The following is a 72089-nucleotide window of genomic DNA, read 5'->3' as shown; positions in this document are numbered from 1 at the left end:
AGCATAAGAAAGAAAACCTTACAAATAGGAGTAGGAGATTAGGAAGGAGTGGGTTGTGGCACTCCTGGGAGTCTGTTATTGAACTACCCAGAGACAGCCTCAGCATCTGGAACCAGAGAAGAGTGGGATGTAGGGACAGGGGAACTTTCTGTGAGAAGGAGGCAGCGAGAGCTGCAGGAGTTCTGAAACCTCTTCACTCTTGTTCCCTATAGCTCCACAAGGGGCAGTGTCTCCAAGAGGGCTTGTGTGGTGCAGGGACCGAAAGGACCTCAGTTGACCTCCCAGCTGGAGACTTCAGGAGTAGTTGGAAGCACCCCATTTTCTCCTTGATGTAAGAAAATCCCTAGACACCCTTAGTTGGAAATTTATGTAAATGAATTGCCCCAGTCTTCCTTGAAGGAGGAGGAACTTCTTGTTGCTTTCTGCAGACAAATGAATCATATGGAAAACTTGAGACTCTGGACAGTCTTTTAGAGGTTTTTTCTTATGAGGGGGGCACAGAGAGAGTGAGGGAGGTGTGACACTGATTTGAGAAATTTGAAGAGCACAGCAGGGGAATAATTTATTTGGGGGCCTGATTCTTACATCAGGATCTTTGGGACCCTCTTTCCAAAAGGTTCCAGGATCCCTGGAGGGGCAAATAATAAGGGGTGAGGGCAGGTGTGAGGAGTGAGGTGACCTCGGCACTGAGCAGAACTTGGTGGGCCTTGGTGCTGAATTGAGGACAGAGGCAATGTTCCATCCCATGGGCAATTTCTCCTTCCAAGAGGGGGTTTAGAAGAGTCCTTAAAGATAAAACTCAAATTGTCTATTTAAAAAGCCTAAAAGCACCCAAATATCTGTGATTTCCATGAAATTTTATAATCTTGAGTAGAGTTTACTAAGAAAAAGGAAAAGCAGCAATGGTAATGATGGTTCTCCAGAGGCACATAAAGTTGAATCTATCTTTTTGGCACCTGTAAAACAGATTAACTCTGCTGACAAAGAAAATGTTAAACCTACAAGAAAGAAAGGATCCTTATTAGAAAAACATATACCAAGTTTGCTTCAGTTATTTTTACAGCAGACTATCTGCAAAGATTGCTCACAGAATTGACTTATTCCAGTACCAGGGACCTTTGAAGCAAAGGTCAAGAATTCATTGCTAGCTCTTGATTAAATTGTAGAATCAGCTTACTAGTGCTGGAAGAAACCTTTGGGATTCTTCATTTTTAACTCATTCAATTTGTAGGAGAAGGCATTAAGGTCCTGAAAGGAGGTGATCATAAAAGTCAGTGACAGCTGGGGCTGGAATTCGATTTCCTGACACTTAGCCTAATGTCCTTTCCAGACACAACTCAAAAGTTCTGCTGGGTTCGAGGACATGCTCAGATTTGGCCAATCTGTGAAAGACAATTGAGATAATATTAAGCTCAGGTTGGGAAGTCACTTTTCCGGACACAACGGAACCTTTCCAGGGACATAAAAAGATGTGAACTGGCCTATACTTATTTATTGCCTCTGATAGGAAGGAAAGAAGTCTGGATTTCCAAACTCTTTAGGCTTTATATTCATCCTAAAATAAAGATTGGTGATTAGTGAGTATGACTTGTTAGATTATTAGGATCACAAGTAATTTCAGTCTCCTGTTTTCAGTAATGGCTGAAAACGAAAATTGGATTTGAGATTAGATCTTTGGGTTTTGCCTCTCATTATTTTTAAAAGGAGTGCATGGGTGATGATGGGGGCAGAAGGCAGAAGTTAAGAGAAATTGAGGTTGCAGTTCAGTTACTCTTCTCCTGTATATGAATATGTGCTCAGGATCTGCTTTTCTACAAATACACACAGCAGGTTCCTAAGGTATCACCAAGAATAGTGGACCTCCACGTGGAGTTGGAGTCTACATGTTCTGGTGTTATGGAACCTTGACAGAAACAGAAAGAGATGTGACTCACCTATCTCTCTCCTCCATTGTCTCACAGTTTTGTACAAGTCACCATCATTTAGATGGAAATAGAGTGAAATGGAAAAGTCAAGTATAGGAGAAGGAAAAAATCAGAACTTTTCAAATAGAAAAAACTGATGTTACTCTTTTTTACAGCTAGTTGTTAGCCCCCACATGCATACTTGTTCCACGTAGCACCTACGTATACAATCAACAAGTACAGACACTTAGCTTGTTTTTTCCCCCTTTTCTTTTTGCTATTATAAAAAAATGTTTGTTGAACTATATAGCATCTTCTCCTGCTCACTCTTCTAATTTATGGCAGAAATCTTAACTTAGCAATAATTCACGCAATAATGTTTTAAGAAGATGGCTGTAGAACAAGAGTGGGGAGGTAGAAAAATATACATTTGTATAAACTGTATATATGTAAGGCCTCTCAAATTTCTGGAGATTTTTTATTTTGATGGTCAGTTTAATTCATCTTGATGTATATACTTTTATCTTACTTCCTCATCAGCTTCTCATGTTCAGGGAACTCATTGTTCTTTTTATTATGTAATTTTATAATAACTTATATTCCTATTGGCCATAAGCATTTTAACAAATATTGACTCACTTATAATAACTGCAAATGGGGGAAGGTCTTATAAAAAGCACTGAGTTTAGATTCAGGAAATCTAGGACAAATTTCCCTTTCTGCCATTTTCCTGTTTATTGAGGTTGGATAAATTATAAGATCTCTTTGTATCACATTTCTTCATTATAAGAAAGACGTAAAACACCTTTCCTATCTTCCCCAAAATGTTGTGTATAAATGCAGGAAGTATTATAGGTTTATCAAGTGTTTAATGTCATTGTTACAGATAAAGAAATAAAGGCTCGGCAAGATTCAGTTATTAAATGAAAGGGAGTCATTACAAAGGTGTTTAAATTTTATACTTGGGACCTTTTTATTTTCAACAACATCTAAGGGCTATGTGTAAGCTCTAAAGTTTAGGTTTAGGAAGAGCTAATAAAATAGCCATATAGCTAACTGACTCCATCACATAAATGAGAACCACCAACATCTTTAATACATTTTTTAAATTAGAGTTTTAGATTTTATACAAAAATATTTTTGTTAATATTTCAAAAACGATGCTACTCATTTGAATAGAGGAAAGTAAAATTTAAATAAAATTATCATGCAGCAGAAAATATTATTTCCTCCCTATATAACAACAAGATAAACTGTGAGGACCCTAATGGCAGGCACCCGGTAACAATCACAGTAATTCCTGTTTACACAGCACTTTAGATGTTTCAGTGTCATGGTGGCTTCACTTTTTGTACAAATACTTGATATATGTTTCTACCACTAGATGGAGACAGAACCATAATTGACCGAAGTTCACTTGCCTGTTTAAAAGAAAGGGGTAAAAAACACCTCTCCAATAATTGCATAAGGAAAAGTATATATACATTAGCTATACAATATAATAAATTTCTTTGATAATTTAATATCATATACTTGTTTACATTTTAAATATTTTATCAATATATAAGATTGACATGTGTGAAGTTTCCATGTAATTTAATTTATAGATGTCATATTAACACCTCAAATCTCTGGGACGGGACAGAAGTGGATGGTCAATTATAAACAAAACAAAGGAAAAGTGTGTATGGAAAAGTATTAGTGAAGTCGAGCGTCTTCATATACCTGTTGGCGGTTTGTAAGTCTTCTTGGGAGAAGTGTCTATGCAGGTCCTCTGCCCATTTTTAATTGGATTGCTTGTTTTTTGTTGTTGTTGAGTTGTATGAATTCTTTATATATTTTAGACATTAGTCCCCTATTGGAGGTGTTGTTTGCAAATATCTTCACCCATTTAATTGGTTGTCTCACTGTTTCATTGATGGTTTTCTTTTGCTGTGCAGAAGCTTTTTAGTTTGATATAGTCCCATTCATTTATTCTTGCTTTAAACTTCTCTTGCCTTTGAGGTCAAATTCATAAAATCTTCTCTAAGACCAAGGTCCATAAGTTTAGTATCTATGTTTTCGTCTGTGCAATTTATTGCTTCAGGACTTATATTTAGATCTTTGATCCACTTTGAGTTACTTTTGTTGTATGGGTCTGTTTATGTATTTGTACATTTCACCCTATCAGCTTATCTATTATGAAATATATATTAGTACCCTTAATGATTAATTTATTTTTATAATTTGACAAATATTATTTTAAATTATTAGATAAAGATATAAAATAATGGATCTGGAAAATTATAATAACTCTCAAATTCAGTGTAATTTTTGCACTCCTGATGGTAAAAATAAACAATTTTACTTGTTCCTCTTTCTGAAGCATTAGATATTATAAATCTAGATAAATCTAGTTTTCCTGAAACCTAAACACAACACAGTGCTTTTCATTTTAATAATTTTTAACAATGAGTTCTGTTGTCTTGATTTGAATTTTTTTTTCCTACAGTAAATGATTCCATTTTCTTGGGAGCAGCATGGCATATTGTTCTATCATAAATTACCTAAACTTAGTGAAAGACCATTGTTTCTGAGAGGGACTTTCAGCAGGGGGACGCCTGTGCTGGCTACTTAACTATATGCTAGGCTGGTTAAAACGTATTTTCCATCATCGGTCCTACAAAGCCTCTAAGAATCATATTATGTAAAAATAATCCTACGGTTTGTGGCATATCCTCTGAAAGTATGGGCTTCTGATTGGTTGTTGCAATGTTAGCCCTCATTATGATATTTAAATTCATATATCTGTTTTATGAAAGATTTAAATACTTGTGAGTCTCATTTTTAAGAAAGAGCGTCGATATTTTCTTTTTCCCCATTATTCAAAAGATAACGTAAAACCCATAGCTTTGTTGGATTCCTAATTCAAACAGGGAAATAAGAATCCTTGTCTCTTTTAAATGAACAACTGTTTAGGGACTGAATGATTACACTGAGGTAGGGGTATATGTTGACAAACAGAGGTAAGATTAGTCTCCATCGGTGGTTCAGAGGGGAGATCACTGCCATCTGTTGTTACTGAGGTGGGATCCATACAACACAGATTTTAATTTTTTAAATGACATGAGGAATTCTGCAAGCCTTTGAACTTAAGGGAGGGCGACTAAATTCCTAAATTTCACATTTCTGCTTTCATATGTAGGTACTAGAACCCAAGTCTGATTACCAGCAGGCAATAGGTTTTATTGCTTTGGGCTAAATGAGAGCCCAGCAGAGAGAGGTTTTATTTTTGCAATGTGAGTGGACCAGCAGCGGAGCTGTGGAGCTCTGTGGACAAACTTCTCACCTTCCCAGATTCTTTTCTCAGTAACAGAGCGCTGCCACCCCTGGTGGATACATACTCAGTGTGAAGTTCCAAGTCTGGGAAGCTCACTCAGGGAAGCAATAGGCACCTCTGGGTAGACAGTGTCTGCAAGGCGAGCTTCTAACTGTCCTAGTTAAGAGTCACCTATCTCCTCCCTCTCTTTTCTTCCTTTCTTTCTTGTTTTTAAATTAAAGTTTATTGGGGTGACAATGGTTAGTAAAGTTACACAGGTTTCACGTGTACAATTATCTAATACATCATCTATATATTACATTGTGTGTTCACCACCCAAAATCAGTTCTCCTTCCATCTTTGGGCAAAAATGATGGTCATAACTTCCACTTTGCCCAAGCATTTGATGAAATTCTACCACTGAAGATGATCCATTTTCTTTCTCCCTGGATAAAAACCTGTGAATTAAAAGATGGAGAATGCAAGTCCAAGGGAAATCCAAGAATCCTAAACAAAGGCTCTAGGCTTCTAGAAGTATTTTGGTGTCGGGATCTGCATGTTTCCTGAGCAGTGAAGTGGGCATTAAAAATAACCCTGACTGATACATTCTGAATATAACCCTGATTCCATGGAGGGAAATTTGATCAAGACCATTTTCTTTAATAAAAAGTCAATAATGTCTCTAATGTGCATGGAATTTCCATAGTTTCAGTACAAAGAAATCACTAAGTGCTTACATATAATACATCTGGCAGGATTCTCTAACATTCTAAAAATTGTTTTAAAAAGTGAAGGTAACATTCCTAATGTTTTAAATATACTATCTCTGAAACAAAAACAATAAAGCAACAATGACAACAAAACCTCTCTAAATTAAAAGAAAATGGAAGTCCACATCTTGCAATCATTAGGTTTGCAAAGACAACCATTATTTATATAGGATAAAGAAATTAATATTCAGAGGACCAAGAATGAACATGTTTTCTCTATTTGAAAACATTGCCTCCCAAATAAAAATACTGACTCATAAAATTGTGTTACAACAGTAATAGTACACTTTGATGAAAGGAGAAATAAAATATATACACACAGCTGTGTAGAAAAATCTAAATTATTAATGTAAATGTTTTTCTGTCCTACTCTAAATGGTTTCTATCCTTTAAGAAGTTAAAAGCTGTGGTAGCAATACTTATACCTGATAAAATAGACTTTAAAACAAAGGCTATAACAAGAAACAAAGAAGGACCCAGTAATCCCACTTCTGGGTATTTATCTGAAAAATCAAAATGTTACTTCAAGGGGATGTGTGCATCCATATGTTCATTGCAACATTATTTATAATGGCCGAGATGTGGAGGCAGCCTGGGTCTGTTGATGAAGAATGGATAAGGAGGAGGTGGTACATATATACAATGGAATATTGCTCAGCCATGGAAGGGAATGGGTCCTTGCCATCTGTGACAGCATGGATGGACCTGGAGGTATTGTGCTGAATGGAGTATGTCATACAGAGAAAATGCAATGTGATTTTGCTTATACGTGGAATCTAAAGAACAAAATAAACAAATAAAACAAAAACAAACTCATAGATACAGAGAACATTTTGATGATTGCCAGATGGGAGGGGGTTTGGGGATGGGTGAAAAAAGAGAGGAATTAAGAAGTACAAATCAGTTGTTACACAGTAGTCATGGGGATGTAGGGTATAGCACAAGGAATATAGTCAATAATATTGTAATAATTATTTATGGTGTCAGATGAGTACTAGATTTATCGAGGTGATAGATGGGAGTGGGGTTGAGGGCAGGGTGAAAAAGGTAAAGGGATTAAGAAACACAAACTGGTAGTTACAAAATAGTCACAGGGATGTAAGGTAAAGTATAGGGAATAGAGTCAATAATATGGCAATAACTATGTATAGTGACAGGTGAGTACTAGACTAGTCAGGGGGATCACTTCTTAAATTATATAAATGTCTAACCATATGCCGTACACCTGAGATTAATATTAAATAATATTGAATATCAATGTAATTGACATTCAAATAATTTTGAACATCAAATAATATTGAATTTCAACGTAATTGAAAAATTAAAAAGGGGGAAAATAGGTGAAGGGGAATAAGTAGTTCAAATTTTCAGGTATAAAACAAATAAGTCATGAGGATGTAATGTACAGCATAGGGAATATAGTCAGTAATATTGTGATTGCGTGGTATGGTGAGAGATGGTTGCTGGCCTTATCATTGCGATCACTTCTTTAGATATATAAATGTTGAATAACTAATTATGGTGTATACCTGAAACTAATATAATATTGTATGTTAGCTATATTTTAATAACTCATAAATATTAAATAAATAAATACCGAAAGAAAGCATCAGTACAGTACCTACCACATAAAAAAATACTCGATAAATGATTTTTTTTTTTAAAAAGAAAGAAAATGAATTATTTACATTTTTCCTACCTGGATAACACTTGCATTTGTGGTCTTTATCAATGAAGCACAGTAACAACCTTTGAGTCATTAGAAGCTAGCTTTCATAGGTGGCAAATGAGTGACCAACTTAATGAGTAATGATATAATTAACAATGAATAAATGGTATTAGGGAACCATAGGGGCAAGGAGATCTACATCAACATGAACAGACTCTAAAATCCATGATGCTGTGAGTAGTAACAATGTTGCCATCATTTTCTGTGGCTAGGCAGAGAAATTACCCAGGAATAGCACATTGGGCACATTCGGCAGTAAAAAACTATCCAAATAGATGGAGATGGTGCCAGGACACTATGAAACACTTTCATGTGCACTGATTAGGCAATAAATAAATAAGTACTTTTTCTCTAAATTATTCTAAATTTTGATTGATAAAGCACTTCACTTTACATGGAACCATGAATTTTATAATGCAGTTTAAAACCAAATTGTTTTTATAGTCAGAGGATTCTCAAAAAAAACCCCACAAAAAACAAACAAACAAACAAACAAAAAAAAAAACCCGCCTTGCCCAGGGCACTGCACACCCTCTGGGCAGCCCTTCTTATAAGAAAGTAAATGCTGCATTTGCCGGTGGGTTGCTGCATCTGCTCTGATGCTTGCTGAGGTAGGTAGAGAAGGGGGACCACCAGCATTGCAATCCATAAACAATGCCTTCATTGATCAGCATGGTCTCTGCTCCATCCCAGTCCCTATCTCCATGCCAGTTCCATTGTGAGAATCTCTACTTTTCTCTGTGAAAAATGGCTCTGCACTCTGGCGCTGCTTCTGTGTATATTTGGGGTAACAGCTTCTCCTATTCTCCATCATTCCTATTAGGCTCCCATGGGCATTTGATCTTCAAAAAAAAAAAAAAGCTAAAAGCTAAAGCTGGTAGCTTCTGGTGCCCCTCAACTGACAGGAATGTAGTTGGCTTCAAACAGACAGTGGGCCTGGCCCTGGAAAAGCAGTCAGTGGTCCCCAGCTCTTCTCTCGGAGTGCTTGCTTTTATTATTATTTTTTTAATCTTTCTTCACACAGTTCTTTCTGCTGCTTTGTTCATGTATGGCAGGAGACATGATAACCAGCAGTTCCTTGTTTTTGCATTTGTGTTCAAGAGATATATCCGTTCAAGAGAGATATATTGAAGATAGAATCTGTTAAACCCACCAAATTCCAGAGAAGGGATTCTGGCACTGGTCAGTCAAGGACCAACCAACCATGGACGTTTTGGACATTCTGGGCTCTCTATATTCTTTTACGATTCTATGTGCACACTGGCCAGTTAAATTCTGAGTTTATCTCTTGTCTCTTATCAAATTTAGAAATAGCAACCATTTATTCTATTAACATTCTGCCATGAATCCTCTTTGCCCAGGGACACTAGTTTAATGTGTACATATCTGCCTCCCAAGTTATCTCAGGCAACAGTGATATGTAATGTTTCACCACTGGAGGGTTGATATTTTCCCAGTTTCCTTTAACAGATACGTATTTTAAGAATTTTCGTAGCAGAAACCCACTTCTACGTACAAATTTCTTCGTCAATTTTTGCTGTAACAATAACTCCAAAATCTTTTTTTTTATTAAATTTATTGGGGTGACAATTGTTAGTAAATTTACATAGATTTCAGGTGTACAATTCTGTATTACATCATCTATAAATCCCATTGTGTGTTCACCACCCAGAGTCAGTTCTCCTTCCATCACCATATATTTGATCCCCTTTACCCTCATCACCCACCCCCCACCCCCTTACCCTCTGGTAACCACTAAATTATTGTCTGTGTCTATGAGTTTTTGTTTCTCATTTGTTTGTCTTATTCTTTTTGATTTATATACCACATATCAGTGAAATCATAGGGTTCTCTGCTTTGTCTGTCTGACTTATTTCACTTAGCATTATACTCTCAAGATCCATCCATGTTGTCACAAATGCTCCTATATCATCTTTCCTTAACGCGGAATAGTATTCCATTGTGTATATATACCACAACTTCTTTATCCATTCATCTATTGAAGGACATTTTGGTTGTTTCCATGTCTTGGCCACCGTAAACAAAGCTGCAATGAACATTACAATAACTCCAAAATCTTAGTGGCTTACCAAACCAATGTCTTCCTCTCTTTTAAGTTGCAGATGCAGGAGTTTGGATGGGGTTTCGCTAGGATTGGCTCCATGTTTCAGGTCTGGCTCAGGTTTGTTTCCAACATCTTTGGTGATGCTAATACCTGGTATATGGTCCTTTCATGATTGATAACATCAGAAGAGGCTATATGCCAAACCAAGTAAGACATTTGGCTCCCTGCTTCGAATTGAGAGATGGTAAATTACAGGGAAAACATTTTTAACGCTTTAGTAAATTATCTTACCAGAGCGAAAGAACCATTACTCCTTTCAAAGAGTGCATGACAGACTTGAGATGGAAGTAGGGGCAATGAGAAGCAAGGACACGTCTCAACATTAAGGCACATGGAGTGTGAAAATGAACTAGCCCCCAGTGGAGTAGGGTACAAAGGAAGCATTAACTTCAGGGAAGAGGCTATTTTTAATTTAGGCAAAGGGGGTGGATGAGTGTAAAATGAGGCATTTCCACTTTGGGCATTAACCTAAAATACAGTGCTGGGGTCTAATAAGACAAAAACTATTAATATTCAAGTATTCCAAGAAATTCAATAATGATAGTTAGTGGGTCAAATAATATAAAACACATTCCGGAAAAAAATGGCGGTGTGAGGTGAGCCTCTGTAACGCTCCCCTGGAATTTACAACGAATCGGACAACAATAACTCCACAAAGGACTCCTTGCACAGCAGACAGGCAAGACGAAGAGGCCGACTACTGAATTCACCTCCAGGTGGGTGAATCGCGCGAGCGGGGGAGGAGGGAGAGGAGAAGTGCGGAGACGAAGCCGCGCGGGCGCAGGACACAGACCTAGCTCAGTGCTCGGAGCCCGCTGCTCCCGGAACTACCGCCGCTGCGGGAGAGGGAAGGACTCGGACTGCTAGGGCTCCGCTTACGGCCCACAGGGCTGAGGGGGCAGCATACAAAACCACTGAACCCAATGCTCGCTCACGGCAGACCTCGGAGCAAAGACTGAGGGAAGAGGGCTGAAATCGGTGGTTTAAACCCTCACTGCGGAGCGGAGAACGGAAGCCTTAGGCACAGAGACTAGCCGCCCCCTCCCTACCCTCCCAGAGCTCGCCCCGCCCCCACCTGCCCGGTGCTAGGAGCGATAAAGTAGCAGTGTCGGATCAAAGGACAGAATATTTGCTGCTCTGAGAACTGTGGACCGCAGACACAGATTCGCAGTTCAACTAGTTCCGGCAAAGGGGAGGGAGCTGTGGAAGCAGGACTGGCTGTGGTGGTGGTCACCGCCATTGCTCTGGGCCACCTCTCACAACTCACCCCGCCCCTGGCCCCACCTATCTGGGCGGATTCTTGCAGGAGTAAACAGAACTGCTGAAACATACGGGCTCTGAATCTGGTGCAGAAAGAGCTTTGGAACTTCAAAAGCTCTTCGCATACCTATCAACCTGTTGCAGAAGACACTCCTGTAGATGTCTAGGAAGAGAAATAGTAAATCAGTGATTGCCATGAATAACCAAGGCAACAAGATAGCTAAGAAAGAAAGTGAAAAGTCTCCAGAAAAGGAACTTAGAGATATGGACATTTGTGATTTAAATGACAGAGAATTCAAGATCACAATTCTGAAAAAACTGAACGAGATGCAAGAAAACACAGAAAGGCAGTTTAATGAACTCAGAAACACAATCAAAGAACACCATGAGCATTTTACAAAAGAGATTGAAATCTTGAAAAAGAACCAAATAGAATTTCTGGAGATTAAGAACTCAATAGAAGAAATTAACAATAAAATATCCAGCTTAGGTAGTAGAGTTGACCAGATGGAGGAAAGAATCAGTGACATCGAAGATAGGAACCTGGAATTTACACAGAGGGAAGAAGAAAGAGACTTGAGACTTAAAAGAAATGAAAGAACTCTACAAGAACTTTCTGACTCCATCAGAAAGAGCAATATAAGAATAATGGGCATAGCAGAAGGAGAAGAAAGAGGGAAGGGAACAGAGAATATATTCAAACAAATCGTCGATGAGAACTTCCCAAACTTGTGGACAGAACTGGATCCTCGAATCCAAGAAGCAAATAGAACACCTAATTACCTCAATCCCAACAGGCCTTCACCAAGGCACATTGTATTGAAGCTGTCTAAAATCAATGACAAAGAAAGAATCCTCAAGGCAGCCAGGGAAAAGAAGACGGTAACTTACAAAGGAAAGCCCATTAGATTATCATCAGATTTTTCAGCAGAAACTCTACAAGCTAGGAGGGAATGGAACCAAATATTCAAACTATTGAAAGAGAGAAATCATGAGCCAAGAATAATATATCCAGCAAAGATCTCCTTTAGATATGAAGGAGGAGTAAAGACCTTTCCAGACATCCAGAAGCTGAGGGAATTTACTAATACACGACCTGCACTACAAGAAATACTAAAGGAGGCTATTAGACCACCATCAACAGGGACAACTTGTGGCAACTGAAACATAAAAAGGGGGAGCGTAAAGGCCTGAACTGGAATATGGGAATAGAGAAAGTAAGCGTACTGAAGAAACTGGAATACTCTAAATATCAAACTTTCTTTTACATAAACTCAAGGGTAACCACTCAAAAAACATCCAAATCTGAAATATATACTGTAATAAAAGAAGAAACAGAGGGAAACATCATAGAATACCACCACACAGAAATAACAGACAACAACAAAAAGGCAAAGAAACAATGGAGACACAGCCTTACCAGAAAACTAGAGACAGAATGACAGTAATCCTCACATATCAATAATCACCCTAAATGTAAATGGACTGAACTCACCAATAAAGAGACACAGAGTAGCAGATTGGATCAAAAAATTAAACCCAACCATATGCTGTCTACAAGAGACACATCTCAGCTACAAGGACAAGCATAGACTCAAAGTGAAAGGGTGGAAATTGACACTCCAAGCAAATGGTACCCAGAGAAAATCAGGTGTAGCCATAATGATTTCCGATGAAACAGACTTCAGGGTGAAAAAGATAACAAGAGACAAAGATGGACATTTCATAATGGTAAAGGGGACTATACAACAAGAAGACATAACAGTCATCAATATTTATGCCCCCAATCAGGGAGCACCGAAATATACCAAGTAACTACTAACAGAACTAAAGGGAGAAATTGACCAAAACACAATTATACTAGGGGACTTAAATACATCATTGACAGCTATGGATAGATCATCCAAACAGAAGATAAATAACGAAATCGCAGCCCTAAATGACACATTAGATGAATTGGACATAATTGACATATACAGAGCACTTCATCCTAAAACATCAGACTATACATTCTTTTCTAGTGTACATGGAACATTCTCAAGGATAGACCATATATTGGGACACAAAATCAGCCTCAGCAAATTTAAGAAGATTGAAATCATACCAAGCATATTCTCTGATCACAAAGCTTTGAAATTGGATATCAACTGCAAAAAGAAAGCAGGAAAAAACACAAATACATGGAGATTAAACAACATACTTTTAAAGAACGACTGGGTCAAAGAAGAAATTAGAGGAGAGCTCAAAAGATACATAGAAACAAATGACAATGAAAATACATCCTACCAAAATTTTTGGGATGCCGCGAAAGCAGTTTTAAGAGGGAAATTTATATCATTACAGGCCTATCTCAAGAAACAAGAAAAATCCCAAATAAATAACCTCATGTTACACCTTAAAAAACTAGAAAAAGAAGAACAAGCGAAACCCAAGGTCAGCAGAAGAAAGGAAATAACAAAAATCAGAGCAGAACTAAATGAAATAGAGAACAAAAAGACAATAGAAAAATTTAATGTGACAAAAAGCTGGTTCTTTGAAAAGATTAACAAAATCGACAAACCCTTGGCTAGACTCACTAAGATAAAAAGAGAGAAGACACTAATTAACAAAATCAGAAATGAAAAAGGGGAAGTTATCACGGACACCACAGAAATACAAAGGATTATCCAAGAATACTATGAAGGACTATATGCCACCAAATTTAATAACTTAGAAGAAATGGACAAGTTCTTAGAAACATATAGCCTTCCAAGGCTGAATCATGAAGAGCTGGAAAATCTTAACAGGCCGATCACCAGTAACGAAATTGAATCAGTCATCAAAAACCTTCCCAAAATCAAAAGTCCTGGACCAGATGGCTTCACCAGTGAATTCTACCAAACCTTTAAAGAGGATCTAATACCAATCCTGCTCAAACTCTTCCAAAAAATTGAAGAAGAGTCAGTACTCCCTAACTCATTTTATGAGGCCAACATTACCCTGATACCAAAACCTGCTAAGGACAACACAAAAAAAGAAAACTACAGACCTATATCCCTGATGAATACAGATGCTAAAATCCTAAACAAAATTCTAGCAAATCGAATACAACAATGCATTAAAAAGATTATTCATCACGACCAAGTGGGGTTCATCCCCGGGGCACAAGGATGGTTCAACATTCGCAAATCCATCAATGTGATACATCACATAAACAAAACAAAGGACAAAAATCATATGATTCTATCAATTGATGCAGAAAAAGCATTTGGTAAGATACAACATCCATTTATGATTAAAACACTTACTAAAATTGGTATAGAAGGAAAATACCTCAACATAATAAAGGCCATATACGACAAGCCCTCAGCTAATCTCATAATTAATGGTGAAAAGCTGAAGGCCTTTGCTCTACGTTCAGGAACACGACAAGGTTGTCCCCTATCACCTCTGCTTTTCAACATAGTGTTGGAAGTCCTCGCCAGAGCTATCAGGCAAGAGAAAGAAATAAAAGGCATCCAAATTGGGAATGAAGAAGTTAAATTGTCACTCTTTGCAGATGACATGATGCTATATATAGAAAACCCTAAAGACTCCACCAAAAAGCTATTAGAAACAATCAATGAATACAGTAAAGTTGCTGGCTACAAAATCAACGTACAAAAGTCCATTGCTTTCCTATATACCAACAATGGAATCTCAGAAAAAGAGATAGAAAAAACAATTCCTTTTGCAATTGCAGCAAAAAGAATAAAATACCTAGGAATAAACTTCACCAAGGATGTGAAGGATTTGTATGCTGAAAACTATAAGACATTTTTGAAAGAAATTGAAGAAGACACAAAGAAATGGAAAGACATTCCATGCTCATGGATTGGAAGAATCAACATAGTTAAAATGGCCATATTACCCAAAGCCATATACAGATTTAATGCAATCCCCATTAAAATCCCAATGGCATTTTTTTAAAGAAATAGAACAAAAAATCATCAGATTTGTTTGGAACCACAAAAGACCCCGAATAGCCAAAGCAATATTAAAAAAAAAGAACAATACTGGAGGTATCACACTCCCTGATTTTTGCTTGTACTACAGGGCTACAATAATCAAAACAGCTTGGTATTGGCGGAAAAACAGACACATAGACCAATGGAATAGAATTGAGAACCCAGAAATAAAACCACATAAATATGGACAGATAATTTTTGACAAAGAAGCTAAAAACATACAATGGAGGAAAGACAGCCTCTTCAATAAATGGTGCTGGCAGAATTGGATAGCTACGTGCAAAAGAATGAAACTGGACTGCTATCTGTCACCATGTACCAAAATTAATTCAAAATGGATCAAAGACTTAAGCATAAGACCTGACACAATAAACTGCATTGAAGAAAACATAGGTACTAAACTTATGGACCTTGGGTTCAAAGAGCATTTTATGAATCTGACTGCAAAGGCAATGGAAGTGAAAACTAAAATAAACGAATGGGATTATATGAAACTAAAAAGCTTCTGCACTGCAAAAGAAACTATTGACAAAATAATGAGGCAACCAACTGAATGGGAGAAGATTTTCGCAAACAGTTCCTCTGATAAGGGGCTAATATCCAAAATATACAAGGAACTCATGAAACTCAACAACAAAAAAACAAACAACCCAATTGAAAAATGGACAGAGGACCTGAGGAGACATTTCTCCAAAGAGGACATACAAATGGCAAACAGACATATGAAAAAATGCTCAACATCGCTAATCATCAGAGAAATGCAAATGAAAACCACAATGAGATATCACCTCACCCCAGTCAGAATGGCTTTCATCAACAAAACAAATAGTAACAAGTGTTGGAGAGGCTGTGGAGAAAAAGGAACTCTCATACACTGTTGGTGGGAATGCAGACTGGTGCAGCCGCTATGGAAGGCAGTGTGGAGGTTCCTCAAGAAATTACGAATAGAATTACCATATGACCCAGCAATCGCTCTCCTGGGTATCTACCCCAAAAATATAAAAGCATCTCTCTGTAGAGACACGTGTACTCCAATGTTCATTGCAGCTTTGTTTACAGTGGCCAAGACATGGAAACAACCAAAATGTCCTTCGATAGATGAATGGATAAAGAAGTTGTGGTACATATACACAATGGAATACTATTCGGCGTTAAGGAAAGATGATATAGGAGCATTTGTGACAACATGGATGGATCTTGAGAGTATAATGCTAAGTGAAATAAGTCAGACAGAAAAAGCAGAGAACCCTATGATTTCACTGATATGTGGTATATAAACCAAAAAGAACAAGACAAACAAATGAGAAACAAAAACTCATAGACACAGACAATAATTTAGTGGTTACCAGAGGGTAAGGGGGTGGGGGGTGGGTGATGAGGGTAAAGGGGATCAAATATATGGTGATGGAAGGAGAACTGACTCTGGGTGGTGAACACACAATGGGATTTATAGACGATGTAATACAGAATTGTACACTTGAAATCTATGTAAATTTACTGACAATTGTCACCCCAATAAATTTAATATAAAGAAAAAATAATATAAAACACATGTTTCTGTGGTAAGCAAGTATAATTTTTACAACAAATAAGCATCAGTCTCAAGAGTAAAGGCAATACAATCTTTGCAACTAAAGTGTAATCTCATAGGAGAGCTTACCTTGGGGAAAAAATAAAACAATTCAACTTCATGACAACAGGATAGAGAGTAATTATAAATCCTACAAGAAAACCCCATTACCCCCATATGCCTACTGTTTATATTATTAAGATAACTATTGTTAAATATTTTTTCAGCTTTTACCCTTATCTAAGGAATAAGACACAAAGGCTAACTCAATGTATTATATTTTCAAAGTTCAATATTTCCCAGTATCTAAAATTCTTGCTATTATAAACTCATGTCCATTCATTCCAACTTTTAATTTACTCAAAACAAAATAAAATACTTAGAATTTATAACTTTTACTTCTACACAACACACAGGACATGCTGTAGTCCTCTCTCTAAACCTTTCCTACTTCAAGTATACAGCATTATTTGCAATCCCCAAACCTGCCATGTGAACCTCATCAATTTGTCCTTTCTCACATCCTGTCTTAACTACTACCTCCCTGCCCACCACTCATACACCTAGCCAAGACAGCTCAGGCACCCCCTGAATTCTGTACAAGTGATTACTATAACCCTGATAACTCTACATTTTTTCTCTCAATAAGTGTATAATGTTGGTCTTTCTGTGGTAGACTATATGCAACTTGAAGGCAGACACTGTGTTGTTATCTTGGTAACCTCAGCACCTAGCACATGATAACCTGCACATAGTAGGCTCTCACGTGTCAGTGTTATCCTTGCTGCTACCTCAGGAAGCACCAGACTGTCACAGAGTAGGCAGAGCAGACCCTCCTATTCAACAAGCAAATTAAATAATAGGTGGATATGTGCTTATTAACAGAGCTTGTGAAAAGGAGAGTGGAAAGAATTTCCTAATATTAGAAACTGTTAAGAAATTATTGTTAATCTTGTTGTGATGTTTGTGGTTAGATAGAAAACATATTCTTATTGTTAGAAATACATATTGAAGTATTTACAGTGAAATGTCCTGATATGTACGGAATTTACTTCATAAAATACTTCAACAAAGTAGATGAAGCAATATGACATAATTATTGTCAAATTTCATTATGTGTATATTCTAGTCTATTCCAACACCTAAAATGTAACTGGCAAGATGACAAGAACATATTAAAAATGTAGAAATTAATGTGATTATCTTTAGGTAAATCAGTAACAACATAACATTCTAACAGAAGAGAACATGACATGCTTGAAAAAGTACAATATAGTACAATTTAAAAGTAAGCAAAAATGTTTCACACTAGGATAACCAAAAGCACAGCATTCTAAACTACATAAGGGAGGCAGGAGAGGAATCTCTTATCTAGAAATAAATCATTTATATTTAACAAAGTAAATTTCAGATCTACATGAGACAAATAATGTAATCAATTATTTATTTCATTTAGGGAAAATACATTTTTCTTTACATATATTCTTGAACTTTCTTGTTCCATGTAAAACTAAAGTGTTCATTGATGTAAATTAATATAAATAATTTTAATATTACAAAATACTATGATTTGTATTCTAGGATCACTTCAGAAATATGAAATATTTTCTTATGTTAATATTATAATATCTCTGGATACTTTTAAAGACATTAAGTTAATAAAAAGGCATCTTCTATCCTTTCACCGTTTTACAGAACTATTACAAAAAAGAAAAAAAGATTGTCCTAATAACAAAATTAAAATTATAGCTTATCTATCTTACAATTAAGGGGTTAAGTCCTAGTTAAATATCTGTGCTGGTGTGACAAAGAAAGAATTATTTCTTCTTTTTATATTTCTCCTTTGCCACCAACTAACCCACGAAATTCAACACTCTGGATCATTAGCATGTTTCTCATTTAAAATATTTTGTCAACACATTCAGATTCATTTTAATAGAATTAGAAAATAGGAAAACGCTTTCGAGTTAAGAAGGATTATTTTATAATGTGGTTCATCTCTCTGACAATTTTGCTTAAAAGAGACTAGGCAATATCTTTTTTGTTTGTTTTCAATATCCAATTAATGTTTTTAGTTGTTTAGGGTTTTTTTTTGTAAGTAAAAATAGCATTACATATCTAGTGGAAAAAAGTCACTTGTTTCCTTTTCTGCATGCTCACCTTTTAAGCATGAACAAATGTCTACACTTTCCTATACTTTGAGGAAAGTAATCACTCTCAGACTTGTGAGTTGTTTACTATGAAGAGGGTTGGGAGTGTTGAGAATGTGATTCCAGGACACATTCGTTTCTCCTCACTTCACTGATAGTCTTATGCACCTTAAAGACAATGATAACGTGCAAAACAAAGAGCACTACTGCACATATGGTGTCCACGTCTCCAGAAATTTATACGGAACTAGAAATATTCTGTGTACTTGTGTATACTTTCTTCTTATGTCTTCTTTGGCTAAGTCAGCTAGCCAATGACTGTTAGCATCACAAGCAAAACTGTCAATATTATATATGCGTGTCCTGAAAGTTAAAAGAAAAGTTGAAATCAACATACTTGTATTTACTGGTGATAAACACTAATTTTCTATTTACTATGTGATAAACTATACATGAATTAATCGGGTGATTTGTGGTACCACACAAATGCAAAATTAGTAAGTTATGGAATACAGACAACCTTACCAGTATAGTTAGAGATTAGCAGCAATAGCAACACCAACTAAAATATGACACTTTACTTTTTAGTTTTGGAGATTAAGTGGCCAAATTAGAATCAATTAAGATACTTTCAGATTAAAAATCAATGAGAAAGTTTTGTCAAAAAAAGACACCTAGAAAGCTTCACTGAGACATTAACATGAATAATTTTGTGTAACAACATAAAAGAGATATCTTATAAGATCCCTAAATAGGACTTTAAAAAGATACCTTAAAACAAATTTTAGTATTTCATTAACGCTGGAAACTCTAAAATCCATCAAGTAAAAAGAAGAAATGAATACAATGTAAGCCAATCATCTCATGATGCAAATAGTCATAATGAGGGCATTCCTGTTTGGAAGCCCTAAGTATCAACCTTTTGTTTTTTTCCCCAAATATTTGTGACATTGTTAACAACTAACCATTACAATAAATTGAGTATAAAACACAAGATGAGAGCATACTAAAGAGTCGAGAATTGATGACGTCATGCTAATGAGAGGTTTACTATGTCAGTCATTCATTCAACAAAGAGAAACAGTGCTGACAATAATAGAGGTTTAAGTCTCTATTATCCTTTAACAGTCACAGACAAATCCTGAGGCAACTGTATTGACGGACATTTTGCGAGATACAGAAATGTGATGTTATAGAACCAGATACCTTTTATAATTTACCAAGTCTTACTTCTGAGGCATCAAAAGTTACATTTAAATTATGAAACATAGCATTTTGTGCTGTGTTGTCCTCATGAGTGTAATAAGACCTGAACAGCAGAGAAGAAAAACACTAATTGAATTACATAATTTTAATTTGAATCAAAAAGCAATACCAGCATTTTCCTGCAACCACATCTTTTTTTTTATAAACTAAAATGTATCATACAAGTTCATCACTTCTAAAAGAAGTGAAAAATCCTTTGATAGGCAAACACAAAGGATCACCAAGTGAAGAGGGTATATTATCACCTTTATACTCGTTAACTCTTTCCCCTGTCCTCATAAAGATCAAAATTTTAATTTAATCAATATGAAATCAGGAGAATAACCAGGAATGTACAAAGTTAGCTCTTACCCTGAAAAGCTTATATTTACTTCCCAAGTAAGGCAAGTGGAGTGTTTTTTTCAGTGCACATGTAAAAGGCAAATTCTTAGTAGTTTGCATGAATTTCCTCTTATTCAGAAACAGAGGAATTAGGTTTACTGCAAACATCAATAAAATTCTAAACAAATATTTCCTCCTTCTTTTTCAGCACTGTTCATCCTATTAAAAATATCATGGCCAATTATTTTACCAAAGAATATAAAGAAACTGATGACAGCCAAGAGCTAGCTAGCTAGCACCCTATAAACTCATTACTTTCCACCCCGTCACCTACGGAGCCCCAAAGCACTGGCTTTGGAAGGTAAATTCATAATGCTCTAATCCATAATGAGGCAGGAACAAGGAACAATGCAAGGAAGTACATAAAATGGGTGGTTTACTTTTTCTTCCAGAGTAGTTTTGCTGAGGCATCTATACCAACTCATTTTATATGACTGAGAATTCTGTACGTTTTGGCTGGGCTCTAAACCACATTCTTAGAAAGCTTCTGAAACGTCTAAGAGAAAGTCATACCGTGTTTCCCCTAAAATAAGATCTAGCCAGACAATCAGCTCTAACGCATCTTTTGGAGCAAAAATTAATATAAGACCAAGTCTCATTTTACTATAATATAAGACCTGGTCTAATATAATATAATACCCGGTCTTATATTAATTTTTGCTCCAAAAGATGCATTAGAACTGATTAGGGTTTCCAGGTGGGAATTCCCGCCCATTCTCGGGAATTTTTTTGTTTTCCCAGTCCGGAATCCTCGAGAAAAGTTGGTTGGGAAATTGGGGAAATCGGCTCCTTAAACCCAGGTGGTTGTTAGTATCAGCCGTCACTTTGTGGAAATGATTCATCATGCAGAACAGAAAACAGTTTGTATCTTGGGATTCGGGAATGGGAAAGCGAAAAAAATTCCTGAGAATGGGCGGGAATTCCCTCACGGAAACCCTAGAGCTGATTGTCCGGCTAGGTCTTATTTTCGGGGAAATACGGTATATTACTACACTTGCTATTATAGCCTCTAGACTACTTCATTGGCAGTAAACAAATATCTGTAAAAACTATTAAAAAAACCCAGAACCTAATGGTCAAATATTTTTACTAAAAGACTGAACCCTTTAGAGATTTAAAAAGCATTCACATATTTTAGCTTATAATAAGTTTAAATAATATTGTTAATTTAAGGAGAAAGGAGTTATATAGAGCAAAAAGTAGACAGCTCACCCAAGAATTAAAACCAGCAGTTAAGTAACAGCATTAAAACACAGTTGCTCTTAATTAATGAAAATATAGTAATTAAGACAGTTTAGAAATAACTCAAGTTTATATGAACTCCATAATTCATTTTCTGAACAGTAAAATCTGTAAGATAACAGTAGAGGATCAATTTAAATAATCCTCTTTGTCTACAGAACATGTCAGAGTCAACCATGACATTATACTTAGTATACACTGGGGGTGCCAAAAAAATGTATACACATTTTAAGAGTAGTTGTCTATGCTCAAGCAGTAGTTTGCCTTAATCAGAAGTGTCTGGATGCTGATAGTAACGACTTTGAGCACCTCTTGTAATTGCAGAAGTCAAACATGACTTGTATTCATCTTTTGTTATCGGTATATTTTGAGTATTACAATTTTAATAGTTTTTTTCCTTAAAATGTGTATACAGTTTTTTGGCACCCTCTGTCTATTTATATTCAATGCAGATCATATGTTTCAAATAATAGCAGTTTTTTTCTTATGCATTACTGTTTTACCATCTGAGGGCTTGCCACATACCAAGCAATGTTCTAACCTCTTTACAGTTGGCAACTCATTTGATCCTTACTGTATGAGAACACTGAGGCATAGAGAAGTTTAGTTCCTCACAGTCACGTGGCACCTAAACAGTAGACCCAGGATCGAACCAAACAGCCAGGTTCCAGAACCTACCCTCTTAAACATTCGGCAATTTTGGGCTAGATTGGCATGTACTAATATATATAATTCAGAAAAAGGCCTAAGAACAGGCAATTTAACAATATGTTAGAAGTTGGCTTTTCCTAGAGTTTTTTGATTTGGTATAACACACATACTATCATAAATTGTACTAAGGAAAAAGGTGAGTTGATTAATAGATTGCAAAGGGACATTTGGGCTTTCAAATAATTTTCCTTTGAACTGTTGTTAATGTCCTTGAATATATTCAGAAATTTGAAAAAAACACACAAAGTCTATTCATCCAGGGTAGCAATTTCAGACAAAAGAAATAAAGGGATAGCATATTGAAAAATACAGTTAAGCTAAGAAAGTTATCTACTCATGATATAGTATCAAGTTTTACCGGAAAGAAGCTAAGGATAAATGTTTTAAATCATTAGAATTTCTGCTCACCCTGATTTTCCATAGTCCCAGAAAATTCTGCCTAGAATTAGGGTACCAATTATTATAGTACCAGCAACAAGTCCTTGAGGGGAAAAATTTGGTAACACAGTTAACATAAATATGAGCAATTACATGTATAGTGTAATTTCACAATAACAAACATACTGGTTATGAGGCAAGTTAAAGAAAATATAGAAGACAAGAATTATATTTTGTATATGGTTTCCTCATGTTACAAGTTTGAGAGTAAAAAATGCATGTTATTTATCCTTAATCCTGTCTTCTCAGGAAAAATGAAATAAAATATTTAAAATGAAGTATCACAATGATCAAATAAAATTTGTTTGACAGGTTTTAAAAGATTCTAAAGTGTTTCAACGCCACCATGCACAATTTTAAAAGCTTTGCTGATTGATTTTCATATACCGTATGTATCTCCTCCTCACTCCACTCTCCAATGTCCTTGAACTCTACTTTTGATCTGTCTACAAAGGAAATTAGAGATGACACTAGAAAAGCAAACTGAAGCTAATGTGTCTAATAGGTATATTTGGTTCCAAATCAGCAAATATAAATGTCACACAATTGCACAATCATAAGGATACATGATTTAAAAAACAAAAACAAAAACAAACAAACAACAACAAAAAAACTGTTTCCACCACAGGTAAGTTTTTGCACTATTTTACCCAATCAATTTCTTTAACTGATGCCCTACCACCATGCCAGAAGCTTGGAAAGACTGTATTCATAAAATAAATTATGGCTCTTCAAAATTTTTAGTTTCTTTTCCTTTGACCACGTCCCATTAACCTCACCATTTTCTACTGCTGCAAAAACACTCCATTTTCTATTTGAATGATAAAGATAGAAATTTAATAGGGATCCAAAATACCTCGATGACAGAAGTAAAAGCCTATTTCTAGAACACTGGTCAATGCATACATGTAAATCTATAAGAAAGTGTGTGAAGGTGGATGGTTTAACAGAAAACCAGAGTGACATACAGAAATATGAGAAACATAAGTCTACATAAATGATTCCTTAGTAAATTAATAAGGGAGTATTATCTCCCAAATTAGAAACAAAAAAACTTTAAGTTATGAAGGCAATAGATTATGAAATCAAAATTCGCTTGGTATCTATAGGAAACCATCCCAAAAGTTAATCAGTGTCAATTTAATATTTATGAAACTTGGGATAAATGAAACTGTAAATTTTGAATTAAATTATGATTATGATTCCATGTTCTTAGTCATTAACTGAAGAGCTCTGAGGTAGGAAAAGTACATAATTTTAAAAACGGTTTTCTCCAAGTGAAAGAGATATTTTAGTAATGTCCCCCAATGTAGAATTACTTTTACGTACTGTTTAAAATGTTGCAAAGCAATTTTCCACCTATTACCTCATTTGGTCACCTCCAATAACTAGCACAGTGCTTGGCAAATAATAGAAAGTGTTTAGTAAATATTTATTAATTTCACAGAATGATGTTCTTTTTGCAGACAAGAAAACTAAGAGCACTAAAATATAGAGTATCATCTTCATTTCTGAAGAACCCAAGTCATAATTCTACCTACAAGATCTGGTGTTAATTAAATGATGCTTGTCTCCTTTTCTGAAGAAGTGTGTGTTCACCTAGTCACTTCAAAAAGTATCACTTATATCTAATAAGGTAGAAATGTAGTCCATGTGCTATGAGAAACTAAGAAAGTTGTAGAGAGGTTTTTTTCTCCCTTCTAACCTTATTTAACATAACAGAGTAAAGGGACTAAGGTCTGTGGATAGGTGATTTCACACTGGAAAGAGACTTTTGCAGAAGAAAAATGAATGTGCTTGAGTAAACCTTATATTTTCAGACTTATAAGTCAGGATTCAGTACCACTTCCTCAGCAACATGTATAAGTCCCTTTAAGTGTCTTGCTATTATCACTGGATTTTCTGTGCCTCCGTTATTTCTTCAAATTTTTAAAATAAGGGAAATTCACTTCCCATTTCTGACTAAACAGATCACAGAAAAATTACATGATTACCTAACTTCTTAACTCTGAATAACAGGTAGGTAATTGAAGTCACTTTATAGTGGGATTTAAGTTTGTTATGCATAGACAGGTAATAAGATACAGTGAAGACCCTTTATCAGCATCACACTCATTTCAAATCCCCACTGGTGATTCAAGACTCTTCAAAGTACACTTGAATTTGGGCTAGTGCGTAATATATGCTATATTCTGGTAGACATAACGCATTAGGAAATAAGGATCTATGTTGAAAGGATGCGAAAAATGTAGTTTAGATTTTTCACCGAGTATTCTCTTTTTTATTTAATATTCCTTTAATGAAACGTTTAATTTCCATAAGGGACTTAGGAATGTCACAATACCAGATTTAAGCAACGTAGGGGGGAGAAGCAATACTTGTAAAGAATCTGGAGTATATTAATTGTCAGATTTGAGTTGTGCAGTTTATTATCTCCTACTGGGACAAGAATCTCTCTAGACTTGCAAGTAGCAGAAGCTAGTCATCTGCCTTTATTTAAGCACCTAAGAGATGTGACCTTGGGCAAGTTCTAAATCTTGCCAAGCCACAGTTCTCTCAGATGAAAAATGGGACATAATTATATTATAAAATTGTGTGAAAAGTTAATAAAATGTCTAAAAAATATCTGAAAAATTTTTTAAAGGGGAGAAGGCAATAATAAAAAAAAGAGAGAGAGAGAGAGAAAACACTGTTATAGAACCAGCAGAAGAATATCTTTAAAATTCACAATACAGGCTTCACTTACATGACAAATAAGGAAATTCTGAGATTAGTCCGTTTCTCTTTCTTAGCAGAATTAAATGGGGGAAAATTCAAATACTTTGAAAGTTATAATATTATCTGTATTATTTACTTACGCTGCAGTACAATCAATAAAAGCAATTTCCTTGCAGTGGAGTTTTCTTCTTTAAAATAAGAAAAGTGACCTGATTTACACAATAAATTTTATTGTCATATATCTGATTTAAGAGGAAAGGAACTCCTCTTTATTTCTGAGCACAAGTTAGAATTACAACTAACCCTGAAGAAAAGTTTCTGGGAAATCACATAGTGTATACCTCAAGAATTTCAGAGAAAATAGTAAGTATTTCAGATCTTCACTGAATACCACTGAGCAGATGAGAAAAAACTCATCTATTACACTCATCACAACAACCATAATGTCGTGAACTAAATCATGAGATTTGCATTTAGAACACATTTATTTCAATTTAAAATATAGAATGAACAAATTGAATTCCAACTGTATGAATCTTTCACGATAAATCTTTCAGCTTAAGGGAGGTTTATTCAAAATATAAAAGAACTATAATAAATAATAATAAAATAATAATTTAAAAATACCTGCTTTCAGTGATATAGTCCTTTGGCTAATTCATGCATGCATAAGATAGGAGATTGCAGATTACAAGGACATAATTTTAAAATATACATTTTTTGTAAGAGTTCATCTTCTATTGGATATTTTATGATTAATTATAAAATATCTGAGGATAAAAACTGTATTAATAACTTTCTTCTTTTTATGGTTCTTCATCCCTAGTATGATTCATTGAGACAGTAGGCACTCAATTGATTGATTGGCCCAATGATTTTAAGTTTTCCTAACATTACCTTGGAACAAGAACATGGTTGGGAACACTCAGGAATGGACCAAGTACCTAATGGTGTCCATGAAACAAGTTGATAAAATACATTTACCCATAAACACCGCTTTTTAATAGTTTTCCTAAGACAGTTAAAAGACAATATTCTCTTCCAGAAATATGTATTGTACATCCAACAGTGATGACAATGTCTTTTAAATTCCAAACACTTACCAGATACAATGGTGCTGACCCCTAAAGAAAAACAAAAAAAGAATTACAAAAATAAAAACGTTAGAGTCATTGATTTGTTAGCAGTTTTATACATATATATACATACACACACATGTATATATATAAACTGTACTTAAAAGTTCAAAAGTCATTCAGATTTCCATAACCAAAAGAAATAATTATATTTATGGAAACAATTATGTATTATGCACAATCAATTAACACACACACCAGTGCCTATATCTATTCAACAGAGTCAACATTATAAAAACATAATGCACAACAGTTACATGAATACTGAAACAAATGCCATGTAAATGATTATGTTATTTAATGACAAGAAACAAAATCAAAAGCTTAAATAGTAACTGCTGATCCAATCCTATGATCAAGAAACTATCAGAAACTGAAGTCTCTTTCAACTCTATCTAGTCTATGAAGACTCTATCAAAACTTAAATTATTATATCACATTATTTACTTACATCTTTCAACGACTATGAATGAGGCATTGCAAAACAGCTTCACTTTCAGGTAAATATAGAGGTTGCCAAAAAAAAATGTATACACATTTTAAGAAAGGAAAAACGTGTATTAAAATTATAATACAGTGAATGATGCCAGCATTCCTTTGATTAACACCATCTTTTGAGTAAACGTCATACTACACTTTGCTACGTAATTCAATTTAACTTCAAAAAGTAATACATAGATAACATCTCTTAAAATGTGTATATTTTTTGGCACCTTTGGTATATTTATAATAAATAAATTGCTCTCTTAAGTGGTGAACAAATTTACTCAATGTACCATGGAGAACAGGAAATAGTGCATAGCAGAAAAAGCATAGAATCTGGAGATAGCAAACATGTTTAACCCCAATTTTGTCCCTATTAACTATGCATTGTATATGAATCATATAAGTTAATCTCTGAGCCTCTAATTTATCATCTATAAAATGAAACTTATTTTGCAAGGTTGCTGTAAGGACAAAGGGAGATTTGACTTTGAGTGGTGAATACACAATGCAATATACAGATGATGTATACATACATCCTATAGGATTGGACATTTGAAACCTATATAATTAACCAATAATATTAACCAATGTCACCCCAATAAATTTAATTAAAAATTTTTTTAAAAGCAGTGGTATGATGTTTAAAGAATAAATTAATTGCAAATAAGAGACTTGATCCCAAGATCAGATGAGATCAGGCATGTTCAGGGTAGAATGGCCATACTAAAATTAACTCAAAATGGGTCAAAGACCTAAACATAAGACCTGAAACAATAAACTGCATAGAAAAAAGCATAGGTACTAAACTTATGGACCTCAGGTTCAGAGAGTATTTTATGTATTTGACCTTAAAGGCAAGGGAAGTAAAAGCAAAAATAAATGTAAGGGACTATATCAAACTAAAAAGCTTCTGCACAGCAAAAGAAACCATCAACAAAATAAAGAGGCAACCAACTGAATGGGAGAAGATATTTGCAAACAGCGCCTCTGATAAGGGGCTAATATCCAAAATATATAATGAACTCAACAACAAAAAAATAAACAATCCAACTTAAAAAATGGGTAGAGGACTTGAATAGACAACTTCTCCCAAGAAGACATACAAATGGCCAACAGATATACGAAAAATGCTCAACTTCACTAACTATTAGTAAAATGCAAATCAAAACCACAATGAGATATTACTTCACACCTGTTAGAAAGGAACCCTCAAACACTGCTGGTGGAAATGTAAATTGGTACAACCACTATGGAAAACAGTATGGAGGTTCCTCAAAAAATTAAGAATAGAATTATCATATAACCCAGCAATTCCTCTTCTGGGCATCTACCCCAAAAATCTAAAAGCATTTGTCCGTAAAGATATATGTACTCCTGTGTTCATTACAGCATTATTCACAGTGGCCAAGACATGGAAACAACCACTTTCCTTCAATAGATGACTGGATAAAGAAGATGTGGTGCATATACACAATGGAATATTACTCATCCATAAGAAAAGATGGAATATTGCCATTTGCAACAGCATGGATGGATCTTGAGATTATTATGCTAAGCAAAATAAGTCAGACAGGAAAAGTCAAGAACCATATGACTTCACTCATATGTGGAATATAAAACTGAAAGCAACAAAGGAACAAGACAAACAAAGACACAAAAACTCATGAACACAGACAACAGTTTAGCGTTATTGGAGGGTAAGGGGTGGGGAGGTAGTGGAAGAGGGTAAAAAGGGTCAAATATATGGTGAGGGAAGAACTGATTCTTGGTGGTGAACACACAATTTAATATACAAATGATGTTTTATATAAATGTACACTTGAAACCTATATAATTTTACTAACCAATGTCACCTCAATAAATTTAATAAAAAAGAAAAACCAAAGAAACTTGATCCCAAATATTGGTTGTATTTTTATCTTAACAATTGACTCAAGTTTAATTTAAAGGTGTTAAATTATCTTGTATTTTTAGCAGAAAAATATTTCAACAAAGTTAGCTCTATAACAAATTTACATAAAGTGAAACATTTCTCCTTGCCCTGCTATATTAAAAGTTGGGTATATTAAATCTAAAAATTTTAGGCCCAGAGGTGTCTTAAAATTTTAAAAAGTCAGCAAACATAATCAAGTGTTAAAATTAATGAGCTAAATTTAAACGTACAAACATAAGCCACAAACACAATATTGAGTGCAAAAAGTCAAGTTAGACAATAGAAATATGACATGTTTATGTGAATTATAAAAAATACAAAACAATATTTTGCACTACTTACGGATACATACATGTGCCATAAGAATAGAAACATAGAAAGCTTGCACACTGCCTCAGGGCTTAATTGCCTTAGGCCAAGAGACATGGGAGTAGTGAAATGTGTAAAGGAACTTTAACAAAAATATCTATAATGGTTAAATTCTTACGAATATCCAAGTAATGGCAAAATAGGCTTCAAGGTAGCAATTATGAAATGTATGAATGAAATCACTATGAAAACATGGTAATAATGTGCAAAATTATTTTTAAAACCACAATTATTTGATGCCATTGAAAAGTGACCAAAACCGGGTAGAAATTGAAGTTCCCCTTTTAAAGAGAGGAACTAAATGAGGTGAGATTTTGAGTATTTGTGTGTATTTGTCCTTTTACCTAATGGAAAAAAAGAAATGTACAAAAGAAATTTCAACAATAATATCTGTAATGTTTTAAGTTTTTAAAAACTATCTGGGTAATAGCAAAACAGACTTCAACATAGCAAATCTGGACGAAATATTGAAAACAATAGTAACAATGGTTTGAAGGTCCTGGAGAACAAACTAATAAGTGCAGGCAGAAACTGATCAAAGCTGAGAGAGCGAACTGTATGGAATGAGATTTTGCATATAATTATATGCAGCTGAGGGAAATACCTAGGCCATGTGGTATAACGAGCAGAAAGCCACAGTCTTACTGGATTGAGAAGTCAGAGGATGAACAGAACATCTAGAAACTGAGGGGACAAATCTCAGGGGCTACTAATATTCTATTTCTTGACATTTGTGGTGGATAAGCAAATACATGTTTTAGAAAAGATATTGAGCCGCACATGTATGTTTTTTGCAGTTTTTCTGTATGTGTGTTGAGGTCAATGAAAATGTTAAAATGATTTTTAAAAATTATTTCCTGGCTCAGTTCTATTGAGATTTTCCAAGGAACCAAAAAAGTAAGTTATCTCTGTTGGAGAACAAGAATGTCTATAAAAAGGGCTATATATTAGGCAAGTTGTGAGACAAACAACATCCTGGTGGACTGGAACACATGAATTAGTAAGAGGGGTTTCATAAGAGGGGTCTATGGCATATTTTATTCCACTTTTATAAAACAAGCTTTTATTTAAAGAGCCTTGTGTTAATATGAACTATTTCAAAGAACTCTGTGTTTTCAATTACTTAGATGCTCTATCTACCAAGTTAGCAACTTTAGGGAATCTGAGAGATCTTTTGGCATACTTGAGGGATGGGTATCTTTCAACCAACCAAACCCAGAAATCAACCTTAAAGAGGGTACATACTTGGTTCTTTAAAGGGTCTTGAAGAATTCAATGACTCCCTAAAGCTAATATAGAGAACAAAATTTCTTCACCAACTTTAATTTAGTACTATTTTTACGGGCCATACCTTTTTCTATATTATAGCAAAATGTTTCTTTTGTAAAGATATGACGTAACACAACCCAAGTCTGCCTCTGAAGAATGTCCAGAACATTAGTATGAAAAAACTCAGGTTACAATAAATCGCAGACTAATTTTGAGATCCTGGTCAAGTTGAAATTTCCACCATAGCACATTAGATTCATACTCAGGAACCACATCAATGTCAACTCACCTACAGAAAGGGTTCTTGGACGAAATGATGTGGTTCCCCTGGTAACAGCTTGACTCTGTGTTGCTGTAATATGAGCAGAGGGCACTGTTTGTGGTGTATGTGGACGCTTAATCACTGGGTCATGTACAGAAATGAACTTTTGTGTTACTGCGACTTGTGTAGCAGAAGTATTTGCAATGATGGGAGTCTGGGATGCTGGTGGGGTCTCTGTAGATAAAACATGAGATATAGGGGATGTTTTGGCTATTGTGGCTGAATCGTTTGCTGTGATGGTTTTCTGAGGAGTTGATGAGGCTTCTTTGGCTGCAACATTTACAGTGGTGGGTTTCTGAGGAATTAGTGGGGCCTTTGTAGCAGTAGCATTTACTGTGATGGGTTTCTGAGGAGCTGATGGGGCTTCTGAAGCTGGAATATTTACTCTGGTGGGTTTCTGAGGAGTTGGTATGGCCTTTGTAGCAGTAGCATTTACTGTGATGGGTTTCTGAGGAGCTGATGGGGCTTCTTTGGCTGCAACATTTACAGTGGTGGGTTTCTGAGGAATTAGTGGGGCCTTTGTAGCAGTAGCATTTACTGTGATGGGTTTCTGAGGAACTGATGGGGCTTCTGAAGCTGGAATATTTACTCTGGTGGGTTTCTGAGGAGTTGGTATGGCCTTTGTAGCAGGAGCATTTACTATGATGGATTTCTGAGGAGTTGATGAGGCTTCTGTAGCTGAAATATATACTGAAGTGGGTTTCTGAGAAGTTGGTATGGCCTTTGTAGCAGGAGCATTTACTATGATGGGTTTCTGAGGAGTTGATGGGGCTTCAGTACCTGGAATATTTACTGTGGTGGTTTTCTGAGGAGTTAGTGTGACCCCGGAATTTTGAGAACTTTCTGTGGAGGAAAAAAATGTTTTAAAAAATTAGCTAAATAATGCTGTCCAAATTAAGATTTGGAACCAGTTGCTTTCTCAATGGCTCTTCTCTTTGCCCCCCCACTACAAACACCTAAATATGACATTTAGGAAACTAAATATTATTGCACATTTCCAAAGGAACTTAAATGTTACATTGTTTTTGTTTTTATATAATTTATACCTACAGAAAACTAAATACACCAAAGTAGTACTGAGATATTTAAACTGTTTTCTGTGCGTAGAAAGAAAACCGAAATTAGAGTTAGTGAGCTCATTCTGTGACACACCCCAAATAAAGATATTTTTTCTCATAAATCGTCTTCCTTTACTCATACCAAGACTAAAGGACAGCAGGATGTAACCATTGGACTAACACAGATTATCACAACATAGTGACTTTTCCCAGAGTTTTCAGGATATGTTAGTGACCTTGGGAACTTGTTTTGTTTCACTTCTTTTTTAAAGTAATAAAGTCAATTGGAATAAAACAACTCCCTTTTTCTCCTCTTGAGCTCGTTACCAACTTTACATACATCAGTTTTGTTCCTCTTTGGATTTTAGGTCAGCTAACAAATATCTGAAGTGAAACTTCCGTTAAGATCCTACTCAAAGTTACAAAGAGAAAGATATATGTGGAATCTAAAGAACAAAATAAACAAACAAGCAAAATAGAAACAAACTCATAGATACAGAGAATATTTTGATAGCTGCCATATGAAAGGGGGGTTAGGAAGGGTGGGTGAAAAGGGGAAAGGGTCTAAGAAGTACAAATTGGTAGGTACAAAATAGTCACAGGGATGTCAAGTGTAGCATAGGGAAAATAGTCAATATTGTAATAACTGTATGGTGACCGATAGTACTAGACTTTCAGGGTGATCACTTTGTAAGTTATATAAATATCTAATCACTATGTTGTACACCTGAAACTAATATAATATTGTGTGCCATTCTAATTGAAAATAAAACAATTATTTAAAAAAAGAGATCCTATTCTGATAATAGCATAGTAAAATTTTAGGTTTTCAGTGCTGTTTGACTTTGGGTTGCTTAAACAACTCCCTCTTAAGGCAGTATTGAATCATGCTTAAGACTATTACACCACATACAAGACCATGTTCTGTAATCCCTCTAAACTTCAGTTTTCTCAGTAAACTTCAGTTTTCTCAGTTTCATCAGTAAAATGAGCATAAAAACAGAGCAGATTTTATAACATTACTGTAAGGAAGAAGGGAAATAATTTAGTTATTTCACACAGTGTCTGCCCCTGAAACAACACGTTATATCATCCAATACTGCTACTGCCAGCACCATAAACATACATTCTGCTCTAGGCTCTCAGATGTCATTTGTTTCCTTTACCTATCTCACAGGATACTATAAGGGATAACTCAAGTAAAATACTAGAAAGTAACATAGTGCTTAGCAGTCACTCAAAAAAAATTATATATATTATTATTAGTGTAAGGGAAGTTTTATATGGACTTTTCTTCTAAGACTATCATACATAAAATTTATTCTTTGTTCTACCAAGTTAGTTCTCATTTTTGATCCAGAGTACTTTATACTACGTGAGTTTAAATTTTCTGGAAGTTACTCTCCTAGTATCGTTTTGTTATTTGGTGTCTAGTTTAATTTCATTAAACAGCAGACAGCATGCTCTGAATAATTTTAATCTTCTGAAATGCACTGTGATTTAGAGCCCAGTACATGATCAATGTTTCATGTACACTTGAAAAATTTTGCCATGTGTCCCTTTAGGATTCAATGCTCTTATCATCAAGTTTTTTAAAGTTTAATTGTTGTTCACATCTTCCATATTCTTACTGATTTTTTGGTTGCTTGTTCTATTAGTTATTGAAGGAGATATGTGGAATTGTAGAACTATAATTGTGGATTGTTTATTTTTCTTTCTGTCTATTTTTGCTATATGTACAGACTGAAGCTATTTTTTAAGTGCACATAGATTTCAGATTGTGATATATTTCTGTTGAACTGATCCCTTTATCATTATGAACTGTTTTATCTTAAAATGTACTTTGATATCAATAGAGTTGCAACAGCTTTGTGTGTGTGTGTGTGTGTTACTTGTTTGTATAGTCTATTTTTCCATTCTTTACTTTCACCTATTCAGTGTTCTTATCATTAAACTGTGGCTCTTATAAATAGCAAATAGTTAAGTTTTATTTTATTAATCTAATCTGACAATCTTAGTCAAATCACACTTAATGTAATCAGATATAGTTGGGTTTATATCAAATACCTCGCTATTATGAGTTTTCTATTCCACCCATCTATTTTACTTTTCTTTTTGTTTCTCTCTTATTGCCTTTTGGATTAAATATTCATTATCATTCCTTTATTAGTTTGTGATTTATACATTCTTTTGCTATTATTTTCATGACAACCCTAGAGATTATAATATATATTAGACTGTAAGTCAATTATGCAAATTAACATTTTTACCACTTTTTAGTACTGCTAAAACCTTGTAACTTTTAAATTCAAGTTACCTCTTTCTGCCTTTTGGTTTGTTGCTATTGTATATTTGTATTCTACATATAATTCAAACTCCACAAGACATTGTATTTATTCTTTTGTAAAGTCAGTATTCATTTACCTTTGCCATTGTTCTTCATTTCCTCTTGGATTTTCATGTTTTACCTGGGATTATTTTCATTCTACTTGAAGGATTTCCTTTAGTTTTTCATTTTGTATAGGTCTGGTCTGCTGGTGACAAGTTCCCTTAGTGTTTTTGTATGAGAACATCTTTATTTTGCATTCAGTTTTTTTTTCTTTTCTTTTCTTTTTTTTAATTTTTGCATTCAGTTTTAAAGAGTATGTTCATTGGGTATAGAACTCTAGGTGAGCAGTGATTTTCTTACAGTATTTTAAAGATTTCTTATTAATGTCATTTGGCTTCCATAATTTTTGTTGAGAAGTCAGTGATCAGTTTTAGTGTTGTTCCTTTGACAATGTATGTTTTTGCATCTCGGTGCTTTTATTATTACTTTGAGTTTCCAAACTTTTGCTATGAGGTACCTGGAAATGGTTTTATTTTTATTCTGCTAGAGTCCTGAGAGCTTTGGGAATCTGTTGGTTGATGCATTTCATTAGCTTTGGAAAATTCACATTATCTTTTTGAATATTTCTTCTGTTCCTGCTTCTCTCTCTCTCTCTCTCTCTCTCTCTCTCTCTCTCTCTCTCTCTCTCTCTCTCTCTCTCTTTCTCTCTCTTTCTCTCTCTCCTCTTTTTCTAACATGTTAGAACAGTTTAACATGTCTGAAACATCTCAAACTTTTATCCTTATTTTAAATTCTTTTTACTCTTTGTGCTGCAGTGTGAGCATTTTTAATTAACCTCTACTCCAGTTCCTAATACTCTCTCCTGCTGTGTTCAAATCACTGTTAAACCTATCTATTGTGTTCTTAATTTTAGATATTATATTTTCCAGTTGTAGAATGCCTATTTTACCCCATTTTTATAGATCTGAATTCTCTATTGATGTTCTCTGTTTGTCTTTTCCTTTAATGTCTTAAACTTATTTTAAAGCCCTTGTCTGCTAATTCAGTTATCTGGATCTTCTTTATCTGGTTTTGTTTTCTTCTAATCTGGTTATATTTTCTTGCTTCTTTCCATGTCTAATAATTGTTTTTATTGTATGCCATACATTGTATATAAAACATTTAGATGATATGATCTTCCAAAGAGACGGTCCCCTTTTCTGGTAGGCAGATTGGTTTGCGGTGATCACATCCTCAGTCTATGAGGGATTGAGCTGGGTTACAGTCTTAGTGAGATTTGTCTCTACTTCTGCTTTTGCCTCTGCTCCTTGGGAGTGACTCTTCTGGGCTTCTGATTGCAGCCTGGTAGATCTTTGTTTCTTGAGCCCTGAGATACTATGGCAGATCCAGGTCTATCCTTCAGAAATCCTGTAACCCAACAACCTAGCCTCCTTCCCCAAACAGCTTCAGAATGGACACAATACAATGTCTTAAGGGGGAGACTGGCTATACGCTTGATACAGGCTTGTTCTTCTGATGAGTATTTTTTTGTCTAAATACCATAAGGTTCAGAGACATTTCATTTTGTACTTTGGAAGCTTTGGGCCTAGCTCCCCAATCTCATAGGGAGCCCCAGAAATCAACAAATAACTCTTGGGAAAAATTGGTTCTGCATTTGAGGACCTCAATTTTCTGTGTATTATCCTAGCTTGCCATAACCATTAAAGTTTCTCTGGTTTCTCTTTTTCCTGACAGTGGTCTTTTATCCAGATCAAGATGGATCTTCAGCCCAAGGCATCTCAGAATGGTTTGCCTTCAGCCCCCCAGGAATTTTGGTTTACTCAGTCCTAGTTGTTTTCACAGCCATATCTTATACTTCTAGAAATATTATTTAGGAAAAAATCTACCCAGATTTTGTAGTTACTGTAATGAAAGCATTGACCTGCCATGACCTACTTAGCCATTACCATGGGGTTGTAAGCTCTAAATAACTGATGACTTAATAAAACGGAGGAAAATAAATATGAAGTGGATCAAATGGCCAAACGATCCAATTTAAAAAAGGGGTAGAGGAACTGAGTAGACATTTCTCCAAAGAGTACACACAGATGTCCAACAGATATATGAAATGGTGTTCAACATCACTAAATTATTAGGAAAATGCAAATTAAAACCACAATGAGATATCACTTCATACCTCTCAGGATGGCTATTATTGATAAATCAACAAATAACAAGTGTTGGAGAGGATGTGAAGAAAAGGAAACCCTTGTACACTGTTGGCGGGATTGTAAATTGGTGCAGCCACTATGGAAAACAGTATGGAGTTCCTCAAAAAAAATAAAAATAGAGCTGTCATATGATCCAGCAATTCCACTTCTGGGTGTTTATCTGAAGAAAAAAATACCACTTTGAAAAGATAAATACACCCCTATGTTCATTGCAGGATTACTAGTAATAGCCAAGATACGGAAACAACCTAGATGTGCATCCGCAGATGAAAGAATAAAGAAGATATGGTGTACACACACACACACACACACACACACACACACACACACACACACCGCAAACTGAAATATTATTCAGCAATAAAAAAGAATGAAATCTTGCCATTTGTGACAGCATGGGTGGACCGAGAGTTAAGTGAAATAAGTCAGACAGAGAAAGATACAAGCCATATGATTTCACTTATGTGTAAAATCTAAAAAACAAAAACCGCAAAACAAAAAATAAATGAATAAACAAAATAGAAACAAACCCATAAATATAGAGAACAAACTGATGGTTGCTAAAGGGAAGGTAGGTGGGGGAGTGAGAATGATTTTTTTTTAATTTAAAATAAAAAATAAATTTAAAAGAAAGCTCATTCACTACAAACATGAGACATTATATGTATGTATGTATGTATGTGTGTGTGTATATATGTATATATTTTCGTATATGTCATGTATGTGTGTATTTATTTGTTTATATATTACCACATGTTTTCTACATCAGTGGTTCTTCCTCTTCTGGAAGTCATAGACCCCTCTAAAAATCTGATGAAAAACTGTACCCCCCCCAGATAAATGCAAAATGCATATGTACAACATTTTACATTCAATTCTCAGGAGTCCATAGAATTTCTGAAACCCATATATAACCCTAAGGGTAAAAATAAAAAATACATATAACCATGTAAACTGCTTAGCTTGGCATTCAGGTGGCACGCCACTCCATTCTCCTTGGCCACCTTTTACTTTACAGCAGAGCTCTCTCCGATCAGAGTGAAGCCTTTAGTACCTTTACGTGTTATAAACTGTCTATATACATAAGTGTTCTGTTGCCCTTGAATTATTCCACTGTCAATTTCAGTAGTTCTGCACCAAAATTTCTTTAAAAATATTTCGGGATCACGCAGAACAGCTAAGTGACTCGTGCAAGGATTACTTGCAGATGGACAAATTGGGCGAACAGGGGAAGAGGGAAGGGAGAGGAGTGGAGACGTGGCCCACATCTGCAGTGGTGGAAACGTGGTCCGCACCTGTGGCTGTGGAGACACAGCCCACATCTGCCGCGGTGGAAACGCGGCCGGCATCCGCAGCTGCAGAGATGCAGGGGATCCCAGGAAGGATTAGAGAACACAAAAGCCAGGAGTTGGGCTCTTTCCCTACGTCCCACAGCTGATCTCTCCCGTCGAGGGGGCAGCATATCCAGAATTTGCTGGCAATAACCTCAGCTGAGTCATCCAGTTGGGCCCTAGGCTGGACAATGGACACAAACTCCATACCTGGGCCCCTCCCCCCCACTTCCAATCCTACCCCTACCCTTCCAGATATTTAACCTGGCCCCTGAACTGAGGAGTAGTGTCAGATTACAGAGGAGCCTTAGTGCTCAGGCTCTGGGAAGACTGGCAGGCAGCTCTGACCCAGGGAGGAGGCTGGGAAGAGTGTGATTTTTGCTGGGCTTGGAGAGAAGAGACTCCTCTACCCCCAGCCAGCACCTTTTCTGGCCTGCGGGAAGAGTGTGACATGGATGGGCTGGGAGAGAGAAGACCCCTCCATCTCCAGTCCCCATCCTTTCTGGCCTGCCTAGGGCAGGGCAATTAAAACTTTGGAGGAACTCCCAGGGATCAGCAGTAAGCTGCAGACACAGCTCCCGGCATTCAGCAGTTCAGAAATCTCCCGCCCGCCACACACACACACACACACACACACACACACACACACACGGAAGAAGTGCCCTAAGACTCAGGAGAATTGGACACAGGGCTGGTGGTGCTACTCTCAGTGTGCATATGTGCAGGCAAGGGCAGAAACTGCACTGACTTTGTAAAAACCACCATCCAGACCCCTCAGCCCCACGCATCTAAATCTGCAGTCCCAACGTCACTCTGGGCACCAGGTGACCACTCTGCCTGCACAATACGCAGGGGACTCTTAGGTACAGCAGAGGATAACCTGGAGATTACTTGGTGGGCTTAAGCCAACTGGTGCTGCTTTTTGTTTTGTTTTGTTTTTATATCTTTGATATCTTTGCCTGTATTGAGTGGGGGGTGTTGGTTTTTACATGTAAATGTATTTGATTTTTAATTGTTGTTGTTGTTGTTGTGCTTGGTGATTTGCTTTGTTCTGAAATTCCCCTACCAGGGCCAGGCTTAAGAGGTACAAGATTCAACACACCCAGAGGCCAACTCCAGACCAAACCACAGTACTACTGGGTTTGACCTACAAGTCACACACCCAGAAGTAATTCTCCACAGGCACAAGAGCCCATAGAGGCCAAACCACATTTAAGTGGTCAACCATCACGCAGCAGAACACCATGCGGTGGGCAGAGCCAAGTCTCACAACTAGGCAGCCTAGGAGTTAACCCCACCTACTCACAAGTGAAAAGCAAATAAAGATCTTCTTTAACAGGACAATACACACAACACAAGAGTCACCTTAGGAGCACACGCAGAGGAGAAGAACGAAGTAGTGCAAGTCAAATAAAAAGGACACATACTACATAAGACAACCCAGTAAGAACTAAGAACTCTAGGGGATCTACCTAATACATCTACACAAACACAGAGAGTCACCCAGAATGGGGAAACAAAGAAACATGTCCCAAATAAAAAGAACAGAAGAAACCTCCAGAAGTGGAACCAAATGAAACAGAGGTAACCAACCTATCAGAGACAGAGTTCAGAACACTGATGATAAGAATGTTTAAGGATCTTAGAGACAACATAAAGAAGGATGTAGAAATCAGAACAAACAACCAGTTAGAAATAAAGAACACAATTACCGAAATAAAAAACTCTTGAAGGAATTAACAGCAGGTTAGATGAAGCAGAGGATTGAATCAGCGACTTAGAAGACAAGTTAGCAGAGATCACCCAAATAGAACAACAAAAAGAAAAAACAATGAAAAACAATGAAGATGGTTTAAGAGACCTCTGAGATAACATCAAGCACAACAACAGTGCATCACAGGAATACCAGAAGGTGAAGAGAGGAAGCAAGGGATTTAGAACATATTTGAAGTAATAATGTCCGAAAACTTCCTTAACCTGATGAAGCAAACCAACATACAAGCACAGAAAGTGCAGAGAGTTCCAACCAGTATAAACCCAAACAGATCCTCACCAAGACACATTATAGTTAAAATGGCAAGGCTTAAAGACAAAGAGAGAATTCTAAAAGCAGCAAGAGAAAGACAGAGGGTTACCTACAAGGGAACTCCCATAAGACTATCAAATGACTTTTCTACAGAAACATTGAAGGCCAGAAGGGAATGGCAAGAGATACTCAAAGTGATGGAAAACAAAGGCCTATAACCCAGATTGCTTTATCCAGCAAAGCTATCATTTAAAGTTGATGGAGAGAAAAAGAGCTTCCAAGAAAAGAATAAGATAAAGGAATATATTATCAGCAAGCCAGCATTGCAAGAAATACTAACAGGACTTCTGTAAATAAAGGAAAGATGAAAGCAATCTAACTACAAATTTAAAAATGGCGATTAAAAGAGGAAAAAAATGGCGGCGTGAGGTGAGCCTATGTAACGCTCCCCTGGAATTTATAACAAATCGGACAACAATAACTCCACAAAGAACTCCTTGCACAGCAGACAGGCAAGACGAAGAGGCCCACTACTGAATTCACCTCCAGGTGGGTGAATCGCTTGAGCGGAGGAGGAGGGAGAGAAGTGCGGAGAAGGAGCCGCGCGGGCGCAGGACACAGACCTAGCTCAGTGCTCGGAGCCCGCTGCTCCCGGATCTTCCGCAGCTGCGGGAGAGGGAAGGACTCGGACTGCTAGGGCTCCGCTTACGGCCCACAGGGCTGAGGGGGCAGCTTATAGCACGGCTGAACCCAACGCTCCTGGCAGCAAAGACTGAGGAAAGAGGGCTGTTTTGGTGGTTTATCCCTCACTGCCAAGCGGAGAACGGAAGCCTTAGGCACGGAGACTAGCCGCCCCCTCCCTACCCTCTCAGAGCTCGCCCCGCCCCACCTGCCAAGTGCTAGAAGCGATAAACTAGCAGTGTCGGATCAAAGGACAGAATATTTGCTGCTCTGAGAAATGTGGACCGCAGACACAAATTCACAGCTCAACTAGTTCCGGCAAAGGGGAGGGAGCTGTGGAAGCAGGACTTGCTGTGGTGGTGGTCGCCGCCATTGCTCTGGGCCACCTCTCACAACTCACTCCGCCCCTGGCCCCACCTATCTGGGCGGATCCTTGCAGGAGTAAACAGAACTGCTGAAACATACGGGCTCTGAATCTGGTGCAGAAAGAGCTTTGGAACTTCAAAAGCTCTTCGCATAACTATCAACCTGTTGCAGAAGCCACTACTGTAGATGTCTAGGAAGAGAAATAGTAAATCAGTGATTGCCATGAATAACCAAGGCAACAAGATAGCTCAGAAAGAAAGTGAAGTCTCCAGAAAAGGAACTTAGAGATATGGACATTTGTGATTTAAATGACAGAGAATTCAAGATCGCAATTCTGAAAAAACTAAACGAGATGCAAGAAAACACAGAAAGGCAGTTTAATGAACTCAGAAACACAATCAAAGAACACCATGAGCATTTTACAAAAGAGATTGAAATTTTGAAAAAGAACAAAATAGAATTTCTGGAGATTAACAACTCAATAGAAGACATTAACAATAAAATATCCAGCTTAGGTAGTAGAGTTGACCAGATGGAGGAAAGAATCAGTGACATCGAAGATAGGAACCTGGAATTTACACAGAGGGAAGAAGAAAGAGACTTGAGACTTAAAAGAAATGAAAGAACTCTACAAGAACTTTCTGACTCCATCAGAAAGAGCAATATAAGAATAATGGGCATACCAGAAGGAGAAGAAAGAGGGAAGGGAACAGAGAATATATTCAAACAAATCGTCGATGAGAACTTCCCAAACTTGTGGAAAGAACTGGATCCTCGAATCCAAGAAGCAAATAGAACACCTAATTACCTCAATCCCAACAGGCCTTCACCAAGGCACATTGTATTGAAGCTGTCTAAAATCAATGACAAAGAAAGAATCCTCAAGGCAGCCAGGGAAAAGAAGATGGTAACTTACAAAGGAAAGCCCATTAGATTATCATCAGATTTTTCAGCAGAAACTCTACAAGCTAGAAGGGAGTAGAACCAAATATTCAAACTATTGAAAGAGAGAAATCATGAGCCAAGAATAATATATCCAGCAAAGATCTCATTTAGATATGAAGGAGGAATAAAGACCTTTCCAGACATCCAGAAGCTGAGGGAATTTTCTAATACACGACCTGCACTACAAGAAATACTAAAGGAGGCTATTAGACCACCATCAACAGGGACAACTTGTGGCAACCGAAACATTAAAAGGGGGAGTATAAAGGCCTGAACTGGAATATGGGAATAGAGAAAGTAAGCGTACTGAAGAAACTGGAATACTCTAAATATCAAACTTTCTTTTACATAAACTCAAGGGTAACCACTCAAAAAAACATCCAAATCTGAAATATGTACTGTAATAAAAGAAGAAACAGAGGGAAACATCATAGAATACCACCACACAGAAATAACAGACAACAACAAAAAGGCAAAGAAACAATGGAGACACAGCCTTACCAGAAAACTAAAGACAGAATGACAGGAAATCCTCACATATCAATAATCACCCTAAATGTAAATGGACTGAACTCACCAATAAACAGACACAGAGTAGCAGATTGGATCAAAAAACTAAACCCAACCATATGATGTCTGCAAGAGACACATCTCAGCCACAAGGACAAGCATAGACTCAAAGTGAAAGGGTGGAAATTGACACTCCGAGCAAATGGTACCCAGAGAAAATCAGGTGTGGCCATAATGATTTCCGATGAAACAGACTTCAGGGTGAAAAAGATAACAAGAGACAAAGATGGACATTTCATAATGGTAAAGGGGACTATACAACAAGAAGACATGACAGTAATCAATATTTATGCCCCCAATCAGGGAGCACCGAAATATACCAAGCAACTACTAACAGAACTAAAGGGAGAAATTGATAAAACACAATTATACTAGGGGACTTAAATACATCATTGACAGCTATGGATAGATCATCCAAACAGAAGATAAATAACGAAATCGCAGCCCTAAATGACACATTAGATGAATTGGACATAATTGACATATATAGAGCATTTCATCCTAAAACATCAGACTATATATTCTTTTCTAGTGTACATGGAACATTCTCAAAGATAGACCATATATTGGGACACAAAATCAGCCTCAGCAAATTTAAGAAGATTGAAATCATACCAAGCATATTCTCTGATCACAAAGCTTTGAAATTGGATATCAACTGCAAAAAGAAAGCAGGAAAAAACACAAATACATGGAGATTAAACAACATACTTTTAAAGAACGACTGGGTCAAAGAAGAAATTAGAGGAGAGCTCAAAAGATACATAGAAACAAATGACAATGAAAATACATCCTACCAAAATTTTTGGGATGCCGCGAAAGCAGTTTTAAGAGAGAAATTTATATCATTACAGGCCTATCTCAAGAAACAAGAAAAATCCCAAATAAATGACCTCATGTTACACCTTAAAAAACTAGAAAAAGAAGAACAAGCGAAACCCAAGGTCAGCAGAAGAAAGGAAATAACAAAAATCAGAGCAGAACTAAATGAAATAGAGAACAAAAAGACAATAGAAAAAATTAATGTGACAAAAAGCGGGTTCTTTGAAAAGATTAACAAAATCGACAAACCCTTGGCTAGACTCACTAAGATAAAAAGAGAGAAGACACTAATTAACAAAATCAGAAATGAAAAAGGGGAAGTTATCACGGACACCACAGAAATACAAAGGATTATCCAAGAATACTATGAAGGACTATATGCCACCAAATTTAATAACTTAGAAGAAATGGACAAGTTCTTAGAAACATATAGCCTTCCAAGGCTGAATCATGAAGAACTGGAAAATCTTAACAGGCGGGTCACCAGTAACGAAATTGAATCAGTCATCAAAAACCTTCCCAAAATCAAAAGTCCTGGACCAGATGGTTTCACTACCAAACCTTCAAAGAGGATCTATTACCAATCCTGCTCAAACTCTTCCAAAAAATTGAAGAAGAGTCAGTACTCCCTAACTCATTTTATTAGGCCAACATTACCCTGGTACCAAAACCTGGTAAGGACAACACAAAAAAAGAAAACTACAGACCTATATCTGATGAATACAGATGCTAAAATCCTAAACGAAATTCTAGCAAATCGAATACAACAATGCATTAAAAAGATTATTCATTACGACCAAGTGGGGTTCATCCCCGGGGCACAAGGATGGTTCAACATTCGCAAATCCATCAATGTGATACATCACAGAAACAAAACAAAGGACAAAAATCATATGATTCTATCAATTGATGCAGAAAAAGCATTTGGTAAGATACAACATCCATTTATGATTAAAACACTTACTAAAATTGGTATAGAAAAAAATACCTCAACATACTAAAGGCCATATACGAAAGCCCTCAGCTAATCTCATAATTAATGGTGAAAAGCTGAAGCCCTTTGCTCTACATTCAGGAACACGACAAGGTTGTCCCCTATCACCTCTGCTTTTCAACATAGTGTTGGAAGTCCTTGCCAGAGATATCACGCAAGAGAAAAAATAAAAGGCATCCAAATTGGGAATGAAGAAGTTAAATTGTCACTCTTTGAAGATGACATAATGCTATATAGAGAAAACCCTAAAGACTCCACCAAAAAGCTATTAGAAACAATCAATGAATACAGTAAAGATGCTGGCTACAAAATCAACGTACAAAAGTCCATTGCTTTCCTATATACCAACAATGAAATCTCAGAAAAAGAGATAGAAAAAACAATTCCTTTTGCAATTGCAGCAAAAAGAATAAAATACCTAGGAATAAATTTAACCAAGGATGTGAAGGATTTACATGCTGAAAACTATAAGACATTTTTGAAAGAAATTGAAGAAGACACAAAGAAATGGAAAGACATTCCGTGCTCATGGATTGGAATAATCAACATAGTTAAAATGGCCATATTACCCAAAGCCATATACAGATTTAATGCAATCCCCATTAAAATCCCAATGGCATTTTTTAAAGAAATAGAACAAAAAATCATCAGATTTGTTTGGAACCACAAAAGACCGCGAATAGCCAAAGCAATATTAAAAAAAAAGAACAATACTGGAGGTATCACACTCCCTGATTTTTGCTTGTACTACAGGGCTACAATAATCAAAACAGCTTGGTATTGGTGGAAAAACAGAGACATAGACCAATGGAATAGAATTGAGAACCGAGAAATAAAACCACATAAATATGGACAGATAATTTTGACAAAGAAGCTAAAAACATACAATGGAGGAAAGACAGCCTCTTCAATAAATGGTGCTGGCAAAATTGGATAGCTACGTGCAAAAGAATGAAACTGGACTGCTATCTGTCACCATGTACCAAAATTAATTCAAAATGGATCAAAGACTTAAGCATAAGACCTGACACAATAAACTGCATTGAAGAAAACATAGGTACTAAACTTATGGACCTTGGGTTCAAAAAGCATTTTATGAATTTGACTCCAAAGGCAATGGAAGTAAAAACTAAAATAAACGAATGGGATTATATGAAACTGAAAAGCTTCTGCACAGCAAAAGAAACTATTGACAAAATAATGAGGCAACCAACTGAATGGGAGAAGATTTTCGCAAACAGTTCCTCTTATAAGGGGCTAATATCCAAAATATACAAGGAACTCATGAAACTCAACAACAAAAAAACAAACAACCCAATTGAAAAATGGACAGAGGACCTGACGAGACATTTCTCCAAAAAGGATATACGAATGGCCAATAGACATATGAAAAAATGCTCAACGTCGCTAATCATCAGAGAAATGCAAATGAAAACCACAATGAGATATCACCTCACACCAGTCAGAATGGCTATCATCAACAAAACAAATAATAACAAGTGTTGGAGAGGCTGTGGAGAAAAAGGAACTCTCATACACTGTTGGTGGGAATGCAGACTGGTGCAGCCGCTATGGAAGGCAGTGTGGAGGTTCCTCAAGAAATTACGAATAGAATTACCATATGACCCAGCAATCGCTCTCTTGGGTATCTACCCCAAAAATATAAAAGCATTTCTCTATAGAGACACGTGTACTCCAATGTTCATTGCAGCTTTGTTTACGGTGGCCAAGACATGGAAACAACCAAAATGTCCTTCGATAGATGAATGGATAAAGAAGTTGTGGTTCATATACACAATGGAATACTATTCTGCTTTAAGGAAAGATGATATAGGAGCATTTGTGACAACATGGATGGATCTTGAGAGTATAATGCTAAGTGAAATAAGTCAGACAGAAAAAGCTGAGAACCCTATGATTTCATTCATATGTGGTATATAAACCAAAAACCACAAAGGAACAAGACAAACAAATGAGAAAGAAAAACTCATAGACACAGACAATAATTTAGTGGTTACCAGAGGGTAAGGGGGTGGGGGGTGGATGATGAGGATAAAGGGGATCAAATATATGGTGATGGAAGGAGAACTGACTCTGGGTGGTGAACACACAATGGGATTTATAGACGATGTAATACAGAATTGTACACCTGAATTCTGTGTAAATTTACTAACAATTGTCACCCCAATAAATTTAATTTAAAAAAAATTTTATCCATTAAAAAAATGGCAATAACTACGTACATATCAATAATCACTTTAAATGTAAATGGATTAAATGCTCCAATCAAGAGACAAAGGGTGGCTGAGTGGATAAGAAAGCAAGACCCTTGGATATGCTGTATACAAGAGACTCACCTCAGATCAAAAGACACACACAAGCTGAAAGTGAAGGGTTGGAGTAAGATATTTCATGCAAATTGAAATGAGAAAAAAGCTGGGGTTACAATACTTATATCTGACAAAATAGACTTTAAAATGAAGAACATATTAAAAGACAAAAATGGGCACTATATAATAATAAAGGGATTGATCCGACAAGAGGACATAACCCTAGTAAACACCTATGCACCCAACATAGCAGCACCTAAATAAATAAAACAGATGTTGACTGACCTAAAGACAGATCAACAGTAACACTATCATAGTAGTGGACTTTAACACACCTCTGACAATAGGGGACAGGTCTTCCAGACAGAAAATCAATGTGGAAACAACAGACTTAAATGACACATTGGACCACTTGGCTTTAATCGACATTTTCAGAGCATTTCACCCCAAAGCTACAGAATACACGTTCTTCTCAAGTGCACATGGAACATTTTCCAAGATAGACTATATGTAAGGATACACAAAACAAACCTTGATAAATTTAAGCAAATTGAAATCATACCAATGGTCTTCTCTGACCACATTGCTATGAAATTAGAAATGAACTACAGGAAAAAAACTGGAAGACACACCAATTCATGGAGGCTGAATAACATGTTACTAAATAATGAATGGGTCAACCAGAAGATCAAGGAAAAAATAAAAACATCTCTCAAGACAAACGAAAATGAAACCACAACGACCCAAAATCTATGGGATGCCGTGAAAGCAGTCCTAAGAGGGAAATTCATAGCATTGCAGGCCTACCTAAAGAAACAAGAAACATCACTAATCAACAGTTTGTCTTCATACTTACGGGATCTGGAAAAAGAACAGCAAAATAAGCCCAAAGGGAGGACAAGGAAGGAGATAATGAAGATCAGAGCGGAAATAGATGAAATAGAAACCAGAAAAACAATACAAAAGATCAATGAATCCAAGAGTTGGTTCTTAGAGAAGATAAACAAAATTGACAAACCTTTAGCCAGACTCATTTTAAAAAAAGAGAGAGAGGACCCAAATTAATAAAATCAGAAATGAAAGAGGAGAAGTGACAACAGACACTGCAGAAATACAAAAAATTTTAAGAAATTACTATGAGCAACTATATGCCAACAAATTTGACAATCTGGAAGAAATGAACAATTTTCTAGAGACATACAACCTTCCAAGGCTAACTCAAGAAGAAACAGAAAACCTGAATAGACTGATTACCATCAGGGAAATTGAATCAGTAATCAACAATCTCCCAACAAACAAAAGCCCTGGACCAGATGTCTTTACAGGTAAATTTTACAAAACATTCAAAAAAAATTATCACCTATTCTCCTCAAGCTCTTCCAAAAATTCCAGAAGGAGGGAAGACTCCCAAACCCTTTTTATGAAGCCACTATCACCCTGATCCCAAAATCAGACAAAGACACCACACAAAAAAGAAAACTACAGGCCGATATCGCTAATGAACATTGATGCAAAAATCCTCAACAAAATATTAGCAAACAGAATTCAGCAATACATTAAAAAGATCATATACCATGATCAAGTGGGATTCATCCCTGGTATGGAAGTGTGGTTCAACATCTGCAAATCAATCAATGTGATACACCACATTAACAAAATGAAAAGTAAAACTCACATGATCATATCAATAGATGCAGAAAAAGCATTTGATAAAATCCAGCTGTCATTTATGATGAAAACCCTTAAGAAAGTGAGAATAGAGGGATCATATGTAAACATAATAAAGGCCATATGTCATAAACCCACAGCTAACATCATACTCAATGGGGAAAAGCTAAAACCATTCCAACTAAGATCATGAACAAGGCAAAGTTGCCCACTTGCTCCACTTCTATTCAACATAGTGCTGGAAGTTATAGCCACAGCAATCAGACAAGAAAAAGAAACAAAAGGCATCCAAATTGGTAAGGAGGAAGTAAAATTGCCATTATATGCAGATGATATAATTCTATATATAGAGAACCCTAAAGACTCCACCAAGAAATTATTAGAGCTGATGGATGAATTCAGTAAAGTAGCAGGATACAAAGTTAATATTCAGAAATCAGTTGCATTTGTATATATCAATAATAAAACATCAGAAGGAGAAATTTAAAGAGGAATCCCATTTACCATTGCTTCAAAGATTATAAAATACCTGGGACTCAGAAAATTATAAGACACTGAAGAAAGAAATGAAAGAAGATACAAATAGATGGAAACACATACCATGTTCATGGATAGGAAGAATTAATATAGTTAAAATGTCCATACTGCCTAAGGCAATATACATATTCAATGCAATTCCTATCAAACTACCAATGACGTTTTTCACAGACATAGAACATAATCCTAAAATTTATATGGGACCATAAAAGACCCTGGATAGCCTCAGCAATCTTGAGAAATAAGAACAAAGTGGGAGGTATAACAATACCTGACATCAAATTATGCAACAAGCCTACAGTAATCAAAACAGCATGGTACTGGCATAAAACCAGACACATAGGTCAATGGAACAAAATAGAGAGTCCAGAAATAAATCCATGCCTATTTGGCCATTTAATCTACGACAATGGATCAAGAATGGACGGTGAGGTAAAGAAAGTCTATTCAATAAATGGTGCTGGGAAACCTGGACAGACCCATGCAAAAAATTGAAGCTGGACCACCTCCTTACACCATATATAAAAATAAATTCAAAATGGCTTAAAGACTTAAATGTAAGATCTGAAACCATAAAATACCTAGAAGAAAATATAGGAAGAAACTTCAGAGACATTACCCGGAGTAAGTTTTTTACTGATATGTCCCCTGGCGTGAGAGAAGAGAAAAAATAAACATGTGGGATTACATCAAATTAAAAAGTTTTTTCACAGCAAAGGAAACTATCAATAAAATAAAAAGGGATCCTACTGAATGGGAAAGGATATTTGCCAATGATATAGCCAATAAGGGGTTAATATGACAAATTTATAAAACACTCACTCAACTCAACTCCAAAAAAACAAACAACCCAATTAAAAAATGGGCAGAGGACATGAAGAGACATTTTTCTAAAAAGGACATACAGATGGCAAACAGACATGTGAAGAAATGCTCAACCTCACTAACCATCAGAGAAATGCAAATAAAAGCCACAATGAGATACCACCTCACCCTAGTCAAAATGGCTATCATCAATAAATCAACAAACAAGTGCTGGCGCAGATGTGGAGAAAGGTGCTTGTGCACTGTTGGTGGGATTGCAGATTGGTGCAGCCACTATGGAAAACATTATGGAGGTATCTCAAAAATCTGATAATAGAACTACCTTATGATCCAGCAACTCCACTCCTAGGTATCTACCTGGAGAAATCCAAAACTCCAATTCAAAAATCTGTATGCACTCCTATGTTTATTGCAACACTATACACAATCACCAAGACATGGAAACAACCGAAATGCTCATCGGTAGATGACTGGATTAAGAAGCTGTGGTACATTTATACAATGGAGTATTATGCAGCCGTAAAGAAGAAAGAAATCTTACCATTTGCAACAACATGGATGGACCTGGAAAACATTATGTTAAGTGAAATAAGTCAGACAAAGAAAGACAAATACCATATGATCTCACTTATATGCAGAATCTAAAGAAAAGAATAAGTGAATGAACTAATCAGAAACATTTTTGAGACAAAGAGGAAAAACTGAGGATTGCTAGACGGGCTAGATGGGATAAGGGGAAAGTGAGGGGATTAGAAAAAAGTTGGTAAATACAAGATGGCCAGGGGTTTTGAAAATTAATTTGGGGAAAGTAATCAATAATGTTGTAAAGATTTTGTAGGGTATCCGATGGACACGTGTCCCATTTGGGAGACCACCTCAGGGATGATGTAGATGCCTGATCACTGCACTGTATACCTGAAGCTGAACAATAATGAATGCCAACTATAATTTCATATATATATATATATATATATGTATATATGTATATATATATATATATGTATGTATATACTTACAAGAAGCGGAGTATAGCATTAGGAATAGAGACAGTGGAAATGTAATGGCTCTGTGCGATGTCAGAGTGATAATGGATAGGGATGTGCTGATTCACAGCCTTTTATTTAAAGTAATTCTTACTGAGCAGCTGAATTTGTAAAGCATATACAAGCAGAGTTACTCTAGTTATATTATAAAAAGTGCCTCCCCCAGCAGTCACCCTGCTAAAAATCTCAATGATTCCACATTCTCTAAAGGCATGAAGTTGTTTTTTTTATTTTTTAAGCAGGAAAGTAATGTGATCATGTGTGTACATTAAATTATATTACACTGAATGCCCTGAAGTACCCAGAGAATACTAGCAAATTTATAAATTACTTTTAGGTATTGCTTTGCAGGAAGCAAAAACAAGCTAATCTGATTTACAGTAAACTAGGGTGTATGATGACTACACACATCACCATCAGTTCAATTGAAGCGTTTTCTGAGCACCTAATACATACCAGGCATTGTTCTATAAACATATATATATATATATATAAATATAGTCTTCAACTATAGTGGGGAAAGAGATTCAAAGAAGTAGTTTCAATACAAAATAGTGAGCGTTGTTACGGAGGCATGCACAGTGGTGTGGAAAGAGAGAAGAAGGACAGTTAACCAGACTAGTAGGTCAGAAAGCTTTTAAAATGACTATCAGAGCAGATCCTGAATAAGAAAAAGGAAAACCCAACCAGCCAAGCAAAGATGGGACTGAAGGGCTTTTCAGGCAGAGGTAATAGTATAAGGAATAATGTGGGGGCACGAAGAAGCATTGAGGTCCATGGAAAACTACAGTAGTTTGTATGGTCAGAGCATAAAGTATGAGGGCCAAAGATGAGCATGGAGAAGTAGGTAGACCATAACTAGCCTTGTACTTTATAATACAGAGTTTCAACTTTGTAAGTGATGAGGAGACATTAATAAGCTCTAAAAAGGAAAGACAAGCCACGTTAGGGTTTCAAATGGATCACTCTGGGTGGAATATAGTTGAAACATTAATGGAGTGTAAGAATGAAGGCTGGAGGCCATTGTAATCAGTATCACCTTTGAACTCAGGCAAGTGGGACTCCTGCCCTAGCTCCCACACATTAAAATGCTGTGCTCTGGCTTCCTCTGGCTGTGCCTCTCTCTACTAGGTAAAGTATTTGCAGGGCTGAAGGGATGTGCTCAATGTGAGCTCCTCCCCCACCCCATTCTAAATCATGCTTCAGGAACTGGCATCTGGAATTCCTGTGCCAATAAGCCTTTTGAGGCCTGGGAGAAAGAGGCTTTTTTCCTGGTCCATATTCTTTTTTAAAAAATATGGAGCACTTCACGAATTTGCATGTCTTTCTTGCATAGTGGCCATGCTAGTCTTCTCTGTTTCATTCCAATTTTAGTATATGTGCTGCCGAAGGGAGCACATGGCCTATATTCTTGAGGATGGTCTATACTGCTGATGTGCATACCTAGCCCAAAGTTCAAAGGAATAGGGATAAAGGTCATACAGGACATGACTTGGGTGTATAAACCTATTTGTCCTTTTATGTGCATCAGAGACCCCTCACAGTGCAAGAAGTGGGCACCTATTTGAGGAAGGCCAAGGACTTCCACATTTATTTTACCTGAGTGTTAGAAGAAATTAAGATAATAAATGACCAAGCACAATACAAACCTCAGTTTGTTCTTAATCCTTTATCTCCACAGCTAATAAATTAAGGAGCATTATAAGTAAAAGTCTTTAGCTAAGACACACATTAGAAGGTGAGGGTACTACAAATACATACTGCGAATAATTCTTAATGGGCAGAAAGTAATTTATCATTGATTATTCAGCCCTACAACCTGAGTGCTTAGACTTTTTCACTCTTACCTTTGCATTCTGGCAATGGATCACTCCAATCAACTGTGTCTCCCACAACTATACAGTAACTAGAAGGTGAACCAATTAATTTGTACCTAAACAACGAGGGGAAGAGAAAAGTTGGTTCTCTTAAATTTTGCAGAATATCATCTTAAAATATTTACTATTCCAGTAGATGGAGACAAAACAATAGTTGGTCAGAGTTCGTATGGCAGTTTAAAGAAAAAGAAGAAACTAAATTTAAAAAGGTGACATCCAGGGTAAGGGGGATCAAATATATGGTGATGGAAGGAAAACTGACTCTGGGTGGTGAACACACAATGGGATTTATAGACGATGTAATACAGAATTGTACACCTGAAATCTATGTAATTTTACTAACAATTGTCACCCCAATAAATTTAAAAAAAAAGGTGACATCCAAAGGATAAAAAAGCATAAAACATGCAAAACATTTTTTACTGGGGTGGGGCACATGTTAGAAAATATTAAAGCATTTTAAAATTAGATGCTTGAATATTTTATATTTCTGAATTCTAAAAGATTAATAAAGGCTTCATAGAATAATAGAATGTACTTATATTTAAAAGGTTCAAAGTACTCCCAGATTCAATATTAATTATATTAATGATCCAAATAGCTATGTTTAGTACAGAAGACAAGTGATACTGATATTTTTATTTTATGAAAAATGGACACAGAGTAAAATATCATAATTCAATTTGCAGATATTAAATGAGAAATGAATATGAAGTTTTCAGCAGCATCCGAGACACTGATGATACTCAATGACTGAGTTCCTTTGTTCCACACAAATAACTGATAAAAGATTTGAGCCAGAATAGTATTTTCACAGTAGGAATAAACGTTTTTAAACCATGATATTTTATAACAGGTTGTTTGAATATAGAAAAAAACATATGCAAATTTATTATTTAGGTAAATGACAGGTTGCTTTCATATTCAACACCTGGATTTAATTTCTGCAACTATCGTCAACATATTACAAGTTTTTCCTTTACTAATCACATTTAAAAGTTTATAATGAATCACGTATATACTGAAATCTAAGAATTGAGAGAATTTAATGGTATAAGAAATCTTCCTTTCTCACCATGTTTTACTAAATTTTACTGTGATGAGGTCATGGGAAAAATCTTTGAATAAAGGGGTAGTTTTATTGCTATTAGCTTATAAATACTAGCCACAAATCTAAAAACTTCCATCGTACATCCTAATTTGTTTTTTCATTTGTTAAGTATAGTATTTAGTATATCAAAACTTACCCTGTATTACATGAGAAGATGATGGATGCGCCAAATAATATGTCAGTTGTTATATTAATATAACCATTTATTATTTCTCCAGGATTACGACATGATTTTTCTAGAAAAGAATACAAATTTCTTTTTTTCATTAAAGCATCAGGCACATCTATACAAATTCATCATCTGAATCATTGATAATCTCTTATTCTTAGACTTTTTAAGTCCTACATTCATTTGATAAGTTTCAAAACAAGCAACATATGTAGAATATGTACTTATTTCATTTACAGTAATCTTTAACTAAATGTGAAATCTGTGAGTAAATTAATATTCCTATCTAACAAGTATTTAGGTTGCCTGATTTAAAATAAAATGACTCTAATGGTTCTTTTAAGAATCATTCTAAAGAGAATATGTGTACATAGACTTCCAAAATGAATGAAGAAATACTATTTCCTCAAACACCATCAGATTAAGAATAGTCTTTAAAATTATACTCACTGTTACAAAATTCATCTGGTTTGGACCATGTGAAATTCTGAAGGCAAGTTGCTTTTCCTGATAGGGAATGATTCCTTGTGTAACCCAAACGGCACTCATATTCCACAACGCAACCCTCTGGGAAATAACTCAGTCTGTTATAAGGCTGTTTCAGAATTGCAAAGGGTAGCCTGGTTGGAACATTACAGCTACCTAAAAGTATTAACAAAAGCAGCAACAAAAAAATAGTATCACTTTATAACTTATATTTAATTACTTTGAATTATCTGGTCCTTACATTACCCCTTTTTCTGTATTTCTTTGTACATATTTGGTACTTAACAATATTAATATCATTATGACATTTAAAGTGTATCAAGTGTGTTCACATATACGTTTTCATTTTCTAATTACTAGAGACCTGTGAAGTAGATTTGGTACATACATGTCACTATGCCCACAGTTCTGGCCACTGACTCAATAAATACCCATGCCCTATGCAGCACAGGAGTAGTTGAGAACCAATATTTACAGATTCCTGGGCGATTGTCCTGGACAACAACAATAATAATAGTAACGATAGTACCAAATATGTATTGAATATTTCTAAATGTTTTACACATATAAATTCATTTAATCCCCACAACAACCCATGGGAACAGGCTCAGATGAGCCAGTGTGTACATAAAAGTATTTACAAATTTTAAATATCTGGGCAAATATGAATTTATAGAGGCATGGCATAGTGGAAAGGGTTTTGGATTTATAATCAAAAGACTCAAGTTTGAACCCTGGCTTTCCTGCATAAGAGCTGCTGATCTCAAGGAAGTTATTTAACTTCTGAGGGCCTGTTTCCTCAACTGTAAAATGAGGATGAGCCCCTATTCACCTCATTGAGTTATCTGGAGGATTAGATGAAGTAATATATGCAGAAGGGTTATAAACACTGAAACATGATATACATACAAAGGTTTATGTACTTCAACCTACTGTCTTCTATTACAGACAGATTTTTAAAAACTTAAAGCTGATTTCACACATGGTTTCAAAAAATACTTGTGGAAAAATAAATGGCGGCGTGAGGTGAGCCTCTGTAGCGCTACCCTGGAATTTACAATGAATCGGACAACAATAACTCCACAAAGGACTCCCTGCACAGCAGACAGGCAAGACGAAGAGGCCCACTACTGAATTCACCTCCAGGTGGGTGAATCACGCGAGCGGGAGAGGAGGGAGAGAAGTGCAGAGATGGAGCCGCGCGGGCGCAGGACACAGACATAGCTCAGTGCTCCGAGCTCAGTGCTCCGAGCTCGCTGCTCCCGGAACTACCGCAGCTTCGGGAGAGGGAAGGACTCGTACTGCTAGGGCTCCGCTTACGGCCCACAGGGCTGAGGGGGCAGCATATAACATGGCTGAACCCAACATTCACGGCAGAGACCTCTAGCAAAGACTGAGAAGAGGGCTGAAATCGGTGGTTTAAGCCCTCACTGCCCAGCGGAGAATGGAAGCCTTAGGCACGGAGACTAGCCACCCACTTCCTACCCTCCCAGAGCTCGCCCCGCCCCCACCTGCCCAGTGCTAGAAGCGATAAAGTAGCAGTGTCAGATCAAAGGACAGAATATTTGCTGCTCTGAGAACTGTGGACCGCAGACACAAATTCACAGCTCAACTAGTTCCGGCAAAGGGGAGGGAGCTGTGGAAGCAGGACTGGCTGTGGTGGTGGTTGCCACCATCGTTCTGGGCCACCTCTCACAACTCACCCCGCCCCTGGCCCCACCTATCTGGGTGGATCCCTGCAGGAGTAAACAGAACTGCTGAAACATACGGGCTCTGAATCTGGTGCAGAAAGAGCTGTGGAACTTCAAAAGCTCTTCGCTTACCTATCAACCTGTTGCAGAAGCCACTGCTGTAGATGTCTAGGAAGAGAAATAGTAAATCAGTGATTGCCATGAATAACCAAGGCAACAAGATAGCTCAGAAAGAAAGCGAAAAGTCTCCAGAAAAGGAACTTAGAGATATGGAAATATGTGATTTAAATGACAGAGAATTCAAGATCGCAATTCTGAAAAAACTGAACGAGATGCAAGAAAACACAGAAAAGCAGTTTAATGAACTCAGAAACACAATCAAAGAACACCATGAGCATTTTACAAAAGAGATTGAAATTTTGAAAAAGAACCAAATAGAATTTCTGGAGATCAAGAACTCAATAGAAAAAAATTAACAATAAAATATCCAGCTTAGGTAGTAGAGTTGACCAGAAGGAGGAAAGAATCAGTGACATCGAAGATAGGAACCTGGAATTTACACAGATGGAAGAAGAAAGAGACTTGAGACTTAAAAGAAATGAAAGAACTCTACAAGAACTTTCTGACTCCATCAGAAAGAGCAATATAAGAATAATGGGCATACCAGAAGGAGAAGAAAGAGGGAAGGGAAAAGAGAATATATTCAAACAAATCGTCGATGAGAACTTCCCAAACTTGTGGAAAGAACTGGATCCTCGAATCCAAGAAGCAAATAGAACACCTAATTACCTCAATCCCAACAGGCCTTCACCAAGGCACATTGTATTGAAGCTGTCTAAAATCAATGACAAAGAAAGAATCCTCAAGGCAGCCAGGGAAAAGAAGATGGTAACTTACAAAGGAAAGCCCATTAGATTATCATCAGATTTTTCAGCAGAAACTCTACAAGCTAGGAGGGAATGGAACCAAATATTCAAACTATTGAAAGAGAGAAATTATGAGCCAAGAATAATATATCCAGCAAAGATCTCCTTTAGATATGAAGGAGAAATAAAGACCTTTCCAGATATCCAGAAGCTGAGGGAATTTTCTAATAAACGATCTGCACTACAAGAAATATTAAGGGAGGCTATTAGACCACCATCAACAGGGACAACTTGTGGCAACCAAAACATAAAAAGGGGGAAGGTAAAGGCCTGAACTGGAATATGGGAATAGAGAAAGTAAGTGTGCTGAAGAAACTGGAATACTCTAAATATCAAACTTTCTTTTACATAAATTTAAGGGTATCCACTCAAAAAACATCCAGAACTGAAATATATACTGTAGTAAAACAAGAAACAGAGGGAAACATCATATAATACAACCACACAGAAATAATAGACAACAACAAAAAGGCAAAGAAACAATGGAGACACAGCCTTACCAGAAAACTAAAGATAGAATGACAGGAAATCCTCACATATCAATAATCACCCTAAATGTAAATGGACTGAACTCACCAATAAAGAGACACAGAGTAGCAGATTGGATCAGAAAACTAAACCCAACCATATGCTTTCTACAAGAGACACGTCTCAGCTACAAGGACAAGCGTAGACTCAAAGTGAAAGGGTGGAAATTGACACTCCAAGCAAATGGTACCCAGAGAAAATCAGGTGTAGCCATAATGATTTCCGATGAAACAGACTTCAGGGTGAAAAAGATAACAAGAGACAAAGATGGACATTTCATAATGGTAAAGGGGACTATACAACAAGAAGACATAACAGTCATCAATATTTATGCCCCCAATCAGGGAGCACCAAAATATACCAAGCAACTACTAACAGAACTAAAGGGAGAAATTGACCAAAACACAATTATACTAGGGGACTTAAATACATCATTGACAGCTATGGATAGATCATCCAAACAGAAGATAAATAACGAAATCGCAGCCCTAAATGACACATTAGATGAAATGGACATAATTGACATATATAGAGCACTTCATCCTAAAACATCAGATTATACATTCTTTTTTAGTGTACATGGAACATTCTCAATGATAGACTTTATATTGGGACATAAAATCAGCCTAAACAAATTTAAGAAGATTGAAGTCATACCAAGCATATTCTCTGATCACAAGGCTTTGAAATTGGATATCAACTGCAAAAAGAAAGCAGGAAAAAACACAAATACATGGAGATTAAACAACATACTTTTAAAGAACGACTGGGTCAAAGAAGAAATTAGAGGAGAGCTCAAAAGATACATAGAAACAAATGACAATGAAAATACATCCTACCAAAATTTGTGGGATGTGGCAAAAGCAGTTTTAAGAGGGAAATTTATAACATTACAGGCCTATCTCAAGAAACAAGAAAAATCACAGATAAATAACCTCATGTTACACCTTAAAGAACTAGAAAAAGAGTCCATTGAAAAGCTTAGAATGGCTAAAGTTACCAAGAAACAACACAGCCTAAGAGAGACATGGAACAACCAACCTCAGGTACCAAAAGAAAGAACATGAAGGCTCCCAATCCAGCCAGGACCAAAAGTGGTCGCAAGGTACAGATGAGAACTCCAAACGTAAAAGGATCCCTTCAAATGAGTTCTACTAAAAAAGTTTCCAAAAAAACCACCAAACCTATAAGAAAGCCTAAGAAATCTAGAGGAACAACACTCTTCAGTCAGGATCACAGGCTGAACGAGACCCTGAATCAAAACAAGCCAGTGCAGAACAAAAAGAAGATGAAGAAGTCCGTAACTTCAAGGGACCTCCAGGGCATCCAGTAACTTCAGAGCAAGGACACAGACCTCAGAACTCTCTGCAGTCCCCAAGGTCTGGTAGCTGAGAAATGGTCAACTACGTAAACACTGAATTTTCAAAAAGCGTACCCTGATGGTAATTAAAATCGAGCTGTTACGAAAGAAAAAAAAAAAAAAAAGAACTAGAAAAAGAAGAGCAAGCAAAACCCATGGTCAGCAGAAGAAAGGAAATAACAAAAATCAGAGCAGAACTAAATGAAATAGAGAACAAAAAGACAATAGAAAAAATTAATGTGCAAAGACCTGGTTCTTTGAAAAGATTAACAAAATTGACAAACCCTTGGCTAGACTCACTAAGATAAAAAGAGAGAAGACACTAATTAACAAAATCAGAAATGAAAAAGGGGAAGTTATCACGGACACCACAGAAATACAAAGGATTATCCAAGAATACTATGAAGGACTATATGCCACCAAATTTAATAACTTAGAAGAAATGGACAAGTTCTTAGAAACATATAGCCTTCCAAGGCTGAATCATGAAGAACTGGAAATTCTAAACAGGTCGCTCACCAGTAACGAAATTGAATCAGTCATCAAAAACCTTCCCAAAATCAAAAGTCCTGGACCAGATGGTTTCACTACCAAACCTGCAAAGAGGATCTAATATCAATCCTGCTCAAACTCTTCCAAAAAATTGAAGAAGAGTCAGTACTCCCTAACTCATTTTATGAGGCCAACATTACCCTGATACCAAAACCTGGTAAGGTCAACACAAAAAAAGGAAACTACACACCAATATCTCTGATGACTACAGATGCTAAAATCCTAAATAAAATTCTAGCAAATTGAATACAACAATGCATTAAAAAGATTATTCATCATGGCCAAGTGGGGTTCATCCCCGGGGCACAAGGATGGTTCAACATTCGCAAATCCATCAATGTGATACATCACAGAAACAAAACAAAGGACAAAAATCATGATTCTATCAATTGATGCAGAAAAAGCATTTGATAAGATACAACATCCATTTATGATTAAAACACTTACTAAAATTGGTATAGAAGGAAAATACCTCAACATAATAAAGGCCATATACGACAAGCCCTCAGCTAATCTCATAATTAATGGTGAAAAGCTGAAGCCCTTTGCTCTACTTTCCGGAACACGACAAGGTTGTCCCCTATCACCTCTGCTTTTCAACATAGTGTTGGAAATCCTTGCCAGAGCAATCACGCAAGAGAAAGAAATAAAAGGCATCCAAATTGGGAATGAAGAAGTTAAATTGTCACTCTTTGAAGATGACATGATGCTATATAGAGAAAACCCTAAAGACTCCACCAAAAAGCTATTAGAAACAATCAATGAATACAGTAAAGATGCTGGCTACAAAATCAACGTACAAAAGTCCATTGCTTTCCTATATACCAACAATGAAATCTCAGAAAAGAGATAGAAAAAACTATTCCTTTTGCAATTGCAGCAAAAAGAATAAAATACCTAGGAATAAACTTAACCAAGGATGTGAAGGATTTATATGCTGAAAACTATAAGACATTTTTGAAAGAAATTGAAGAAGACACAAAGAAATGGAAAGACATTCCATGCTCATGGATTGGCAGAATCAACATAGTTAAAATGGCCATATTACCCAAAGCCATATACAAATTTAATGCAATCCCCATCAAAATCGCAACGGCAATTTTTAAAGAAATAGAACAAAAAATCATCAGATTTGTTTGGAACCACAAAAGACCCCAAATAGCCAAAGCAATATTTTAAAAAAAGAACAATACTGGAGGTATCACACTCCCTGATTTTTGCTTGTACTACAGGGCTACAATAATCAAAACAGCTTGGTATTGGTGGAAAAACAGACACATAGACCAATGGAATAGAATTGAGAACCCAGAAATAAAACCACATAAATATGGACAGATAATTTTTGACAAAGAAGCTAAAAACATACAATAAAGGAAAGACAGCCTCTTCAATAAATGGTGCTGGCAAAATTGGATAGCTACATGCAAAAGAATGAAACTGGACTGCTATCTGTCACCATGTACCAAAATTAATTCGAAATGGGTCAAATACTTAAGCATAAGACCTGACACAATAAACTGCATTGAAGAAAACATAGGCACTAAACTTATGGACCTTGGGTTCAAAGAGCATTTTATGAATTTGACTCCAAAGGCAATGGAAGTAAAAACTGAAATAAACGAATGGGATTATATGAAACTGAAAAGCTTCTGCACTGCAAAAGAAACTATTGACAAAATAATGAGGCAACCAACTGAATGGGAGAAGATTTTTGCAAACAGTGCCTCTGATAAGGGGCTCATATCCAAAATATAGAAGGAACTCATGAAACTCAACAACAACAAAACAAACAACCCAATTGAAAAATGGACAGAGGACCTGAACAGACATTTCTCCAAAGACGATATACAGATGGCAAATAGACATATGAAAAAATGCTCAACATCGCTAATCATCAGAGAAATGCAAATGAAACCACAATGAGATATCACCTCACCCCAGTCAGAATGGCTATCATCAACAAAACAAATAGTAACAAGTGTTGGAGAGGCTGTGGAGAAAAAGGAACCCTCATACACTGTTGGTGGGAATGCAGACTGCTGCAGCCGCTATGGAAGGCAGTGTAGAGGTTCCTCAAGAAATTACGAATAGAATTACCATATGACCCAGCAATCTCTCCTGGGTATCTACCCAAAAAATCTGAAAACATTTCTCTATAAAGACACGTGTGCTCCAATGTTCATTGCAGCTTTGTTTACGGTGGCCAAGACATGGAAACAACCAAAATGTCCTTCGATAGATGAATGGATAAAGAAGTTGTGGTATATATACACAATGGAATACTATTTGGCGTTAAGGAAAGATGATATAGGAGCTTTTGTGACAACATGGATGGATCTTGAGAGTATAATCCTAAGTGAAATAAGTCAGACAGAAAAAGCTGAGAACCCTATGATTTCATTGATATGTGGTATATAAACCAAAAACCACAGAGGAACAAGACAAACAAATGAGAAAGAAAAACTCATAGACACAGACAATAATTTAGTGGTTACCAGAGGGTAAGGGGGTGGGGGGTGGGTGATGAGGGTCAGGGGGATCAAATATATGGTGATAGAAGGAGAACTGACTCTGGGTGGTGAACACACAATGGGATAGATGATGTAATACAGAATTGTACACCTGAATTCTGTGTAAATTTACTAACAATTGTCACCCCAATAAATTTAATTTTTAAAAAAATACTTGAGGCAGTTTCTATATTTACTGTAGCTTCCATTGCTCCAACTTCTTCAAAGGCAGGAAACAAGTTCTTATATTTATACCTACTTGTATATGTAAAAGCTATGCATAGATTTTTAAGTAAATATAGAGCCATTTTTGAAATGCCATCACAGAGTTGTATTTGGTAAATATTAATTAAAAATGAAATTTAAGAGAATAGAGCGCCTATGTTATGTGTCCTAAAGTAATTGCCAAACATATTCATATATAATTTACTCCCTAAACAACAGTAGCTATTGTTTATTTTCCCTGTTAGTCAGTTCAGGAGGTATAGTGTTGGGGGGTGGAGGTGGGGCGAACCTGTTAATGGAGAAGCAGGACCTATTCGATGAAGTAATGATTATCAATTAGCTGAAGTATGAAGTGCCAACAAATATACCCTGGGGTTTAATAATGCTAGAAAACGATCAATTATAAGTCACGCCGAAGTGGGATAAATTTTAACAAGACATATTTCATTTCCATAATTTTTGTAAAAAGAAATGAAGAACTTACGATTACAAAACTCTGAAATCTGCGACCATTTATTGCCCGTAAGACAGATCACTGCGTCTGGCTTGCCAGGAATTTTTACAAAATATTTATTACATTTGTATAATACTATGCTTTTTTCAGGAAAACTTGTACGACCTTCCAAAGCTGGCTTGGCATTAGGTACATCTGGGGGAAGGCTGCAGTCACCTAGGGTGAAAAAAACGGAACTGAAGGAACAATCACTTTTCCATTCATTGCAGCATTCCTTTTCCAAGGTGAATAAGGGAAGCAGCAATGGCTTTAGATGTACTTGTAACATTTCCATCCCGTGCAGAACTGACATACCAAGAACTTGCTAGGCTTCCTGCCTTGTCAATTAATTTCAAGACTAAAATAAGTCGAGAATAAATTCGTCCCTTTCATTATTTTTTTAAAGTGGTTTAGTATTTATCTCTGCCTAGATACTGTTGTTAGGCACGCAACAAAGACGCCCCTTGGAATTTTACACCTGGAGGGAATGGGCAAATCTGTAGCGCTGTGTGCTGCACATGACTGGACTCTGTTTGGAGGCGAGGGAGGTCAGCTGTTTTGCCTCCCACCCTTAGAGATAATTGGAGGTTTGAGAATTCACTCTGAGCCCTGCCTTTTGGCTTCCGCATGTTTGGCTGTTCTGCACACTGAGCGGATCCTTCCTCAATTCTCCACGCCTCACTCCTAAAGCCATGCCGGGTGGTCCGCCACAGCAAGACCCCTAATTGCTGGTTAGCAGCAGAGATCCTCTTCCGGTCCCACGGGATCGTGCCAGTAGGAGCTCTGAGTCTTAAATGTAGAGATTAAGGGAGTAATTACCGATGCCCACATCCCTCACCTCCGCAGGTTCCCAGACTTCTCGGTTGTCACGGATGCTGACTCAGGCCCTCCCACACAGCCTAGGGTTCACCCAGCTGAGCTAGGTCCCCATCCCCCACTCACTCCGCGCAGCCTGTGGACACAGCAGCAGCAGTAATATGGTCAGCCCGCGGGGGAGGCGCAACACTGCGCCGGCGCCCTGCCACGCAGGACTCATAGCGCGGGAACCAGAATCCGGCTCCTGGACTCCGCAGCTTCAGAAGCAACACCAAGCGGGCTCCAGCAAGGAGCTGTAAGTTGCGGCACAGCTTAGTCGTTCTGCGAGCCAATTTAAATTAGTGCCTTGGGTGGGGCCAGGGCTCTGAATCACAAAGGGTGGGGCGAAGAGATGCGTGGAGGAGGGGAGGGCAAGGGCTGGGGTTCTTGCGTCACTGACCCCTAAGGACCCTCGACTGGGATAGAGGTCCTTGGCAGAGACCAGCTCTCTGGCGCTGAGACCTTTTCTTTCTCTTTGCTAGGGTGGGGACTGCGAGGAGCTGCCATCTGGAAATGTAAATATCTGCTTTATAAGTACCAAAAAGTGGGGAGAAGGGAGTGGTTCCAGTGGCGCGGGCTTGGCTCCCCAGGAGTGGGAATTACTTTAAGAGGCTTCTAAGCCCCCTTGGTGCTGCAAAGATAGATGAGCGGTAGGTGCAGGTGAATTCTGAGGTAGCTGTCGGAGCTGAAAGAGAGGGCATACCCAGGCACTCTGTGCCTTCAGCTGTAGGAGGGCTGCCAAATGCGAACCAAAGGATGGGACAAAAACGACGGAGTGTGTTGTCTCCTATGACACTCCATAATCGGAAAACAGCAAGTGGGAAATGACCCAAGAAACAGGTGGAGCTACATAGCAGGGAGTGACTTGTTCATACCAGGTTTGGGTGGTGACCACTTTCATCGCCAAGGTTCTCCTTATTTACCAAGAATACCTCACGAATTCCACTTTAGGACTATTCTAGTCGGACTGCAGAGAAAAGCTCACCATCCTGCGGGGAACGCATGTGTGTTGGGCAGAAAGAAAGCACCAGAAAGCTAAATGATAGGGTGGTAAATTTTAAGAGGAAAGTTTGCTAGAAGACCTTAAGTATATGCCAGTGGTTTGTGAGGCTGGCCACGTATAGAATCACATGTGCACTTTTTAAAAATCCAGATGTTCAGGCACCTCAGGACAAGTTAAATTAGAATGTCTCACCTCAGGACAAGGAATGAGAGGTGAAGGGAGGGGGGGAACATCTGGATTATTTAAAGAGCTCCAGGTACATAATTCCGCCGTGCAGCCAGGCTCAGAACCACAGATTTATTAAATGGTGCTAGTCAGAGTGAAGATCCACTCGCCCAGCACTATGCCTGTCAAAAACACTGAAGGACATAAATAGAAAAGCCAGTTACATTCACGCAGAGTACCCCCAAGATCTTGCTTCCCTTTAGTAATTTACTGGGACTGGTTAGCAGAGTCCTAGCCTAACTTTTCTAACTAGTCCCTCAAACATCTTACTTGGTTAAGTTAATTCCCTGACTTACAACTTAGTCCATGGACCAGCTGTGGGGGTAATTGTTGCATCGGGTACTGATATGCTTTTCTAAATGCTTTCTGATTGCTTTTTATGGATTAGTATGAGCTTTAGAAGGAGGAAAACTGTTTCCAACAATAGCATTTGCTCTGACTCATGCTTTCTATACTGAACTGAACCACATGTGTCACTCAATGCTGGAACCGATCCTATAGAGATTCCAGGAAAGTCACTCCTATCGTTTTTCGTCAAAAGCTATCAGTATTAAAACATTAAGAGTTTAGAAGTTGGGCTTTTAGCATCATCTAGACCTTCATATTTTACATTAAAATACCTTACTTTTACTCTAATACTTGAAATAAAGACACAAAGTTTATCAGGGCCCAGAAGTGTTTTAGAAGTGATACCAGGTCTTCATTTATTCTCCCTGAGAGCCTCCTATGAGTCTACCTACTACTCCCTTCTGTCATGCTATTATGGACAGGCAGTCTTTGTTTCTGCTTGAGTTCAGAGAATTGGTGTGAAAGGCACGGTGGCATCATGAAAAAGAGCTGAAGGTCAAGGTCAGTTATGGAGCTGTCAGAAGACTTAACTTTGATGTCTGTTAAACTAAGTGTGTATTAAGTAAATGTGATAGCTCTTTTATCCAGAAAAAACAATGAGCTCTGAAAAGTGTCAAAAAGTTATCTCTGTCACCCAGCTTAGCTACACTGAATGCTGTAAGCATTCACCTTCCAAAATACATAGTTCTTGATACCACATTTTTTTAAACAGGAAATTTACAAAAAATAACTGGGTAGACTCTTTAGTAACACTATTACCACCCCCAAAATTTCAACATTCTGAGGACAAAGGAGAAAAAGAGAAATCCACTATTCATTTACCCAATTTAAAAAAAGCTTCTATGATAAAACAAAGAAAATATGCAGTAAGAAAAATTATATGTGCAAATTTGTTGCTTACTAAATATTATTTTAAATACTAACCTCAAAATTTTGTGTTCCAGTCACTTCATGTATATCATTTCACTAACACAACTTCATGAAGTTAAGATAATTGTCCACATTTTATAGATGGGGAAACAAGCTGAGAAATTAAGCAATTAACTAAAATCTGTGCAGCTATTTAAGTGACCAGGCCAGAATCTTAATCGAATTTGTCTGATCCCAAACCTGTACTTAAACTCTTTTATTTAGCCTCTTCAATAAATGGTGTTGGGAAAATTGTAAAGCCATGTGCAAAAGAATGAAACTAGACTACTATCTGTCACCATGTACCAAAATTAACTCAAAATGCGTTAAAGACCTAAACATAAGACCTGGAACAATAAACTGCATAGAAAAAAGCATAGGTACTAAACTTATGGACCTCGGGTTCAAAGAGGATTTTATGAATTTGACTCCAAAGGCAAGGGAAGTAAAAGCTAAAATAAATGAATAGGACTATATCAACCTAAAAAACTTCTGCACAGCAAAAGAAACCATCACCAAAATAAACAGGCAACCAACTGAATGGGAGGAGATATTTGCAAACAACACCTCCGATAAGGGGCTAATATCCAAAATATGTAAGGAACTCATACAACTCAAGAAGAAAAAAAATATATAATTAAAAAATGGGTAGATGACCTGAATAGACATTTCTCTAAAGAGGACATACAGATGGCCAGTAGACATATGAAAAGATGCTCAACATCACTAATCATCAGAGAAATGCAAGTGAAAACCACAATGAGATATCACCTCACCCCAGTTAGAATGGCTATCATCAACAAGACAAATAGCAACAAGTGTTGGAGAGGCTGTGGAGAAAAAGGAACCCTCATACGCTGTTGGTGGGAATGCAGACTGGTGCAGCCACTATGGAAGGTAGTGTGGAGGGAGGTTCCTCAAAAAATTACGAATAGAATTACCATATGACCCAGCAATCCCTCTCCTGGGTATTTACTCAAAAAATCTGAAAACATTTACACATAAAGACACGTGTGCTCCAATGTTCATTGCAGCTTTATTTACAGTGGCCAAGACATGGAGACAACCAAAGTGTCCTTCGATAGATGATTGGATTAAGAAGATGTGGTATGTATACACAATGGAATACTATTCTGCCATAAGAAAAGATGAAGTAGTGCCCTTTGCAACAATATGGATGGATCTTGAGATTATTATGCTAAGTGAAATAAGTCAGACAGAAAAACTTGAGAACCATAGAAATTCACTGATATGTGGGATATAAAACTGAAAGCTACAAAAGAACAAGACAAAGAAACAAAAACTCATAGAAACAGACAATAGTTTAGTGGTTACCAGAGGGAAGTGGGAAGAAGGGTGGTAGATGAGGGTAAACAGGATCAGATGTATGGTGATGAAAAGAGAACTGACTGGGTGGTGAACACACAATGTGATATATAGATGATGTAATACAGAATTGTACACTGAAACCTATGTAACTTTACTAACCATTGTCACCCCAATAAACCTTGATTAAAAAAAAAAAACTTTTATATTCTACCACACTACATTTTAATCGAATCAGTCAGCAAAGATTTCTTTTTAATTTTTAAAACTGAATTAAATATTTTGGGAGGTGATTTGAGAACCAAGCTCTTTCTGGTGTCAGCAGTTGACCTACCATAGTCTTCCTACTTGATCTACCAAAAACTAGCTCTCCTTCATGGCCTCATTTCCACATTAAGAAAGAATTTAGGATTGAAATAATTTCTATAGAGCTTTCCAATTCCAAAATGATAAATTTATATAATTAGATTTTATATATATATAATTTTTTAAATAGAAAATAGGTCTATGATTTTGGTGGAAGTTAGTGAACACAGCTCTCACACCTGTCCCAGGAAACACACAATGACTAATCAAAGGCTTTTAATACATTTGGGAGTACTTAATACTCAGAAGTGCATTACAAAGTACCAATACTTACATTCAAGAATCACTAATTGTGATACTGTGATTCATAAGAAAAACAGTTCGTCATTCAGACAACCCAAAAATATTTTTCATGTACTTTGGTCTTTGTCCACAATTCCTGGTTCACAGCTCCTGGAACTCTTGGAGTTTTCTAACTGTTGAGAGGTGTCTTTTTTTATGAGGTGACTTTTGGACCCCATCCAGGGATGGGGGCTGGTTACCAGTGAAACCAGCCATGTGATTAGAGGGTTGGACCTTTAAGTCACACCCTGACCTCCAGGAAGAGGAAAGGGGCTTGAGGTTGAATCAATCCACAATGGTCAATGAGTTAATCAATCACAACCCTGTAATGAAGCCACTGCAGAAAATCAAGAAAACAGTATTTAGAGAGTTTCATGGTTGGTGAACATGAGGAAATGCAGGGAGAGTGGTGCACATGGAAAGGGCATGGAAGTTCCATGCTCCTTCCTGCATACCTTGCCCTAAGCATCATTTCCATCTAGCTGTTCCTGAGTTATATCCTTTCACAATAAACCAGTGATCTAGTAAGTAACATGTTTCCCTGAGTTCTGTTACCTGCTCTAGTAAATTAAATGAACCCAATGAGGAGGTGTGGGAACCTCTGATTTACAGCCAGTTCATCAGAAGAACAGATAACAACCTGGACTTGCAATTGGCATTCTGAGATGGAGGGGGTCTGAAGTGTGTGTGTGTGTGTGTGTGTGTGTGTGTGTGTGTGTGTGTGTGTGTGTGTGTTTGGGAGGAAAGGCAATCTTGTAGTGCTGAACCCTTAACTTGTGGAATCTGATGCTATCTCTGGGTAGATAGTGTCAGAGTCCTGAGAATTGTTTGTTGGCGTTGAGGGATGCCTCCCATGTTGAACTAGGGTCCGGGAACCCAATTGAATAATCTAGTAGGGAGGTTTTATGTGATAAATGATATGAGAATGCCACAACCAATGTAGTGTGGGGATTCAGAAAAGAGATAAAGAGAAACATGGCAGTTAGTGTGGACAAAGGTAATGATTCAGCTAAATAATGACAAATATCAATGCTATAGAGAAAATATAGGAAAAGAGATAAGAATGATATGAGCAAACATTTGGGGTCGGGAAAAATGTCAGTTGATTCCAAGAATAGTAAAGAATTTTTTTAGGCAGAGCATGGGGAATTGAATATGATCAATGGAAGAAGAGGCTGAGAGATAGGCTGGCAAGAGATGTGAGAGAGCCTTAACACACAGGCCATCTGCACTTTAAACTAGTCAGAAGCATTGACAGACAGTTGAAGATTTTAACAGGGAATTACAAGGTTAATTTGGAAATTGTGTGCAAGATGCTGCAATGGGAGTTGTCCTGCAATCAAAGACCCAATTTAGTTAACTATGCAATAGTCCTGTCATTGAAGATTGGAGAACAGAAATGTCTTCCATTTTAATTTTAAAGTTAATAAATCTGTATTAAGGAAACAAGTCGTGTTACTCTAAAAACCCCGAAACAATTATTATAGCCATTTGAGTTTCCATGTCTGTTCTTACCAAAGAAGTTTCAAAGGAAAAACCTACAGAATTTGGTGACTGATTAGATAAGGAACAAGAAAAAAAAAAAGTGTTAAAGATGACTCAGAGGTTTGGCGTCTGTGAGACTTGGGGCCCTACTTAAAAATTCAGGGAAAAAAATAATAAATTTGGCTGTACAGTTGTTGATTTAAAATGCTTTGACAGAGTGTCTGTATGGAGATGCACAGTATGAAATGGAAATGTGGGAGAGATGGAGATGGGGCATGGATGAGACCTGGCTGAAGGCTAGGTAACCAAGGGAGAGAGTTAAACAGAAACTCCAACAAGCCTAAGGGTTGAGCCTGGGGGACCCCACATTAGAGTACAAACAATGAAGAGGAAGGAGAGGGAAGTGGAAAGAAAAGTGGATAATGCAATTTCCTGTAAGCCCAGGGGTACAAAACTGTGAGCCAATTAGTATCACCCTCCTGATACTTGAGGCAACTGTTGTTGAGGGAAGTTAAGTAACCAGCCCCAACCACTTGGCTTGTGAGCAGTGGAGCTGGAGCTTAGGATCCCAACCTCTCTGTTACATTGTTCAGGCATCACCTCTTCCAGAAAAGCTCCCTGCTCCTGACATCAAACCCAGTACCTTCTTCCATGCTTCCAAAGTCTTCCAAGTGTCTCTTGGTTCCTCAAGTCTAAGGAATCAGTCTATTTCATATTTGCATTCATTACTCAGCTTAGAATTATTCTTAATCTTAAAGTGGCCAAGGAAAAACAAAAAGTTTTGGTTGAGGTATTTTGTCATGCAGCTGCAATAGAGAGCAGGTGTGCTTTGCAGAATAAGGGAAGTATTTTTCTAAAGATACATGAGAACAAATGAGCAGACTCCCATTTCTTATAAAGGAAGTTTATTCTCCACTAATCAAGGTATCGGTGTATATCAAAAATAGTATTTTTTTTCTTGGGATGCAGGTTTAGCAGTACCTCGTAAAAGTGGCCTAACACCATGTGACAGTTTCACCTGACATGATGGCATCCTGCCCTACACCTGAGTTCTCTGTGTGTGTGGAAAGTCTCAGCAGCCAAATGGAAATGTAATGTTTGACTCACATGAGCAAATGTTTCTTTGCCAAGCCCCAATTTTCTGAGACAGCAGTGAATTTTCACCTAAGCGGAGGTAGAGGCAGGAGCCAGAAATATATGGTGTGTGTGTCTGGGTATGTGTGAATATGGTGTGTGTGAGTGTGCGTTTGTGAATGTGTAACTGTGTGTGTGAGTATATGTATATATCAGTGTATGTGTGTGGCTGTGTAGATGGGTATTTATGTATGTGAGTGTATGTACTGTGTGTGAGTATATTGGTATGTGTGCATATATGTATGTGTATATTAGAGTGTGACTGTGTGAGTGTATGTGTATGTGTGTTGTATATGTGTGTGTGTGTGTGTGTGTGTGTTCCTGAGAGTGTGTGATGGGAGACAACATAGCACAGAGATTGAATGAGTTGAGAGTCAAACTGACTTAGACTGTATACCCACTCCATTGTTCCCTTACTTTCTCCGCAGCCTGATATTCACAAATTCCTCATTTGTAAAACAGGAGTGATAATGTTACGTACCTCACAGAGATTTTGTGAAGGATAAATGAGATAATGTATGTAAAGCATTTAGTATGTTGGTTGGCCCACAGCACTCAATAAATATTAGCAATAATTAATGACGATGATTGACATAGATGAATACTTCATATACCAGGACTAGCCGACTTTTTATGTAATCTATAAAAAAGGACATGCCATGACACAGAATCTGAAAAATCTATAAAAGAAATATAAAAATTCCCAAGGAGATACCAATAGTGTTGAGATCACTGTTATTCTCCTCATTCTCTCCCCACCCAATAAATTTGTTCTTCGGCAAAGATTAGGTCATGTACAAAGATCCAGATTTGTACAAACATTGGCCTCTTTTCCCTACCTCCATTATATTCCTTTTGTTTGCCTTGATTTATGATCTTGCAAATTACAAAGCAGAATTCTAATGTGAGCTCATTAGAATTACACAAGAGAGAAGAACGACATTTGCCTTTAAGGGTCACGTACCATGTGCTACTCCTAGTTTGAGACCTAACCTCACTGCTTAACCATCACAGCAATGCCATGAGTAAAGTTTTATGACATCCATTTTTACATGATGAAACAGAGGTTCAGAGGGGGAAAATAACTGGACCAAAGTATACAGATGGCAAATCCAAGATTTGAACCCAGGTCTGCCTAGGTCTAAAATTATACTCCTTCCACTACACGTTATGTTAAATATATTTGTTGGTGCATACTTAAAACAAAATGCTTCTTTGATATTTCTCAGAAGTATTCATTAGTGGATAATATTTTCCTACCACTTTTCTTTCAGTTGTCAAATAAAATCATTTACCTAGATTATGAGCATCTCCCTAAGGTAAATTGCACTTTCTCATATCAAGCTAAATAATTTGCTATAAAGAAGACAATTTATCTCAAACAATAATTGCAATTGCTATTGAAAAACGCTACTCTAGCCTCAAGGTTC

The 72089-nt window shown here is 36.8% G+C and overlaps 1 protein-coding gene across 5 annotated transcripts; it reads right to left on the bottom strand.

Annotated features, from left to right (window-relative positions):
* Positions 1 to 16630: 16630 nt before the first annotated feature.
* Positions 16631 to 64075, bottom strand: CD55 (CD55 molecule (Cromer blood group)). Of its 5 annotated transcripts, XM_081025154.1 has the most exons (11): positions 63669 to 63867; positions 62718 to 62903; positions 54406 to 54597; positions 53923 to 54022; positions 52646 to 52731; positions 31844 to 31906; positions 31031 to 31237; positions 26652 to 26672; positions 22801 to 22873; positions 19999 to 20101; positions 16632 to 19155 (listed from the first exon to the last, which is right to left on the bottom strand). In XM_081025154.1, exons 1-10 carry the CDS (start codon positions 63760 to 63762, stop codon positions 20002 to 20004), a joined length of 1122 nt encoding a protein of 373 aa, XP_080881280.1. In that variant the 5' UTR covers positions 63763 to 63867; the 3' UTR covers positions 16632 to 19155; positions 19999 to 20001. The 5 variants fall into 5 exon arrangements, with proteins under 5 accessions (XP_080881282.1, XP_080881280.1, XP_080881283.1 ...); XM_081025157.1 differs by lacking the exons at positions 22801 to 22873; positions 26652 to 26672 and having other exon boundaries at positions 31012 to 31093; positions 63669 to 63872; XM_081025158.1 differs by lacking the exons at positions 31031 to 31237; positions 31844 to 31906 and having other exon boundaries at positions 18071 to 19155; positions 20013 to 20101.
* Between the last annotated feature and the right edge of the window lie 8014 nt (positions 64076 to 72089).

The sequence above is a fragment of the Rhinolophus hipposideros genome, assembly GCF_964194185.1.
Source record: "Rhinolophus hipposideros genome assembly, chromosome: 19".
Taxonomy (NCBI): domain Eukaryota; kingdom Metazoa; phylum Chordata; class Mammalia; order Chiroptera; family Rhinolophidae; genus Rhinolophus; species Rhinolophus hipposideros.
This window is presented reverse-complemented; position numbering and strand designations above follow the sequence as displayed.

Bases quoted from the DNA above. Each gene is read 5' to 3' on its own strand.
- CD55 (XM_081025154.1), bottom strand. From the start codon at position 63,762: ATGAGTCCTGCGTGGCAGGGCGCCGGCGCAGTGTTGCGCCTCCCCCGC. The intron at 31,238-31,843 runs GTACTGAAGCCC...TTTTATCTACAG, and splicing joins CACCACAGTAAATATTCCAG to AGACCCCACCAGCATCCCAG. The intron at 20,102-22,800 runs GTGAGCAGAAAT...TCTGCTGTTCAG, and splicing joins TGGGACTATGGAAAATCAGG to GTCTTATTACACTCATGAGG.